Below are 72,089 nucleotides of genomic sequence, written 5' to 3'. Positions count from 1 at the left end.
AGCGCCGGAGCGCCCCCCGCCCGCGGAATGCCGCACCGCGCTGCCCTCCCCCCGCCGCCCCTTACCAGGTGCCGCCCCAAGCATGTGCTTGGGTGCCTGGTGCCTGGAGCCGGCCCTGACAACAAGCTCACTTAGACTGCAATTCAAAATAAGCAAATGATACCAGTGGGGGATTAACATTGTTCCAGTGATGTTCTTACTGTTTTTCACAGATCTGTGTCTGTAGATTCATTTCCCATTGCATCTGTGTAAGGACCTGATTGATAGCATATATCATTTGTGACAGTAAGAAAATATAGAGAGCTCATTCTTGTGTTCAATAAGTGCATCTATTGAGGCTCAGTTCTCAGGATACAATGTCGGATCCTGGGACTAAACTATATGGACCATGTACTTCAGTTGGAGTTGAGAGCTTTCCCCACATCATATTAGACACTCAGCACCTTGCCGGTCATATCCATAAGATGAAATTCACCAATGAGCAGAGGGCTGGCCCAAAGCTTCTGCATCACATAAGCCCTATTTTGAGGACTTAGATGAAACATAAGTGGTGCACTCTGTGTTGCCTCTCTGCATGGGGTTGAATTTTACATTTAATAATATAAAAACATTCAGGAATTCAGTTTGGCTTCCCATTCTTTCTTACATCAAATCACAATGGATAAGAAGAGCATCAAATATATTTATCCTGGATAACATTTAATTAGTTTGCAAAGATCAAGATAATACAGCAGTTACAAATTAACAGGAAGGAGAAATTCCAAAATGTCAAAAGAAACACAATTCCACAAAGAAACTACAAACACTTATTAGGGTTTTGGCCAGGTCCTATCCAGAAGTTAAAGGAAGCACATTGATTTACACCAGCGGAGGAGCTAAACTAATATTCTCATTGATTTCTGAATAGATTAAAACAAATGAAAAAATACCGTTATAATTCTCAGCTTCCAAAATATGAAGGATTAATAATATTTTTGGTTAGTTTTGAGTACTATGCAGGGCTAGGTCCTGCTTGCATTACTCATGAAATACATAGTGATTTCTATATCATCTATATATCTGTATCTGTATAAGGGATTTTTTAATGACAATAGTATACTCCCTCCCAAAATTTATTTATGTATATGTAAACTATATCTATATCTACATATCATGTATGTGTACGTACAGTGGTCATCATTAAATTGTTGACATTTACCATGTGAAAGTAATTGGCCTTCACAGGTACAATTTAGCATCAGAAATACCACTAATGCCAGAGTAATGCTAATTATCTTCAATCAGTAAATGTTAGTATTTTAACGGCTAGCATTGTACTTCATCAAAGGGTCTTTTAAACATAGATTGTTCCTAAATGTCTAATCTGAAATTCAAAGGGAAGTAAAAATAAAATTTAAAAAGTGCCTACCTAGACTATGTATCCAGCACAGCAGCAGCTACCCCATCACTTAAATTGTTGAAAAACAGTGGATCCTCTCCTTAAACAAGGGTATTCTGATCTTTATCAGGTTACTCATTAACTTTCTAGCATGGTCATTTTACTAGGCAAATAGAAACTACAGTTTAGGAACATTGCTTTAATCCTCTGTCTAACCAGTTCCATCTTCTTTTCCCAGTCCCAAAATACATGCATACTACAAAATTTAAATAACATAGGTAGAACGTGCTTAGAATGGAATTCTGCATTTGTAAACTGTTTTGTGAAGCTCCCATTTTCCTGAGACAGAAGAGTACACCTCTTGCCTTTACCTAGTGGATGATCCAATCTTAATATAGTTGTCAACTAAAAAAAAGGGGGCAGGGGGAAGGAACGAAAGAAAAAGTTTGAATTTCTTTTCAAAGACTAGGATTCTAAATGTTACTTCTGCCCTGAGGCAGTCTGATAGCATACAGTGTTGGTTCTGTCTATTGTATTTAACTGCTTTCTGTAGTTTTCTAGCTCCGATAAAATATATTTTGCTGACTCTTGCTGATATCAAGTCTTTTGGGTCCTATTAGCTCCAGTCAAGGAATATAAGACAGTAAAATGGATGTCGCTAGGTGCAGGGACAAGAAAACAAGGAACTGTCATGCTGAGGAGAATGTTTAGGTTTGTGTTTCAGTGCTGTTAACAGTGCTGGCAAACCCAGAAAGGTGGTATATTTAGGTTATCTTAAGTGTGTGTATAGTCTCTTTGGAGCAGATCTTCACCAGCTTACCCCTTCCAATAATCTGGTCCATTTCAAGGATATGAAGAACAGCATTGCATTTGATTTGACAGGTGCTCCTGTAGTAGATCAGGCCTGCTTGCCAGAAAGAATTTTAGCCAACATAGAGGAGAGTTTGGTGGTTTTCATGCATGCAGTTTGTATCTACATCTAATCTCCACCTATTCATGACACCCAAATGAGATCCCACACACTACAGATTATGTAGACCTTAATAAAGTTCGCATGGTTCTTCTTTTACCTGCTGACATCATTAACTACATTGACATTTAGATTATTATAGATAGGCTTTGCCTTTAACATCCCTTTGAGGTGGCAGTTCGCACCTCTTGTTTCAGGCTCTCAAAGTGACTGACTGCACCAGTTTACATACACTTCTCATTTATCTTGTTATCTTCCCAACCAGACTTACAGGCATTGCTTTTAAATACAACTTTAGTGCCTGCAGTGCAAGATATACAATCCAGAAAAAGGGGGAGAGAGGCTTGTAGAGGAGCTGCACAGCAGGTCAATTCTAAAGCATTAATGAAAGGAGAACAGTGAAGCTTGGAAGGTTTTGTTTAATATATTTAGAAGCCCACTGAAGGTGGTAAATTAAGGAGCAGGACAACTTCATGAGTGGTACTCTCAGAAACTCAACCTCAGCTACTTTCCTCCATCGCAGAACTCTTTACTGATTCCCATTGCTGTCCCAGAGAAAGATTCTGACTCTGCTCCATATTTTAGTCTATTTTTATATCTTTAGCTTTCTGTGCAGAACCACAGGTAGCTAAGTCAGAATTAAGTAATCAATATCTCCACATCAGCCATTAGTTCAGGGGAGCTCTCATTATAGTGACAGAGAAGAGATGTGATAGTGTGTTACCATTTCATCCCTGAGGTAAGTTTCATGTTATCTCCATGCAGCTTAGGCACTGATTTAGATAAGCACCTAAGCATGTCCATTGAAATCAATGGATTTAAGCATGGGCTCACGATTTAGTCAAATGGGCCCTAAACACATGCAAAAGGTCTTGATTCATGGGTCTGGCGGAGATATGGTTTCTTCCTCTCTTCCAAGGGGTGGTCCTTCTTCATGTGTTGATGCTGGTGTTCACACCTGGGCATGAGGGGTTAACCTTCCAGCTTCTGCATGTTTCCCTTAAAGCAGTTGGCCTGCTCCAACAGTCTAGAAGATTTGATACCTCATTATTTATTGCAGGCTGGGGGAGTTTCTGCTGGGGTGAACAAAAAGGCACTAGGGCTACATAATACAAACTCCTCACAGCGCATCCACAGGACTCCAGTGCTTTTCCTAAAGGCCCTGTGACATATTCACAGCTCTTTTCCACAAGAAGGTGGTGTCTTCCACCTGCAGGTCTCTAATGTCAATCTTTTACCATTGGACTTGGTCTCCCACTTCATTATCAAGAACCAGTGATTTTTTTCTTTAAACTCCACACGATGTAGGAAGCACAATGCTTATGAAGCTATGGACAGAGTGTAATACATTCTCTAGATGGGAAATTATTGAGCCTTTAGGGGAAACAAATTCATTTTTTTTTCTGTTTGTGGTGGATTTTTGTTTGTTTGTTTTTTGAGGGGAGAAAGAGTATTTCCTTGGTTGCCTCATATTAATAAATGCTTCCAAAGCAATTGGTCTCAAAAAATGTGCCTGGTCCTCTGTACATTAAAAATCTACCATTTGTTCTGAAATGAAAGGGCAAACAATGAACCCCCTTTCTCCTATTTTATACATGGCTAGGGGAAATCTCATGAAGTTTCTTAATGTAAAACTAAGTTACTTATATTTTATTCTGTTATCTAGGTCCAAAACATCTGTCCAAGCATCCATGCTCTGAGACACCTACCTGAGCCAGACGTTTTGAGGATGATCCATTATTAATAAAATGGAGAAATGGAAAGCACTATGGTATAACCAAATATTATATGATTCTCATCCTTGACAAAAAATATGTCTCAGCCTTTCCCCTCACCCCAAGCCTCCTACAAAAATCACAGTTTACATATGTTAAGGGAAATAATTGGCATGTGACAACAAAATCACCATAATTTTAAAACTGAGATGTTAGCAACATCTGATTATACCTGCAGCATGAGCACACTAGAAAAAACACACTAGCAGTCACCTTTATAGCGGTAGCTGTTTGCAGAATCCTCCAACCAGAAGGCGGCGACAGATTCCTGCCAGTGGAAGTAGCTACCAATAGCTGTTGGGTAGCGTAGCAATAGCCGTCAGTAGTCAGGCAACAAGAGAGCACTGAACTAAGCAGCTCTGTTTTGAAGCCATTTTTATTCGCAGACCACTAATCCTTAAACAAAGGATCCATTGAGCCCTAAAACTTAACTCATGCAGGGAAGTCAAATCTTCTCCATCTGTACTGACTGGTTGATGCTCTTAAAGCTAGAAACTGGCTGTCAGAAACAAACTCAGAAAATGGATAAAGTAGAAGTAAGAAAATGTTAAACAATTAAGAGACTTCTCAGAAAGCTTCACAATATGATTATATTCATTTCAGAAACATTTTGGTGTTGCTGTTATTTTGGTGCATTTCCCACACACATTATTCCAGTGACTGCCTTGTTAGACAGTCAGCAGAGTGATACGAGGGACAAATTTAGCTCATTGATTTTTATCATGTATCTGTATGGGGAGGAGGAGAGTGGGGCATCAAGACATTTTTCTTAATAAAATAGATATCTCCAGCCTCCTATTTAAAATACAGTGAGTTGCCAGTAATGAGAGCTACTTCCCACCTAAATAGCAACACAGAGCCAGATTCTCATTCTTTGTACCCAATATCTCTCAGCTCCTCAGTATAGAGAAATTATATATATATATAGTTCATAGATTCATAGACTCTAGGACTGGAAGGGACCTCGAGAGGTCATTGAGTCCAGTCCCCTGCCCTCATGGCAGGACCAAATACTGTCTAGACCATCCCTGATAGACATTTATCTAACCTACTCTTAAATATCTCCAGAGATGGAGATTCCACAACCTCCCTAGGCAGTTTATTCCACTGTTTAACCACCCTGCCAGGAACTTTTTCCTAATGTCCAACCTAAACCTCCCTTGCTGCAGTTTAAGCCCATTGCTTCTTGTTCTATCCTTAGAGGCTAAGGTGAGCAAGTGTTCTCCCTCCTCCTTATGACACCCTTTTAGATACCTGAAAACTGCTATCATGTCCCCTCTCAGTCTTCTCTTTTCCAAACTGAACAAACCCAGTTCTTTCAGCCTTCCTTCATAGGTCATGTTCTCTAGACCTTTAATCATTCTTGTTGCTCTTCTCTGGACCCTCTCCAATTTCTCCACATCTTTCTTGAAATGCGGTGCCCAGAACTGGACACAATACTCCAGCTGAGGTCTAACCAGCACAGAGTAGAGCGGAAGAATGACTTCTCATGTCTTGTTCACAACACACCTGTTAATGCATCCCAGAATCACGTTTGCTTTTTTTGCAACAGCATCACACTGTTGACTCATATTTAGCTTGTGTTCCACTATAACCTCTAGATCCCTTTCTGCCATACTCCTTCCTAGATAGTCTCTTCCCATTCTGTATGTGTGAAACTGATTGTTTCTTCCTAAGTGGAGCACTTTACATTTGTCTTTATTAAACTTCATCCTGTTTACCTCAAACCATTTCTCCAATTTGTCCAGATCATTTTGAATTTTGACCCTATCCTCCAAAGCAGTTGCAATCCCTCCCAGTTTGGTATCATCTGCAAACTTAATAAGCATACTTTCTATGCCAATATCTAAGTCGTTGATGAAGATATTGAACAGAGCCGGTCCCAAAACAGACCCCTGTGGAACCCCTCTAATTATACCTTTCCAGCAGGATTGGGAACTATTAATAACTACTCTCTGAGTACGGTTATCCAGCCAGTTATGCACCCACCTTATCGTAGCCCCATCTAAGCTGTATTTGCCTAGTTTATCTATAAGAATATCATGCGAGACCATATCAAATGCCTTACTAAAGTCTAGGTATACCACATCCACCGCTTCTCCCTTATCCACAAGGCTCGTTATCCTATCAAAGAAAGCTATTAGATTAGTTTGACATGATTTGTTCTTTACAAATCCATGCTGGCTATTCCCTATCACCTTACCACCTTCCAAGTGTTTGTAGACGATTTCCTTAATTACTTGCTCCATTATCTTCCCTGGCACGGAAGTTAAACTAACTGGTCTGTAGTTTCCTGGGTTGTTTTTATTTCCCTTTTTATAGATGGGCACTATATTTGCCCTTTACCAGTCTTCTGGAATCTCTCCCGTTTCCCATGATTTTCCAAAGATAATAGCTAGAGGCTCAGATACCTCCTCTATTAGCTCCTTGAGTATTCTAGGATGCATTTCATCAGGCCCTGGTGACTTGCAGGCATCTAACTTTTCTAACTTGCTCTTTTTTTATTTTCTTTTCTAAACCTACCCCCTTCCCATTAGCATTCACTATGTTAGGCATTCCTTCAGACTTTTCAGTGAAGACCGAAACAAAGAAGTCATTAAGCATCTCTGCCATTTCCAAGTTTCCTGTTACTGTTTTCCCTCCTCACTGAGCAGTAGGCCTACCCTGTCTTTGGTCTTCCTCTTGCTTCTAATGTATTGATAAAAAGTCTTCTTGTTTCCCTTTATTCCAGTAGCTAGTTTGTGATCATTTTGTGCCTTTGCCTTTCTAATCTTGCCCCTGCATTCCTGTGCTGTTTGCCTATATTCATCCTCTGTAATTTGTCCTAGTTTCCATTATTTATATGACTCCTTTTTATTTTTTAGATCATGCAAGATCTCGTGGTTAAGCCAAGGTGGTCTTTTGCCACATTTTCTATCTTTCCTACCCAGCGGAATAGCTTGCTTTTGGGCCCTTAATAGTGTCCCTTTGAAAAACTGCCAACTCTCCTCAGTCGTTTTTGGCTGCATTGTAGTAATGATTGAGACACGTCTTGTGTCTGCAGCAGTTTGTAGACTCCTTGGGAATCCTTCAGGATGAAACTCGCTGTATAAAGTGTAGACTGTAGTATTTTCATTTTAAAGTTAAAGCCAATTTACAAAAGAAAGCATACTCTAAAAGGAGACCTGCAAAGGATTTTCTTTTTAAAATTGTGCCGATATTCTTCTTTCTGCTTCTTTATGGTTTATAAAGAAGGGTAAAGTTTTTTTGAGAGGAGTGATGGGTAGAGGGGGGGTTACACTTCTTCTGAAATTTTTTGTACATTTGAATCCTCTGACATTTCAAATGTGATCTTCCCTGGTTTCCCGGGAGGCCATTCTGGGTTTTAGTCCTAGCTGTACCAGTGCTGCAAGTGGAATCCATTTCTTACTGTTACGGGGTGGAGAGTTGGGGGACTGGTGGGGCAAGTGACCTCGTCATGTGACCCTCCACGTGACTCCTCCCTGCTCTGCCCCCATCCCAGGGCCCCCACACTCTCCCTGTCCCCTCCCCAATCCACCCCCCTTACCTGAGGGGGGGAGCTCTGTCCCCTCCTGCTGCGCTGGCGAAAGGAGCAGAATGTGGGGCTGTTAGGCGACCCCACGCAGCTCCTCCAGTGCAGCTCCACCGCCCCAGCCGTTCCACGCAGGGTCTCCTCCATCTGTCAGTGTACCGCAGGTATTAATTGTGCTGTATCAACTTTTCCATGATTTTGCCTGGGGCATCAACATCAAAATCACTGGCCTATAGTTACCCAGATCATAACATTTACCCTTTTTAAAATATAAACACAACATAAGCTCTCTCTCCTCTCTCACTCAAGTCCTTCAGAATTCCAAGATTTGTTAAATATCAACATCAATGGCTCAGAGAGCTACCCAGCTAATGCTTTTAAAATTCTTGGGTGCAAGTTAGGTAGTCATGCCCATCTGAAAATATTTAGCTTCAGCAGTTGCTGTTTAACAGCCTTTAAATAGAACAAGGGTGAGCAAACTTTTTGGCCCGAGGGCCACATCTGGGTATGGAAATTGTATGGTGGGCCATGAATGCTCAAGAAATTGGGGGTTGGCATGTGGGAGGGGGTGAAGGCTCTGGGGTGGAGCCAGAAATGAGGAGTTCAAGGTGCGGGATGGGGCTCCGGGCTGGGGCAGAGGGTTGGGGTGCAGAGGATGGTGTGGCTCTGGCTGGGGATGTGAACACTGGGGTGGGGCTAGAGATGAGGGGTTGGGGGTGCAGGAGGGTACTCTGGCCTGGGACCAAGGTGTTCGGAGGGCAGGAGGGGGATCAGGGCTGGGGGTTGGAGCACGGGAGGGGGTCAGGCTCTGGTTGGTGGTTACCTCAAGCAGCTCCTGGAAGCAGTGGCATGCCCCCCTCCGGCTCTTATGTGGAGGCGCGGCCAATGGGAGTTGTGGAGGCAGTGCTTTGGGCGGGGGCAGTGTGTGGAGCCCTCTGGATGTCCCTATGTGTAGGAGCCGGATGGGGGACATGCTGCTGCTTCCAGGAGCCGTGTGGAGCCACAGCACACGCAGAGCGGGGCAAGCCCCTGACCCCGCTCCCCAGCAGGAGCTCAAGGGCCGGATTACAATGTCTGAAGGGCCGTAGTTTGCCCACCCTGGAATAGAAAGTATTTCATTACCATAGTAAGCCTGGAGTATGTGATCCAGCTTCTTCCCAAATACAAAATGGACATATTTATTGAATACTTTTGCCTTTTCTGCATCAATAGTGGCAATTTCCCCATCCCTATCTGGTAACGGATTGATACAATTTCTAGGATTTCTTTTGTTTCCCAAAATCATACCTGTGGAAACCTGGATCATGATTGTTGTGGCTGTCCTCCGGCAGCCAAGGTTGAGTGTTAGCTTTAACATGGCCTCTACAAACTAGCTAATTTTACATAAAACCATGCCCAGGCCCTCTTTTATTTCTGAGTTACAGAACTCAATCATAAATTATCCCCTCATGAATATACTGTAACCCTGACATATGGATAAAAAACATCTATTAAGAGAGCACAGTTCAAAAGGCATGTGTGAGAAATATGTATGGCTCACATTGATACTTACATGGTGCTAGTGGTGCAGAGATTAAACCACTAGGAAATCTGTATTTCTAATTTATTTTTCTAAATTGGGGTAATCTTTGCGATAAATTGTCATCTGTAGATTTATTTTAGGCAATGGCATTCTGTTAAGAAAGCTTCAGAACTCTTTCTTTTAAAAAGACTTATTGAGGCAGAATTCCTGATTATCATTTGGTCTTTTGGTACAACCCACAGAGATCGCATCTCTCAAGTCATCCTTATCTATCTACCTAAGTAGATGACCTCTGATAGTAGGAATCTGCTATACCATGTGATACTTCACAATAGTTTCTCCAATGGAAACAATCATATCTACTTGGTAACTGAAAATATTCTTCTGCCATCACTGAAGGGTGTGATTTTTTTTAACCTTACTGAAAATAAGTGTTGTCACAAACAAACCAAAAGTCCTCTTATAGCACCCCGCATTTCAAATTTCAGGTGAACAGGGTACAAGTCACATAGAAAACCATCCACACACTATGGGCATTGGTATAGATGGTTTGACTTTCTCTTTTGTCTTTCGGAATCAGAAGGATATGATGCGCTTTATTTTTCTTGAAAATTCTTGTCTTGTCCAGTTCCATCTACCACAGAAGTTCAAGACTGTGTCAATGTATTTGAATTATCCTTAAATTTCTGGCCTAAATCTGGGAATGTGTGTACAGATATTTGGCCTGAAGATAGCAATATGTCAATGCCTGACATTTCTGAGTCTGGGAATGAGTCAAGCCCTGACCTGCATTCAACTGGCAATGAGCCAAGCTTAAACTTGCATGAGGTTGGGACCCACAAAGTCCAAGGATCTTAAGCTACAAAAGCACAGGAGTTTGCAAGATTTGGCCTGGTTCATGTTTTGATTTCATCCCTTTCCCTCAACCTTTGTGTGTCACACGGCTTCTTAGATGTTTTGTGGCAGAACTGTGTTTTCATATGTTTGTACAGCACTTAGCACAATGAGACCCTCTTCCTTACTGAGGCCTGGGTAATACAAATATTAAATTATAATAAATAATAGAAGGCTGCACAGGTCTTTGATAACTAGAGTGGACTAGATAACTTCAAACTGTAAATCTTACTCTTGGGGGAAATCTGCTCCACTGCATGTGCGCAGAATTCATGTCCCCCACAGATTTCTTTGCTTCTCCACTGAAAAATGACTGACAGGTAAGCAAAGGGAATCTGCAAAAGCAATCATGCACCAGTCCCTAGCTGTTCAGGTTCATTGTTTCAGGCACCCAGAGCAGCCGGCAGAGAGGTAAATCACCGCAGGGCTGGAGACACCCCAGCCAGTGGCTCCTACCCTGAGCCGGCATCAGCTGCTAATCCCAGCTGGGCTGGAAACAGGAGAGGATGGGACTTCCTCTTCCTCTGCAAAGAATGGCTGGGGCTGTGTCAGACCCACCTCCAGATACCTTCCCCAGCTGCAGGAATCTCAGCATCCTCCCCTGCGTCCTGCCCCCATTGCTCCTCAGCTGCGGGGGGGAAAGGGGGTCACTGTACAGGGAGACGCTCCCCCAGCCACCCAACACCCGTGCATCTGGACCTCCTATACCCAGACACACCAAGCCTCACTCTGTGCACCCAGACCCCCCCTTCAGACCCAAATCCCACCCAACTTAAACCCCTGCATCTGGAGCCTCCCTGCACCCAGACCACCTCCCACTGAGCTCCCTGCATTCAAAGCCCCATCCTGATGAGCCCCAGCCCCTGCACCTCCCTGAGCCCCCACATCCAGATCCCCATGCCACTGACCTCCAACTAGCTGCACCCAGATCCCCACTCCCCCAGCACCCAGACACCCCCACTGAGAGCCCCATACCCAGACCCCTCTGCTGAGCCCCAACAACCTTCACCTGAAAGCCCCCGTGCAGAGTTCCATTGCCCCCACACCTGGAACCCCCCCAATGAGCCTCTGTGCATCCAGATCCCCCCACACCTAGATCCCCCACTGAGCTGCCTGCACCCAGATTGTCCCACACAAAATCCTCTCACCCCCCACCTGACTCCCTCCGCACTGAGCTCCACACTTGGATCCTGCCTGGTTGAGCCTGCCTGACCCACACCTGGAGCAGGGAAGCAGGGCTCCAGGGTGTTTCTGGAGCAGGCCCAGGCCTTGGGCTAGGTCAGGGTCATGTACAGCCTCACCACTGAGTCCATGTCCCGGGGGTGAGGAGGCTGCAGGGTGATCCCCACCTTCATACAGCCAGTGGCCTGTGCTCCCCACTGCCATGCTGGAGCCTCTGCATTTATTTATTGACAAATAAAACTTGCAGAATTTTAAAATATTGTGCCCAGAATTTTATTTTTTTTGGCGCAGAATGCCCTCAGGAGTAAAATCTGACCAGCTAGGGTACCACTCTAATGTAACAGATTCACCCTTGAGACTCAGTTCCCATGTGATTTACAGTCATGTGATGGGATCTTACGTTGCAAATAATATGACCCAGAGGTAAAGAATATCTGTCACTTGGCACTTTAAAGGCATTTATTCCTTTGAAGGATATTGGCTGGAGTGGTATTTTCAGTAAACTCTTCAGTGTACCTTGTTCCATGGTTAACACAGATATTAACATTCATCCAGTTCTCCTTATTCACAAACATAGCAAAGAACAAATATAACCAAAACCAAGAAAAAAAAATCAATCTAGATGCTTTGACACATTTCTGCCCTGATGAATTAAATAAATTAAAACACATAAATAAAAGGAAATAAACAAAGACTGCTGCTCTTAGGATTTATTTTATTATTCCCAAAGGGTCTTGTCATTGTTTTTTAAACAGGTATATGTTATATCATCTTGCTTATTACATTGTATAAAAAAGGTATGGAATTATACAGTCATTGAGTGTTAGCAAACAGTAAGAAACCATTTAAAACATAGAATAGATGTATCTTTAATCCAAATTTCCTTTGGCAGATTAGTGGTTTTACTAGTGACAACTTTTTTGTTATTGATGCCATGATTTAACAGAGGTTGTGTGAGTAAATTTGAGAAGCAATTCCTAACCACAACACTGAACGGTCAAAACATCATAGATGGAATTTACCTCATGTAGAGAGCCTCACAGAAAGCCCAAGATGCCACTTAACTGTTTCAATTGGGTTGGTTGTATGGGGCATTTATGGGCAAGCATCCGTGGAAGGGGGTCTCTATGTCCCTTGTGTACCATGAATGGTATTTCTAGGCCCATTCCTTATAGGTCAATGTGGAAGAGATCACTAAAATTGGGCCATAGGTTCCAGGCCACCCCTTACCCCTCACACTGAAAACTAGAAGAGTTGCTGAGGAGGAACTCTGCGGCAGCCATACTGCCTGCCTTCAGGTTAAGAAGTGAATGGCACCTCCAGAACGCCCACTTAATTCCCTGCAAAGAGTCTGTTACCTGGGTTTTGTGTGTAGAAGAGTGAATTTCACCCCATATTTTTAAGACAAATGTTGAACTGTATTTTCAGACCTATACACATTCTAAGAAGATTTTTGGTATTTACAGTCAAACTTGCATAAAGGGGAACATTTTCAAAATGGATGCTCAAGTACATCCACCCACTAAAACATGTTCACTTATGACGGATTTCTGTATGGAACTCCCCCTGCTGGTCAAAATCCCCCTGAAAAAATCCATTTTCCTAAAGTCGAGTTTCCTTTTCTGGCCAGTAGGTTGTCTGAATTAAATAGTCGCTATTGACAAAATTATCTTTTCTGTTTTGTACCGAGACCATTCCTCTCCCTCCATTGGCTGCGATGTTTTCGTCTTGTGGAACATACCTTTTCTTTAAGACGAAAAGGACTGCAATACTCAAGAAAACGGACATGGTGCCCAAGACCACGGTTAATCCCAAATATATGTATCTATAAAAGAAGAATCTCAATCAGTCTTCCATAAAGGTAATACACAATTAATGCCTCAGTTACATCTGAAAGAACTCTGCAGAAGGAAGTCATTTATAATTCCGATAAAATTGGTAAAACTGAATGAATATGGTGTTAATGCAAGGTGTTTGTTTAACACCCGGAGTTTTAGCCATATATCAGGTACAGCATAGGCAGTGGCAGTATGAGCTTCTCACACACTGAACCTACCAATGTCCTTCAGTGGGAGAGGAATGTTTATATCTCTTCAACAGTCAATTCAAATCTTGGCAGTTTCATCAGAGATACCAACAAGACTGGCATTTCTGTGATGCAGGCATTTATTATTAATAATTATGAACTATTATAATTATTTGTTACTGTGTTACAGAAACACCTGGAGTCCCCAAATGAAAATGGAGTCCTGCCAGGTTCCTAATCTTTCTATTTCTTTCCATAGGACTATTCAAAACAGGACTTACTCCTTACCTAACTTCTTGTCTCCTCAGCGGTGAGATCTACCAGCAGCCCTGCTTCCTCCAAGTCTCTTTTTTACCAGAAAAGAGGAGACTATTATATGCCAACCCCATTTCCCAGCATGTCTTGCTGTTCTAGTCTCTAGATGTTGTTCCATAGAACATCTCTGAGAATGTCTCTGTCCTGGGAAGAAATCAGTAACTATACTGAACCTAGGCTGGTTCTTAAAGAGCTAGCACACCTTGTTACAGGCTTTTGTGGCTCCCTGACCATAATGCCTTGTTGTGATCCAGCTCTGTATTGTCCCAATGTGCAGCAGCAATTAGCTACCACAGTCTGGTCTGCACTAGAGCTAGTAGGGAAAAAAAAACTGGGGGTGGGGGAGAGAGATGTTTCTGCAGAAAATTTAAACTTTCTATAAAAAGGAGGGGGAACTGAATAAATATCAGTCACAAAGTGCCCCAAACTGAAGAGTTTCAGCCCCAGATAGACCCAAACCAAAATATTTTTGGTTTTCCATCATTTCCCCACCCCCCATTTTTCTGGTTTTGGGGTTTTGCTTTCAAGAAAAGCAGATACCTTCCATGATAATTTTTGTTTAATTAAAAACCCAACTGTCCATCCAAAAAAGTTTTGACCGATAATTTTCTACCAGCTCTAGACCTCAATGTGTAAACATAGTTAAAATATGTGAGCTGAAAGAATTAATTCACCAAATTTCTTACCTAAATGCATTAGAATCATATAGTCTACACGCTCCTCTTCCCCCACACCTTTTGCTTCCCCATTTCAAGCATGTGGTGTCTATTGACACTCCAAAATACACAGGGGCTGGGACTCCTGCTGTAAGTATTAAACAAAGAGCATTAATGTGATTTTTACATTTAAGATATTATTAATTTTATATATTTATTAACAATATGATACACAATAATAAGAACATAAGAATGGCCACACTGGGTCATACCAAAGGTCCATCTCACCCAGTATCCTGTCTCCAACAGTGGCCAATGCCAGGAGCTTCAGAGGGAATGAACAGAGCAGATAATCATCAAGAGATCCACGTCATGTCTGTCGCCCATTCCCAGCTTCTGGCAAACACAGGCTAGAAACACCATCCCCGCCCATCCTGGCTAATAGCCATTGATGGACTATCCTCCATGAACTTATCTAATTCTTTTCTGAACCCTGTTATAGTCTTGGCCTTCACAACATCCTCTGGCAAAGAGTTCCGCAGGTTGACTGTGTGTTTTGTGAAGAAATACTTCCTTTTGTTTGTTTTAAACCTGCTGCCTATTAATTTCATTTGGTGACCCCCCAGTTCTTGAGTTATGAGAAGGAATAAACAACACTTTCCATATCCATCATGATTTTATAGACCTCTAGCATATCCCCCCCTTAATCGTCTCTTTTCCAAGCTGAAAAGTTCCAGTCTTATTAATCTCTCCACATATTAACACTTGATTATATATATTAGGCTGATGTGAGCCAGTCATATCAGTTGCTTAAATAAGGAGTCAGATCCTGCATTCCTTGCACACTTAACTCTCCCATTGACGTTAGTGGGTGTTTAATGTGAGCAAAGGATATATGATCAAGCCCTAATGCCCATTGAAGCCAGTAGAAAGACTTTAAATCTGCCCTTGACATCAGTGGCCTGTATTTAGGCAAATTCTCACTGAATTCAATGAAAATATGTCTGAGTAAAGACTGAGCAGAAACAGAGGCCCTATTCTATTCTGTTCTGTTCTAGTCATTATACTATGACAATCGCCATAGTGTCTCTGAATAACTAGGCTAGGGAGAGGAAACTCAAATATGGTTTAATGTTGTATGAAAAACAACAGCTCTAGAAATAATACTGCTGTTTCCTTGTTGTCTTTGCATATTCTTTCAGTACTTGTTAACATTTTGATAATAAATGGAATTTTTTTTACAGGTTTCACAAAACACAAATTCTCTCACAGTTCTCCTATTCCTAATATTTGTCATATTTTTACCATTTGATATGCATATGGAAGCTAAAGTTAATTCTAGACAACATTCTAGGTCACTGCTGCCATAAGCAATTAATAAGAACAGTACTACAATGTATCCAAATAAGATGAAGTGTAGAACCAAACTTACCAAGAACTCTTATTGCCAAGGTATAAATACCAAGCGCAAAAGATTTTAGTTGTGGTTTAATGCACCTAAAAAAAAGAGAAATGATTGTTAAAGTGAAATAAAACATTAATTACAAATGGAGGGCCTTGATTTTCCACTCTATTATGCTAGTTTTACTTTGAGGTAATGCCATTGATTACAGTGGCACTACAACAGGCATGAATTTAATGTGCTGGCGTGAAAATCAGGCCTAGGAATTCATAACATCTAAATTCAATATGAAATTTTAAGATGACAGCAATGCAGCTTCAAACTGGAACAACTTTTAGGAGTTACTCACACAATCTGTGGAAAATTAGTTCTGCAAACACACAGCCAAGCATTTCAAAAGCCTTCTGACTCAATGTAGTGATGGCTAGTAATATGAACATAGCTCTGATGTAAGTAAATGAGTTTTGCAGTCACAAGGACTGCAGGGCCATGCCCTTACATACATAGCAAACAAATAAACATTCTGACCCTGGCCAGCAAAGACCTTAAGCACAGGCTTAACTTTAAGCATATGAATAGTCCTGCTGAAATCTATAGGACTATTGATGTGCTTAAAATTAGACATGTGTCAAAGTGCTTTGCTCTACCTGATACATGCATTTCCTTGTGTTAACGGTACTTAATAATACAATTTATTAATATCTTGGCCATCCTGTTAAGCATATGTAAGTAGCTGAATAAGAAGGCTGAAGTTAAATCTGTACTGTGAATAAATATAATGTTTTGGAGTTTAAGCCTACAAGGTACTGAGTGCCTCCTGAGCTAAGGAGAACACACAAATTTCACTGAAATCAAGGGTTGTGGAATCAAGGGGTTCCCCACACCTATGGGGAAAGTCACCTATGAAGACACATTATTTTCCACATTATATTTCCAGAATATTATCTAAGGATGGCAGCAATGACATACTGCAAGAAACAGTAATTTAGTGTCTTGAAAAGACATTCCAGGAAGTCGTCCCTTCAAAGGGTATTTTAAAAGAATTTTAAAGCCTCTTCAGAAGATTCTCATTTATACTACAGCCCCTCATTGACACGGCTCTGACTGACCACTTTCAGGGCCCCGTACACAGCCACAACAGTGTCAAGAAGCCTTAGTGTCAATGATAATCAGGACCTCCATCTATTTAACTAACACTCAAAAGTACACAAAAGGCCTGCATCAAAAACATAACTAAGTATCCAGAGTCAAAAGAACTTCTTAGCAAGCGCATTTATAGGCCTGATTCTCTAATGCCTTGCCCTTGTGCAGTCATTTATACCAATACAAAAGTAGGTGTAACATGTTAATAGAGCAGAATAACCTCATATTTTTACACTCACTTTGTACTAGTATAAATGATGACACAAAGGTTCAAAGAAATTAGTGAATCAAGCCCCATCTACAAATAAATTTAATACATTCAGATGCTGGAAACCAAGAAAGAGAGAGTTAGTATCTGAAATCTGCTTCTTTAGATTTAAATTTCTCCTTTATTTAAATTATTCCTTATATTAAGGAGTTGCTCCAATTTGACTGAAAATTTCATCAGAACATTTGTTTAACTAGTACAGGGGCAGGCAACCTATGGCACACGTGCCAAAGGCGGCACACAAGCTGATTTTCAGTGGCACTCACACTGCCCGGGTCCTGGCCACCGGTCCGGGGGGGCTCTGCATTTTAATTTAATTTTAAATGAAGCTTCTTAAACATTTTAAAAACCTTATTTACTTTACATACAACAATAGGTTAGTTATATATTATAGACTTATAGAAAGAGTCCTTCTAAAAACGTTAAAATGTATTACTGACATGCAAAACTTTAAATTAGAGTGAATAAATGAAGACTCGGCACATCACTTCTGAAAGGTTGCCGACCCCTGAACTAGTATATCAGCTCCTCAATAGAAGCTATATTTCCCCATACACTGAAAGCCAGTCCATTCAGAGACAACTTAGGTGACCCTTCTTCACTTTATAGCTCTCTATTAATAGCATGCCTTTACTTAAATTACTCCCGTCTGCATTTCATTAATGTCACATAACTTCAATAGTTTCTAAAGTCCTTTGGCAATCCTAATTAGCCTAATACCTTTAAAGGAACACTACAATAAATGAATCAGTCACTGGGCATAAGCACATTTCACTGATTTTAATCCTGTAAACCCTTGAAGCAAATGTCACTAAATCTTAAAGTCTTGTAGAGATTTAGCTTCTGCATTCATATGCCACATTTGGATCTCAGGTTTCATATTTTTGCCAGTTTGCACCAAGTACCAGAACCAACTTTTAATGTTAGAGTTGGCTGAAAATGAGGACATCGTTATATCGGGGTAGAGGTGTATATCTGCGATTATGCTAGACTCACACTTGTAATTATGTTACTTCAGTATCTCATGGTGGCATTTTTGCATAAAGCCCGATATTCAGAGTATTTCCAGCTTTAGCATTGTCTGTCCAGGATGATACTTAAACTCTTGCAGTGAGAAAGGGTATATGTCAAATGAGTTCTTTCAAAAGTTGGGACAATTTGAAATACAATCTCCACACTCTCAGTTACCTAGATGTTATTTTTTTGCATTTTGGAAGCTAGGCAAGGGAAGCTGAAGGGAGTCTGGCCAAAGAAACTGAGGAGGAAAGCTTTTCAAGAGGCAGTGAGGCTGATGCCTAAAACGTAGGTTCTTGGAAGTCAGAGAGCGCAGACTGAAGATGAACAAATCAAGATTATACACAGATCATATTATATCCCCTATATATTTTCTGAAAATTAGCTTGCAAGCCTCTATTCAGTACTGGATAAGTCATGGTGCCACTGGTCCACTATTACATGTGACTGTCTCTGTGAAAGGCAGTTATTGATACAATAGAAAAAAAAATCCCAGATAAATTTTACTTTTGTTATGTTGCATACAAGATTTTTAACTGATAATATGGAATTACTAATTTGTCATGAATCCTAAGGGGAGGATCAGAGTGAATTTTCAGCTTCTGGTTTGGTTTTAGTCTGTCTCTAGGTTCTTTTGTAATTATTTAATATACACACACACACACACACACACACACACACACACTTAAATCAATGGCATTTTTGGGTACTCAATACCTATGAAAATTTGACTGACTATGCGTACACACAAGGCTTGATTCTCTGATACTCTAAGATCATTTGCCACCATTCTTGCAGTTTAAAGGGCATTTAAAGTTATGTAAGTTTCCACTATCAGAGCTATAAGAAGTGGCCTTAATGAGAATGAGAATCAGGTGTAAATGAGAATCAGGCCCAGAGTATTATTTTTTATAACAAAGTGAGCATATGTACGCTGATGATAAACCTAGATATGAAGCTATTTGTATCATCTAATCAGAAGCACAATGTAGCTTATCTGGTAGCATTTATATTGCTATACATAATTTCGTCAGGAAGCTTTTTAATGGTTAAAAAACCTTCTGAAATCCTCTTTCCGCTGCCTTTAAGACTAGTCGAAAAGGACACCCAGTATTATGAATGAAGACAGAAAATGGATTTTAATATCAAATCACCTTGAAAACATTTGCCAATAAAAGGAATTATCTCTATTTACCTCAGAAGTAATATGTATCCAGGTGTACCACCTATTGACAAAGTATATGAAGTGATGACTGATATTACCAGAAAATACAGAAACATTTTTGGACATTCATTTCCTTTTTGACATGCTCCCATCACCGCTGAGGAGCTTCTTGATAGAGACGCTGTAATTCCCACACAGCTGCAATTATAAAACACCTGGAATATAGCAGGTAAAAGTGTATGTTTATTGAGATATGCTATGTATAGCAGAGGAGTAAGGGGAAAATGACCACCTAAAATGTTACAATATTGTTTACTGTATTTTTCCAGACCCTTGGAAAATCTGCGGTTGAAAAGTTATGTTTTTTGTTTTAAAAAAGTAAATTTCCAAACAAACGTCCAATTATTGACAAAATATTTCAGGTTTTTGTTTAAAACCCCCAAACTAATGATGGTTTTGACAACTAAAAAACAATTTTTTCCCAAATACAATTACATTTGCAATGTTCATGTTTTCATTTTATGAAAAGCAGAACATTTTCCATGAAAACAAAAAAGCGCACCCTAGAAAGTTCTTATCTTCTGTAGCACATTGCCGAAAACCAAGGAACTTAAGGAAAGTCATAGATCCCTACTTTAAAAAGAATTGCAATTCATTTGCCATAACAGAGCTAGCTAGGCTAAGACAGACCAAAGCATCATAAATGATGATAGAAAAGTTTCTTACAGAGGTTTTTCCACTTCCATTGGATGTTTTGCAACCAGCAAGACACGCCGACACGTAGGTGATTCCATTTTCCCCACATATAGGATCCCATTCATTTTTTGAACATATGCATCCTGAATTGCACTCAGAAAAGAGGGTTTCTTCATAGCTAGAGACCTGTTTTGTTCTGACAAAAACCAAAACAAACCTCAGAAACAAAATGAAATGCAGTTTCTCAGCAGCTTTAAGTAGAAATGTCTTCAAACCATGGGCCATATTTTCAGCAAGATGCACCTGAGTGTAGCCTTAAATCTTCAGTATACTGAAATATTTTATTTCCACTTCCCTTCCCAAATGTTTCCTCTCTGCAATCAAACAGTATTCTACAATATGACACGCCTATTAAAATACAGCATATGTTTTATTAAAGGGGCATTGTTAACTAGCGTTTTAACAATGTGTATCTACTGATATATTGTTTTTATTTTCTAATATATTCATCTGAAACATCTGGGGCACAATTCAATTAAACAAAATTGGACCCAAATGCTCAGAACATTGGTCACTCTGATGGCAAAGGGGAAAAAATCATCCCTACCGAAAAGCTATTGAAAAAGAGGTGGGAAAGTGATCACAGATGGATTGATCTAAGTTGAGGACCTGACCCTGCAGCCACTCGATCTACAGATCTTCCTTTGACCTCAATGGGAGCATCACTCATGGAGTGGCTGCAGAAGCAAGCACAGAAAGCCCATCCAGAAAGTCCCTGGGGTCACCTCTGCTGCCGCAAGCCTAAGGAAGCTTGTGCCTGCAGATCTCAGCTGCAATAGTGTGAAAAGTGGGAATGCAACCACTTCCACGTACTGTGCTGACCCTTTCCATCTTTGTCCCAGGAGGGGGCTCTCGGAGGTGGGGAATCAATAGAGTTTCATGGGAGTGACAACTAGTCAAGTTCAATTGGATTCATCTATCAACATCTGTTGGGGAAACTGGTATAGATTACTGCAGAGTATGAGATCTTGGCCCCACTGAAGTCAATGGCAAAACTTCCATTGACTTCAGTGGGGTCAGGATTTCACTCAGAGTGTCAAGTAACCTGCACTATTTCACCCTCTGCAGTTTAATTCTCCACCTTGAAGGGTTTTCTACAGTGGTCCTGCTACGGGGAGCCCTACAGCAGGCATGTCCAAGGGCGTTAGAGAGTCCAGGGGTATTCAGCAGCACACAGAGGCAAGGAACACCAATACGGATGCCTCTTGGCTTGTTGAGCTCTTCAGCTCTCCAGGGATCTGTGGATTAAAAGGGCTTTTTGTGAGGAGCAGCACAGCTCCACTTCCCAGTCAGAGAACTCACAGGAAATGCCATGAATTTCGATTCATCTACACAGGAATAACCTGCATAGAGAAGAATAAAGGCTTGGGAGCTAAAAACAATTACAGAGGGATTCTGAGCTTTGCTCCAAATCCCGCTGAAGTCAATGGGAAGACTTTGGATTCTTTGGATTAGATCCCTGTTGAGTATATTCACGGAATATGTGGAATACTTTGAGGAAGCAGGTTGCTTTAAAATGGAACTCTGCACTCAACGTTGCACTTTCCAGCATACCCTTCATAAGACACAGTCAGTCCTGCCACGTCCGAGTTCTCACAGCCCATTGCAAATAATGAAAGTAGCAAGAGGTAACCAAAGAAGGATGATCCCAAGGATAGCTTTGCAGCCCCCAAAACATTAATCTGGAATTTTTTCATGATCAGCCCTCCTGAGAATATCCCAAAGGCCACAGCAGGAATGTTGATAAGACCTACAAACACATGAGAAAAATTAGTTTACACATAAGCTTGAACTAGGAGGACTGCTATGCCCAGCCATATTTGCTAAGGGAGCCCACAAAATGAACATTTGGCAACTGTCTGAATGACAACCTCCCCATCTACATCTGCAACTTTAACATTAAAATTGTACGGCATCAGCTAGTCACTGCTGATCATTTTCTTGCAAAGTGATTCATTTATGGTGCAAAATCATCATGCCAAATGGACTGCAATACAGACTGTTAAATCAGTGTTTCAGTAGGCTTTTACATTCCATTTGATGTAAAGTGCTAGATGGCTACTAGTTATTATTATTATATTTCCGTTTCTGTAATGGGCCTCAGTCCATGCTAAACTTTGTATAATGTAAAACAGGATAAATTGTAAAATTCATAACAGGATGTTATAAGACACTTAACAGATACTCTCACCCGTGAGTAACTAAATATACTATAGAAACATTTCACTGTGATGACCATGCTTATTTTGGACTGCCTAACTTATAAGCAAAATATCCAGTATCTTATTCTGTATGGCAGATCAGAGATTTCTGTAATAGGAACCCAACAGTGTGACAAAAGAAGGTGTGGTTCAATGGATACTCTAGATTCATAGAGTCTAAGGCCAGAAGGGACCATTATGATAATTGGCACTGACCTCTGGTATGACCCAGGCCATAGAACTGCCCCAAAGTAATTCCAATCTTAATTCAAAAATTGTATGTAATGGAGAATCCACCATGAATTTTTCTAAACTGTTCCCATGGTTAATTACTCTCATTGTTAAAAATTATACCTTATTTCCAGTCTGACTTTGTCTAGCTTCAACCTCCAGCCATTGGCTCATGTTATACCTGCCTCTGCTGGATTGAAGAGCTCATCATTAAATATTTGTTCCCCACGTAGGTATTTATAGATTGTAATCAAGGCACTCCTTATACTTCTCTTTGTTAAACTAAATAGATTGAGTCTACCACTATAAGGCGTGTTTTCTAATCCTTAATCAGTCTCCTGTATTTTCTCTGAACCCTCTCCAATTTGTCAACATCCTTCTTGAATTGTGGGCAGAACCAGAACTACTATTCTAGCAGTAGTTGCACCAGTGCCAAATACAGAGGTAAAATAAAATATTCCTACTCAAGAATCCTGTGTTTATGCATCCCAAGATGGCATGAGCTCTTTTGGCCACATTGTTACACTGTTCAGCTCATGTTCAGCTGATTATCCACTACAACCCCCAAATCTCTTCAGAGTCTCTGCTTCCAAGGATAGAGTCTCACATCCTGAAAGTATGGTCTACATTCTTTGTTCCAACATTTACATTTAGCTGTATTAAAACACACACTGTTTGCTTGTACCCGATTTATCAAGCGATCCAGATTGCTCTGTATTAGTGACCTGTCCACTTCATTATTTACCACTTCCCCCCCGCCCCCCGAGTTTTTGTGTCATCTGCAAATTTCATCAGCGATGATTTTATGTTTTCTTCCTGGTCACTGATAAAAATGTTAAATAGCATAGGGCCAAAAAACGATCTCTTCAGGACCCCCACCGGAAACAGCCACACTCAATGATGGTTCCCCGTTTAAAGTTTTATTTTGACCCATCAGTTAACTAGCTTTTAATCCATTTAATGTGTGCCATGTTAATTTTAGTTTTTTAATCAAATTGTTATATGATACCAAGTCAAATGCCTTACAGAAGTCTAAGTATATTACGTTAACACTATTACTTTTATCAATCAAACTTGTAATCTCATCAAAAAAAGTTATCAAGTTAGTGTGCCAGGATCTATTTTCCATAAACACATGTTTATTTGCAGTAATTATATTACCCTCCTTTAGTTCTAGTTAGTAACTGAATCCCATATCAGCTAGCTCATTATCTTGCCCAGGATCAATGTCTGACTGACAGACCCATAATTACCTGGGTCATCCCATTTACCCTTTTTAAAAACTGGCACAACATTAGCTTTCTTCCAATTTTCTGGAACTTCTCCAGTGCTCCAAGACTTAAGCCTGGTCTACACCATGAGTTTAGGTCGAATTTAGCAGCGTTAAATCAAATTAAGCCTGGACATGTCCAAATGACGAAGCCCTTTTTTTCGACTTAAAGGGCCCTTTAAACCGGTTTCTTTACTCCACCTCCGACGAGGGGATTAGCGCTAAAATCGGCCTTTGCAGGTTGGATTTGGGGTAGTGTGGACGGAATTCTACGTTATTGGCCTCCGGGAGCTATCCCACAGTGCTTCATTGTGACCACTCTGGACAGCACTCTCAACTCAGATGCACTGACCAGGTAGACAGGTAAAGGCCCGCGAACTTTTGAATTTCATTTCCTGTTTGCCCAGCGTGGAGGGCACAGGTGACCACACAGAGCTCATCAGCACAGGTAAGCATGATGGAGTCCCAGGATCACAAAAGAGCTCCAGCATGGACAGAACGTGAGGTACGGGATCTGCTCGCCATATGGGGAGATGAATCAGAGCTAGCTGAAATCCGTAGCAGTAAACAAAATGGCAAAATATTAGAAAAAGTCTCAAAGGCCATGAAGGACAGAGGCCATAACAGGGACGCACAGCAGTGCCGCGTGAAAATTAAGGAGCTAAGGCAAGCCTACCACAAAGCCAGAGAGGCAAACGGAAGGTCCGGGGCAGAGCCGCAAACATGCCGCTTTCTACGCGGAGCTGCATGCCATGCTAGGGGGTGCAGCCACCACTACCCCAACCGTGTGCTTTGACTCCATCAATGGAGAATCACGCAACAGGGAAGCGGGTTCGGGGTACAAGGAAGATGATGATGAAGACAATGAAGATAGTTCACAGCAAGGAAGCGGAGAAACCGGTTTTCCCAAAAGCCAGGATATGTTTATCACCCTGGACCTGGAACCAGTAACCCCCGAACTCACCGAAGGCGTGCTCCCAGGCCCTGAGAGCACACAAGGGACCTCTGGTGAGTGTACCTTTGTAAATATTACACATGGTAAAAGCAAGTGTGTTTAATGATTAATGATTAATTTGCCCTGGCAATCGCGGTCAGTACAGCTACTGGAAAAGTCTGTTATGTGTATGGGGATGGAGCGGAAATCCTCCAGGGACATCTCCAGAAAGCTCTCCTTCATGTACTCCCAAAGCCTTTGCAAAAGGTTTCTGGGGAGGGCTGCCTTATCCCGTCCGCCATGGTAGGACACTTTACCACGCCAGGCCAGTAGCACGTAGTCTGGAATCATTGCATAACAAAGCATGGCAGCATATGGTCCCGGTGTTTGCTGGCATGCAGACAACATCCATTCCTTATCTCCCTTTGTTATCCTAAGGAGAGTGATATCATTCACGGTCACCTGGTTGAAATGGGGTGATTTTATTAAGGGGACATTCAGAGGTGCCCGTTCCCGCTCGGCTGAACAGAAATGTTCCCCGCTGTTAGCCACGCGGTGGGGGGAGGGGTGAAGTGATCATCTCAGAGAATTGGGTGTGTGTGGGGGGGTAGTTGGGTTTGTGCTGCATGTTAACCCGGAAACCTGCAGCCCCTCCTTTTACATTGCAAACCCATTTTAAATGGCCAATCCAATGGGTGCTTGGTATGGGAAATGAGGGTGCTACTGTTTGAAACCATTCCCACATGTTAAGAAGGTTAAAAAAGCCAAAAGACTGTGGCTTACCATGGCTGCCTGCAAGCCGAAATCTGTTGCCTGGCACTGCATGAGTGATCTCTCACACCAAACCGGCAGGCCCTCAATATAAGAGGAAAAATGCGACCTTGTAACGAAAGCACATGTGCTGTGTAATGTGAACAGCAAAATTTAACGTGAAAGAGTTTACACATTGTTCTCTAAAATGTGTCTTTTTAAACCACTTCTCTCTTCTCCTCCACCAGCTGCAAATGTTTCTCCTTCACAGAGGCTAGTGAAGATTAGAAGGAGAAAACGGCGGATTCCAGATGATATGCTCTCAGAGCTCCAGATGTCCTCCCACGCTGACAGAGCACAGCAGAATGCATGGAGGCATTCAATGTCAGAGTGCAAAAAAGCACAATATGAACACGAGGAGAGCTGGCGGGCTGAATCACGGGCTGAAGAGAGCAAGTGGCGGACTGAAGAGGATAGGTGGTGTCAGCTTGCTGACAGAAGGCAAGAGTCGATGCTTCAGCTGCTGGAGCATCAAACTGATATGCTCCAGCATATGGTTGAGCTGCAGGAAAGGCAGCAGGAGCAGAGACCACCGCTACAGCCCCTGTGTAACCAACAGCCCTCCTCCCCAAGTTCCATAGCCTCCTCACCCAGACGCCCAAGAACGCGGTGTGGGGGCCTCCGGCCACCCAGTCACTCCACCCTGATGATTGCCCGAGCATCAGAAGGCTGGCCTTCAATAAGTGTTAAAGTTTTAAAGATTTAAACTGTAGTGTGTCCTTTTTCCTTCCCTCCTCCTCCACCCCTCCGGGGCCACCTTGGCAGTTATCCCCCTAGTTGTGTGATGAATTAATAAAGAATGCATTAATGTGAAGTAACAATGACTTTATTGCCTCTGCAAGCGGTGCTCGAAGGGCAGAGGGGAGGGTGGTTAGTTTACAGGGAAGTAGAGTGAATGGGGAGGGAGGGCGGGCGGAGGGTTCATCAAGGAGAAACAAATAGAAGTTTCACACCATAGCCTGGCCAGTCACAAAACTGGTTTTCAAAGCTTCTCTGATGCGCACCGCGCCCTGCTGTACTCTTCTAACCGCCCTGGTGTCTGGCTGCGCGTAATCAGCAGCCAGGCGATTTGCCTCAATCTCCCACCCCGCCATAAATGTCTCCCCCTTACTCTCACAGATATTGTGGAGCGCACAGCAAGCAGCAATAACAATTGGAATATTGGCTTCGCTGAGGTCTATCCGAGTCAGTAAACTGTGCCAGCGCACTTTTAAACGTCCAAAGGCACATTCCACCAGCCTATAGTTGAACAGGTCCTGACTACTGTCCAGGCTGCCTGTGTATGGCTTCATGAGCCATGGCATTAAGGGGTAGGCTGGGTCCCCAAGAATAACGATAGGCATTTCAACATCCCCAACGGTTATTTTCTGGTCCGGGAAGAAAGTCCCTTCCTCCAGCTTTTGAAACAGACCAGAGTTCCTGAAGACACGAGCATCATGTACCTTTCCTGGCCATCCCACGTTGATGTTAGTGAAACGTCCCTTGTGATCCACCAGGGCTTGCAGCAGCATTGAAAAGTACCCCTTGCGGTTTATGTACTCGGAGGCTTGATGCTCCGGTGACAAGATAGGGATATGGGTTCCGTCTATCGCCCCACCACAGTTTGGGAACCCATTGCAGCAAAGCCATCCACTATGACCTGCACATTTCCCAGCGTCACTACCCTTGATATCAGCAGGTCTTTGATTGTGCTGGCTACTTGGATCACAGCAGCCCTCACAGTAGATTTGCCCACTCCAAATTGATTCCCAACTGACTGGTAGCTGTCCGGCGTTGCAAGCTTCCACAGGGCTATCGCCACTCGCTTCTCAACTGTGAGGGCTGCTCTCATCCTGGTATTCTGGCGCTTCAGTGCAGGGGAAAGCAAGTCACAAAGTTCCATGAAAGTGCCCTTACGCATGCGAAAGTTTTGCAGCCACTGGGAATCGTCCCACACCTGCAACACGATGCGGTCCCACCAGTCTGTGCTTGTTTCCTGGGCCCAGAATTGGCATTCCACGGCATGAACCTGCCCCAGTAACACCATGATTTGCACATTGCTGGGGCCTGTACTTTGTGAGAGGTCTATGTCCATGTCAATTTCCTCATCACTCTCGTCGCCACGCTGCAATCACCTCCTCGCCTGGTTTTGCTTTGGCATGTTCTGGCTCTGCATATACTCCAAGACAATGCGCGTGGTGTTCATAATGCTCATAATTACTGCGGTGATCTGAGCAGGCTCCATGATCCCAGTGCTATGGCGTCTGGGCTGAAAAAAGGCGTGAAACTATTGTCTGACGGAGGGAGGGAGGGAGGGGCGAGTGATGACATTGCTTACAGGGAATTAAAATCCACAAAGATGGCTGTGCATCAGGGAGAAACACAAACAACTGTCACACAGAATGGCCCCCCTAAAGATTGAACTCAAAACCCTGGGTTTAGCAGGCCGTTGAGTTCACGGAGGGAGCAGGAAGCAAATGAATACAGAACAAATCTGGTCCATCTATTTTTTACATCTTAAGCTGGCAGCAGACGGTGCAGCATGACTGATAGCCATTGGCATCTTCTGAGTGCTTGGCAGAAAATGCTGTATTACGACTGCTAGCCATCATCGTCAAGACGGTTCAATAGGACTGCTGACAGGACTGAGTCTCCAGGAGACAAAACATGTCTGCCCAGGTACCTCTGATTGAACTCACTGAGGAATATGACGATGACGGATACCAGTCGTAATACACCATCTACTACCAAAAGGCAAGGAGCTGCTGCTGTGTAGCAATGCAGCCCCACGTCTGCCAGCACCCAGATAGCCGATGACGGCTACCAGTCATACTGCACCGTCTACTGCCAAAAGGCAATTAGCTGCTGCTGTGTAGCAATGCAGTACCACGTCTGCCGGCACCCAGATGACATATGGTGATGGTGAGCTGAGCTGAGCTGAGCGGGCTCCATGCTTGCCGTGGTATGTTGTCTGCACAGGTAACCCAGGTAAAAAGGCATGAATCGATTGTCTGCCGTTGCTCTGATGGAGGGGGAGGGGCCTTACAACATGTACCCAGAACCCCCCGTGACACTGTTTTTGCATCATCAGGCATTGGGATCTCAACCCAGAATTCCAATGGGCAGCAGAGACTGCGGGAACTGTGGGATAGCTACCCGCAGTGCAATGCTCCGGAAGTCGACGCTAGCCTCAGTACTGTGGACGCGGTCCACCGACTTAATGCACTTAGAGCATTTTATGTGGGGACACACACAATCAACTGTATAAAACCGATTTCTATAAAACCAGCTTCTATAAATTCGACCTAATTTCGTTGTGTAGACGTACCCTTATTGAAAATCAACATTAATACTCCAGTGAGCTCCTCAGCTAGCTCTTTTAAAACTATGGCAGGTACCAAGTTATTTTATTTGTATCATTTCATTTTCCCATCTTTCTTCTCTATGAAAACATATTATTGTCAGACAAAATAGTTAACACCAACAAAAAATAATTACTTTAAATAAAAAGTCTTTTTCTGGTACAACAGAGATCTTCCTGACACTATAATGCACAGCAGCTAGAGTACAAAATAGCAGCACATTAATTGAGATAGGTTTTTAAGTCCATTAATTTTCTAATTTTTTAAATGAAGAATTATTTAAGTAATTTTTTTAAGTACATGGAGTATCTTCATTTTTTGGAAGTTTCTTTAATCTTCTCCAATTTCTGAACCTATCTCTGACAATGCTGCAACAATATTTAATATTTTGTATTTATTTAAACATTACATGGTACATTTTTGGCAGATTAGCAGTAGCAATATTAAGGACATCTAAGGCTTGGCCTAGGTCAGGGGTTTTCAAACTGGGGGTCGGGAGTCCTCAGGGAGTCGCGAGGTTATTACATGGGCGGGTCGCAAGCTGTCGGCCTCCACCCCAAACCCCCTTTGCCTCCAGCATTTATAATGGTTTTAAATGTATTTAAAAGTGTTTTTAATTTATAAGGGAGGGTCACACTCAGAGACTTGCTATGTGAAAGAGGTCACCAGTAAAAAAGTTTGTGAGCCACTTTCCTAGGTAATGATCTATCAAATTCTTAAGACCTTCATGTTTGCCTCAATGTCAATTTGTTTGTGGTAGATTTATCACAGCATTAACTCAAATTCTAGAAAAAAAAAATTATCCTGTAAAACAGTCCTGCAGGGTGATGACCACTCCTGTGAGACTTAAGTGCCCTCCGCTTGACTGATTTCAATGAGATGAGGGTGACTGGCATCTTGGAGGTTTGCCTCCTCATTGTTTAATTATTAGCATTAATTTCTAAAGCCTAAGATTTCTATTTTAGGTAAAATTATGTCCTGAGGTACTCATTAATAATAGTCCCTTGAAAAAAAATGTGATCACCGGCTTTGAATGAAATATTATCTTGCTATTCAAATATTTTTTAGTTTAAGGTATTAATTATTATTGAGAATTCACCAATCCCCTCTTAGACAATGGCCTACAATCGTCACATGGATATTAATCCTAAGTGGTTTCCCATTCATTGTTCCTGGAATGGAAACATACCATTCAAACCTGTCTGTTCAACTGAACCTAACCAACACAATTCGAATTTCTAATACTCACAATAAACGGATTGCACACAATCAACAGACAAAGGGTCAGATCTTCCCGCTTTTCTGCTATAACTCAACAGTGGATCTGGTTTATTGGGAAATCCCCAGGTGGAATGGGGCCAGCCCTAAGTCATGCTCTCATGGTTCCTAGTATAGATGGTATGTTAGAGCATAGCTGGTGTACCTCTGAACTTGACTACAGTCTCAGCTGCCAGAACAGCCCTTTAGGGGGCTTGTTGCAACAAGGTGAAAGTAAGAAGAGCTCTGAGGTCGCTCTAATTTATATCAGGCGCCAGATAGGCAGCCTCAAGAATAGGGGAATGTAAAGGTGGCACAGGGCCATCTTTGACGCTCCCCTACTTGGGTCCTGCGTCAAGCAGAGCTCAGACAAAATGGAAGATCAAGACCAAAGAGCTATTCAATACTTTCAAAAACATTCAAGAAAACTATAAAGACAACATCATAAGAGATCACTGATAAATAAACAAAGGTGAAATCCACTGGCTAAATTTTCCACTGCAAATTATTTCTCAGTTCTAATCTAAGTTACCATATATCAAGTCTTTTTTCCTTTTAAAGAGTTGTGTATTTTACAGCCATTACATAACACTGACATCTAGTGATACTGACCTGAAACTGTTTTTACAGACAGAAGCAAATTTTTTAAAAAATATTCATACAGTAGTTCAAGTTTGGGATTATTAGGGGTTTTTAAAAAACTATTTCAAATTATTTATTTAATAAAAATGGTTCACAACTTTTAAACCCAATGTATCTGCTTTTACGTACATCAGAATCCTATTTATTTGGTTTCTTTCAGAATCCTATTCTTTCAGTTTGGTTTGATTTGTACAAAATAGGCTTAGTGGCTGAGCTTTGTGACAACCATTTCAGATTTGGGGACAACTTATATCTTCAAGTCAGCGATACTGCTATGGGTACCCACATGGCCCCATAGTATGCCAACATTTTTATGAACAACACTTCCTCAGCTCTCGTCCCCTAGCGCCCCTCCTCTGCTTCTGCTACATTGATGACATCTTCATCATATGGACCCACGGGAAGGAGGCCCTTGAAGAATTCCACCTTGATTTCAACAATTTCCACCCCGCCATCAAACTCAGCCTGGACCAGTCCATGCAAGAGATCCACTTCCTGGACACTACAGTGCAAATAAGTGACGGTCACATAAACACCACTCTATACCAGAAACCTACTGACTGCTATACGTACCTACATGCCTCCAGCTTCCATCCAGGACACATCGCACGATTCATTGTCTACAGCCAAGCCCTAAGATACAACTTGATTTGCTCCAACCCCTCAGACAGAGACAAACACCTACAAGATCTTTATCAAGCATTCTTAAAACTACAATACCCACCTGGGGAAGTGAGGAAACAGATTAACAGAGAGAGACAGGTATCCAGAAGTCACCTACTACAGGACAGGCCCAACAAGGAAAATAACAGAACACCACAGGCCATCATATACAGCCCCCAGCTAAAACCTCTCCAGCACATCATCAGCGATCTACAACCTATCCTGGAAAATGACCCATCACTGTCTCAGGCCTTGGGAGGCAGGCCAGTCCTCACTTACAGACAACCCCCCAACCTGAAGCAGATACTCACCAGCAACTACACACCACACCACAGAAACACTAACCCAGGAACCAGTCCCTGTAGCAAACCTCGTTGCCTACTCTGTCCCCATATCTACTCTAGTGACACTATCAGAGGACCCAACCACATCAGCCAGACCATCAGGGGTTCATTCACCTGCACATCTACTAATGTGATTTATGCCATCATGTGCCAGCAATGCCCCTCTGCCATGTACATTGGCCAAACCAGAAAGTCTCTACGTAAAAGAATAAATGGACACAAATAGGACATCGGGGCTAGTAACATACAAAAGCCAGTAGGAGAACACTTCAATCTCCCTGGACATACTATAACAGATTTAAAAGTACCCATACTTGAAGAAAAAAACTTTAAAAACAGACTTCAAAGAGAAACTGCAGAACTAAAATTCATTTGCAAATTTAACACCATTAATTTGGGGTTGAATAGGGACTGGGAGTGGCTAGATCATGACAGAAGCAACTTTCCCTCTCCTGGCATTGACACCTCCGCATCAATTATTGGGAGTAGACTACATCCACCCTGATTGAATTGGCCTTGTCCACACTGGTTCTCCACTTGTTAGGTAACTCCCTTCTCTGCATGTGTCAGTATAATAATGCCTACATCTGTAATTTTCACTCCCTGGATCTGAAGAAGTGGGATTTTTACCCACGAAAGCTTATGCTCAAATACATCTGTTAGTCTTTAAGGTGCCACCGGACTCTTCGTTGTTTTTGTTAAAGTAGGCTTAGAAGACAGCCACTAGATGGCCTATTAATTATTAGAATAGATCTTATTCAATCCAATAGAAAACAGTGATATATATATTATATGCAAGTCAATATTTTCCATAGATATATATTGCTCAGAGGTTTACTGCATACATACCAGTAACACTTTCACTGGATAGCTTGTACAAATGATATGTTTACCACTGAATGAGGAAGCATTGTGATATATATTTTAATTGCATGTTTCTTTAAACGTTCATCTTTATAGGAAACTGTATGAATTCACCGATTTGAAAATGAACATAGTGGAGGTAAACATGCCTATCAATATTTTGTAATAAACTAAGAATAAAACAAGATAAAGCTAATTTTCTCCACAAAGCCTATAGGAAGACAACTAATGAAGGGTGGGATTTTCAAAAGTGTTTGGTGTGGGGCTAATTCTGCTCCCACTGAAGTCCAAGATAAAACTCCTATTGGCATCTATTGCAATAGAAATTTGACAACTCAGTGCTTCTAAAAATCCCACCTTACGATTTTTAGAAAGCAGTGCTTACAATGCCGTATGCATGAGCTAAGCGAGTCACTCCGGGATCTTATTTATATATATGTCATCCCAATACTCTCAACTTGTTAGTTCTACAGTACTGGCTCTCACTGTGGTGCCAGCTCTAAAGCCTAGCTGGTAAACGCATTAGAGCAGGGACCATGTCCAGTTCTGTTGTGTTTGAGCCTCATCTTTGAGAGTGGTACAAACAATACTTTAAAAAGTAGCAAAAGTTTGCCTAAAGAATGCATCAGGCCCCTTTGGCTCTTCTGAATATTCTTTGGTGTAAGAATCCTGTAGTGCACCTTTTGTACTGTAACTATTTAACGCCACCAACTGTTTTGTAGTTGCTATGCTTCAGACCTCTTACAGCCTTTGCTAATCCTGATATTTATCACAGGAATTCAGGCAGAGATCCTCAGGAAGGACATTGTTGGCTGCCCGAACCATGCTTTGTGTCAGGGAGGAATTCAGTGATCTGCCTTCTAGTGATGGCAATACAGCTAGAACTCTTTCAAACACAGCAGAGTCACATAGCCTTTGCCAAGCACGGTTCCAGAGCTTTGTGAAATTAGATGGGTATTAATCCTAAATCATTTCACACATAGTTAGCACTAGGAAAATCTTTATATACAATGCAAACTACTGTATTGCCTATATGAATTGTTTTGAATGCTTTTCTGGCCATCACTTTTACTTGTCTACATTTCTATGGGTCTCATGCCAGGAAATTCCAACTTCTATCTTCAAGGAATTAACATAACACAATGGATCAATGTGGCTTTTTCTGCATATGTATACCTCTGTTGCTGTGCTGTGTCTTGAGATCCATGAAATGAAGACAGTCTTTTCTGTATTAGATGCAAACCTCCTTATTGTCTAATATGGTTGAGACACTGAAACTCAGTAATTTAATTCAAACCCCAGGCTTCCCCAAATGGCCAGGCTGAGATTCACCATCCTAAAGATGTTGCCAAGAAATGAGAGCCTTTGTTTTACACAGCTTTACATTCCTTCATTGAGCTGATGCATTCTGATGCATACTTAAGACCAGGGATAGGCAACCTATGGCACGCATGCCAAAGGTGGCACGCGAGATGATTTTCAGTGGCACTCACACTGCCTGGGTCCTGGCCACCGGTCCGGGGGGCTCTGCATTTTAATTTAATTTTAAATGAAGCTTCTTAAACATTTTGAAACCTTATTTACTTTACATACAACAATAGTTTAGTTATATATTATAGACTTATAGAAAGAGATCTTCTAAAAATGTTAAAATGTATGACTGGCACGCGAAACCATAAATTAGAGTGAATAAGTGAAGACTCAGCTCACCACTTCTGAAAGGTTGCTGACCCCTCCTTAAGACAAACACATGATTGAATATAAAGCAATCCGCAATTATGGGGGGCATGACCTTTGCTATTATTTGTAAGATATCTAGTTCAAACGGAGGGAAAAAAAAGCCCATGTTAACTTCCAGACTCTCTATTAAGAGAAATCACATAGCAGCAGATGCGTTAATGTAGATTTTGACATAAGCAATATTAGGTGGATACAATCTTATCGACATCATGCTAGAAGTGGATCTTGAGCAGGAATTTGAATGGTAATGGCTTTACAGAGAATATCACAGAGGGCATCCCAGCTGCAGCCAAATTTAACCATGACTCAGTATGATTAATGGCATACTTTGATATTATACCGGATTACACTCCTAGTCCAACCAAATGTTACACACAATTATGAACTTTAGAAAGTGCATGGAGAAGTGCCTCCAAGGACAAGGACAGCACTGAATATCTAGGCCACTGCAACTGGGGTACTCTTTTCATGACAGGCTCACTGTAACAAGTGAAATATAATTAAATAACCAGGGATTGTCTCCACTCCATCTATGTATGAAAGGTACCTTGTCTGGTGGATCTACCCCTTTCTGAATGAACAGGGACAGCACTGCCTCAGCCCCAGTAAGGACTCTCTGCAGGGCAAGGTGATAGTTTATGGGTGAGAACATGTTATATCTCCCTTAAGTCTCATGGAGAATGCACTATAACATTGGTACAGCCTGGAAATGGGGGAAGGATGAAGTCAGCAGTAGGAAGGTGTGATCTGGAACTGGGGAACAAGCAGCATAGCACAGACCAACAGGAAGGCAGCAGGAAGAGGTGTCTTACAGTAAGAGCAAAGTAGGACAATTGAGAGACCTGCTCAGTCATGTCACTGTGGCTCACTTCAGCATCACCTATTCTTTTCTTTTGAACATTCTCACATGCAAATAACTCAAAATTGTAAGCATTTTATAGGAGGTAAATATGAAGCCCAGCGGGTTTTCTTTACCTCCGTCTGTTAATTGAGAATAACATTATTTAACTAATTTCTTAATAAAGTCTAGAGATGCTACAGCTACACCATAATTGGGTCCTGTGATGGGGCACTTGCCCCACACTGGCCTTGAGAGGGTTAAAACCAGCCTAGGGAGGCTGAGCAGCAGGCAGCCAAAGGACTGGCGGCAGGGGAAACAGCCCATTAGGGTGGCAGCTGCAGACAATTAGGATGGTGGCTGGACCAGCCTATCAGAGCCCAGCCGGCTCATATAAAAGGAAGATGCAGACCAGAGTGGGTTAGTCTGCTGCAAGGAGCCCTAAGGAGAAGACAGGCTTCCTAGAGGGCTCCTGGCAGGCTGCCAGGACTTACATGCTTGAGGCCCTGGGGAAGAGGGCAAAGGAGCTGGAGCCAGAGACAGGAGAAGAAGGAACAGAGGCTGTGGGGAAGTGGCTCAGGGAATAGAGACAGTGACCTGGAAGGAAGAGGCAGCAGGAAGCTGCTGTTGGCAGGGTCCCTCAGCCAGGACCTGGAGTAGTGGGCGGGCCTGGGTCCCCCTCACTGAAGGAGCGGCCAAGCTGCTACGAGGAGTGGCTGGACTCTTGCTGGAGGAGTACCCCAGAAGAGGGGGAAATTGGATGGTGACATGGCGGGAGGGCTGTGCCACAAAGCAGACGCTGAGAGGAAGGAGCCGTAAGGGGTCTTCAAATGGAGGTGAGGACAGTAGAGCCACCATCACACAAGGGTGCATCCACTGGGGCTGAGCTAATTCCCGAAACACTCAGCAGGAGGCGCCAGTGTGGTGAGTGACCCCGTGACAGGTCCCTACCCCTCTTTCTGAACTGATGCTCAGTTTGTTGGAATGGGAAGTCAGGAAGTGAGCAATACTTATAAATATATATTTACAGAAATTATTTTAAAATTAATTCCTGATTTAAGTTATTTTCTTGTGATTGCCTGATATTTTTCTTTTATATTTTCTGGAAGAAGGGTAAGTAAACCAGCAATCTCAACAATCCCTTGCAGCAGCTCTTGCATACACTTAAACTCAGAGTTAATTAAATGCTAAACCCAATGATAAAACTGATTCATGTTCAGCATCTGATATTTAAAAATATTACAAGGGGAGCAGAAAGTAGTCTTCCGAAGCATTTTTTGCCCATTTCTGTCTACCAATCGGCAATCCTAAAGGTTTCCATTTTTAAGGTACCAAGAAGTTGACTTAACATACCTATAACAAAATTCGTTTTTGAAGATGATTGCCCATATTGTTGCTCAATATATTTTGGTTTATATGTTACCATGCCAATTAAAGAATTGAACTGAATGATGCTTGCACACAAATATAGAAAGTAAACTGGATTTCCGAAGAGGTTCTTCACTGATGGCAGGAAATCTGCAAACCAAAATGCTCTGTTAGTGAAAAGCAAACTGGAAAAACAATAATTAATATGAATAGTATTTTGTAATTCAATAGCACCTTCCCATCAAGGACCATACAATGCTTAATAAAAATTAATGAAGTCAGTTCCACAGCGTTGCTGGGAGGTGGGTATGATCCCTATTTTACATATTGAGGGAGGGCGGGGGGGAGGGAGGAACAAACTAGTTAAGTTTCAAACTTTCAAAAATGGTATTTTGTTTTGAGTGCCTCACTTTTTTTGGTATTCAACTTTAAACAACTAAGAACCTGATTTTCAGGTGCACTGAGCACTCACACTTCCCACTGGCTTCAACTGGCTTGACCCTATATGAGTCAAATTGTCTTACTCAACTGCTGAGGCACCCAAAACTAGAGACCCTTTTGGAAATCTAAGGCCAACAAAAAACTAGTCTGTGGAATATCTGGGACTAGAATCCAGATCTTGTGATTCCCCACTCAGTGCTTTAACTAGACTGTGCCCCATCACTACTTTGATCAGCTTTGGTATATATTTTAGAGCTGGATGAACTTTAAAGGGCAGAGAGGGTTGGATAAGTTTCAATTTGCTGTCTGTGGAAACTGCTTCAACAGTCACTCTTTGACTCACACACATGCAAGAGAAGGGATCTGTGAAGGCAATATTTTCAGATGACTTTATAATACCTTGATTTCCTGTTCTCACTGATAAATCTAACTGTTAATTTGAACAGCAATAAGTCACCAGGACCTGATGGTATTCACCCAAAAGTTCTGAAGGAACTCAAATATGAAATTGCAGAACTACTAAGTGTGGTAAGTAATCTATTATTTAAATCCGCTTCTGTACCCAATGACTGGACGATAGGTAATATGACACCATTTTTTATAAAAGGCTCCAGAGGTGATCTCAGCAATTACAGGCCAGTGAGCCTAACTTCAGTACCAGGCAAATTGGTTGAAACTATAGTAAAGAACAGAATTATCAGACACATAGATGAACATGATTTGTTGGGGAAGGGTCAACTTGGCTTTTGTAAAGGGAAATCATGCCTCACCAATCTATTAGAATTCGTTGAGGGGGTCAACAAGCATGAGAATAATGGTGATCCAGTGGATGTAGTGTACTTAGACTTTCAGAAAGCCTTTGACAAGATTCCTCACCAAAGGCTCTTAAGCTAAGTAAGCAGTCATGAGATAAGAAAGAAGGTTCCCTCATGGATCAGTAACCGTTTAAAAGGCAGGAAACAATGGGTAGGAATAAATGGTCATTTTTCAGCATGGAGAGAGGTAAATAGTGGTTTCCCCCAGAGGTCTGTACTAGAACCAGTGCTGTTCAACATAGTCATAAATGATCTGGAAAAAAAGGAATTCAAAGAGCGAAGTGGCAAAATTTGCACACAATACAAAATTACTCAAGCCAGTTAAGTCCAAAGCAGACTGCAAAGAATTAAAAAGGGATCTCACAAAACTGTGTGACTGGGCAACAAAATGGTAGAGGAAATTCAATCTTGATAAATGCAAAGTAATGCACATTGGAAAATATAATCCCAACTATACATACAAGATGATGGATTCTAAATTAGCTGTTACCAGTAAAGAAAGATCTTGGAGTCATTGTGGATAGTTCACTGAAAAGATCTGTTCAATATGCAGCAGCAGTCACAAAAGCTAACAGAGTGTTAGGAACCATTAGGAAAAGAATAGATAGTAAGACAGAAAATATCATAATGCCTCTATATAAATCCATGGTATGTCCACACCTTGAATACCACATGAAGTTCTGGTCACCCCATCTCAAAAAAGATACATTAGAATTGAAAAAAGCACAGAGAAGGGCTATGATGGGTCTATAAAATAATGACTGGTGTGGAGAAAGTAAATAAGGAAGTGTTATTTACTCTTTCACATAACACAAGAGCTAGGAGTTGCCCAATTAAATTAATAGGCAGCAGATTTAAAACACACAAATGGAAGTACTTCTTCAAATAACGCACAGTCAACCTGTGGAACTCATTACCAGAGGCCTAAACCATAACAGGGTTCAAAAAAGAACTAGATATTCTCATAGAAGATAGGTCCTTTAATGGCTATTAGCCAAGATGGTCAGGGATGCTGTGTGTGTCCCTTGCCTTTATTTGCTAGAAGCTGGGAATGGGTGACAGGGGATGGATCACTTGATGATTGCTTGTTCTGTTCATTCCCTCTGAAGCATCTGGCATTGGCCACTGACAGAAGACAGGATACTGGGCTAGATGAACAATTGATCTGACCCAGTATGGCCGTTCTTCTGTTCTCTTTTGAGGCACGTTGGAAATACAACACACAAAGCCTTTTTTTGTGATATTTTTATATTTCCAGCAAAAGGTAGGCATAGCAATTAATAAAAGAAAAAATATTTACTTTCAGGCCCTCATTAAATTTCTCTCTCTCTCCTTTTTCTCCTCCCTGTCATAAAGAGAGGGATTTAATTCAGGCTTTAGCCAAAGTTGATTATATCCTTGGCTTGTTCATGACCTCAATGTAAATGAGTGGAATATAAGCCATGAGGCATATAACCATTATATATATATCATTATAGCGCATAAATGTTGCATGCATCCACTAAATAAAGAACCACCATCATTTTTCTATCATTAGGTAGCCAAAATGCTGTAACATCCCCAGGTTTATTTCACTTTGATTCAAAATCCCAGGTGTTGCTAGTGAATAACTGGGAATTCTCTTGCCAACTTGCTGACGTAAAATTCCCAGAAATTAGAGGGAAGGGCATTAGTTAAACTGAAATAGTGTGGCTTGGTCTTATAAATAAAATATTTTTTTGTCCTGCTTCCATACAAGCAGATGCCATAACTTTGCCTTTTCCTGCATTTTGTTCATGTGAATAGAAGCCAATTATTTTCCCATTTGTTTTTCTGAACATGGTGCTTGCAATCAACCTCAAGATTTTACAGTAGGGGGTTATAAACTTTCTGTAATTTTAGCTATTTTTTTGAGGGGGGGGTTATAGGTCCCCTTTGTATTGGGTTTGTTTAAACATACATCTTTTACAGGGAAAGATCTAGCCTTTTTGCAAATTGTTCCCCAACAGCCTCATGGATCACTTCAGGGTCAAAAACCCAGCTGGAGAAACTGTGCCATAGGAGATGAGGGGCAAGGAAGCAATTAGAGGGCCCCTTTTGTTCATATTGCTAATCCTAATGTGCCACTAAGCCAATATCAACTCTGAGGCCTTTAAACAGAGGTAAGGTAAGGCCTGAAAGGTAAGGTGTAAAACTAAACAGTTATAAAACAAAATGTGTTTACTTGCCTTTCGCCATTTCAAGTATCTTTACTTGCTGTTCATAAGATCTGTGATGCTCGCTGTTATCTTCAATAATGAACTTTGACTGCTCAGAGGAGGTACTGGAATCCTTTCTGCTTTCTGGTCTTGGCAGGTGCTTTGGTAAGAACCAGAATGGGATGGCAGCCAGAACACTTAACACACCTGCTATTAAATAACCAAGCCACCAAGCTCCTACCCATCGGGCATCATTGTGAGTTATTGTTATACTGTCTGTGGTACAGGGGGGGAAAGAGGGACATATTTGCATATTTAGTGAAAGTTTGTTAAGAGCAAAGCAAACTTTGCAGGTACCTCTCCCAGTAGAGATTCTTATTTCTTCAACAGAGCCCCAGATCTCTTTTTCCATAGTCACCATCCCCACCCACATCCAATACTTTTCTGACAGTTATGGAATACACACCCCTTTAGAAACTAGCTACACTGTTTCCAGAGGTGAAAGTAAGCCGGTCCAGTCCAGCGTACCAGCAAGAGCCAGTACACCGTGCTGGACTAGACTGGCTTCCGTGGTGGTGACTTAAAGGGCTCAGGGCTCCAGCTGCTGCGGGGAGTCCCGGGCCCTTTAAATCACTGCCGGAGCTCTGGCAGCCGGGCTCCCGTGGTGATTTAAAGGGCCCAGAGCTCCGCGGTGGCCAGACCCCCGAGCCTATTAATTCACCCCTGAGCACCCAGCTGCCTCTGCCGCTGGTAGCTCCAGGGTGATTTAAAGGCCCTGGGGCTCCCAGCCACAGCCAGAGCCCCAGGGCCTTTAAATCTTGAAAGGCCACGCCCCCTCCGGTTGAGGCCACGCCCCCTCCGGTTGAGGCCACGCCCCCACTCAGGACTCCAGCATACCGGTAACCTTTAAGTTACTTTCACCCCTGACTGTTCCTTAAGTGGTCGGAAAGGTTGCTATTGAAGCATATAACCATGATGCTGCCACATCTCCCATGCAGACTGGGAGTTTTTCTTTTGAGTTCTCATATTTCTGTATAACTTGTGATTTGGGTTCAATGTAATCAGCATTTATATCACATCAAAATCCCGATTGTATTTTCTCCAGCACTGACACAAACAAAATCTATCTACCTGTAGGGTTTAAAAATAAATAATTGTGCCACGTGTTTCGATCAATGTTTCATATTCAAACTCTGATCTTGTTCATGACATGTGCTAAGCAACTTCCTATTAAGTCAATAAGAGTGGAAGGGGCAAGTGTTCGGCAGTTCACAAGATCAGTCCCACTGATAGAGCATCATCTTATCAGTAGAACGGATTTCAAAAATACAGCAACAACAAAGAGTTATTTATGCATTGCTGTTTACCCCGTCCCAGTACAGTCAGGACAAGGAATTCAAAACATTCACTAAAAGAGTCTATTTAAGGATGGTTAAACAATTTCCATCCAAACTTTTTTTGGATGAAAACTGGGGGGAGGTTGACCAAACAAAAAAATTCAGCTTACCTTTAATAAAAAAAGTTTTGAATTCCTTAAAAAAAAGTCAGAAAACCAAAAATCGGAACCATTGTCCAAAAAAGAAAAAAAAATAAACCAGTTTTTCTGGTGCGGGGGGGGGGGGGGGGGGGGGGTGGGGTTTTTTTTGCTGAAAAGTCAAAAATTATCTTTGGGGAGGGGGGAATAAACAACATTTTCCAACCAGCTCTAATTATATGACCTATTTTTGGATCAGATTCTGCCATCCTTATTCATGTTGAGAAGTACCTTACACCTCATTCAGTCCCTTTCTTATACTCTAGGCATTCAGTCTCTACAAAAAAATCCAAAATCCCATTATTTTAGAAAACATGCATGCAGAATATATCACTTTTTTTTACTGACGGGTTTTGCTGAATTCAAGGGATTGTATTTTAATGTCTTATTTAATTTAAGCAGTATTATGATTGGGGGGGGGAGAAAAGAGAATTCTTCTTATGCTGGAAATAATTTTTCAGTTTAAAAACTTCCAAAGCCAACTACCCTCAAGCCTTTAATTTAACCTGCCTTTTTATATCCCCCATATCATTTACTTTGAAGGGTTTGGAACTTTTCAATGCGACACATAGAGTAAACAATTTTTAAAAATGATTTTTCTGACTTACCCAAGTCTACAAAGCCAATGTCAACATATAGTTTGGCACAGAGGGATCCTAAAAGAAAACCAAATATTGGGCCGATAATTGCAACTGTCTGTACACACCCTGCAAAAAAACCACAAGGAAACTGTCATTTTTCTGCCTTACATGACTCTGTTTTCATACATTGTCATGCTCTGTTCTTGTGTACAGTATCAGTGAAAAGTGATCTGCATCTTAACATGCAGGACCAAATTCTGCCTTCACACACATTGGTGCAAATCCAAAATAATCTCATTCTTATTCCCAGATAATGGAATTGTTCCAGACTAGCACCATTGTATCAAAAAGCAAAAATTGGCTCATTGCATCAAAATTTCACTTTTGTTTTTTTGCTGTCACCCAATTAACAGACCAAATTCAGCATGGAATAAGTGATTTCATGGAAATATGTGTTCCAAATTCAGAAGTGCCACCAACAGGGTTGCAAATTATGTATAAGGTGCTCAGAAAACGTGTGTACATTAACCAACATATTTTATCAGTGATGGACAAACCTCAAAAAGGTTCAGCACGTCACATTGGATTAAGTTCAGATGTTTTTTATTTGGCTCTTATCCAACCCACACACATCTTTTGAGTTTTCAAAATTGATCTGGAAATCTTGCAAGAACAAATTTTTGCATAAAATTTCTGGTAACCAGACTAGAAATACTTCAAAAAAAAAAAAAAACCTTCCAGATAGTATTTCATCTTAATATACAGGTATGGTCACACATGAAACACAATAGGGAAAAAGTTCTTTTAAGTATTTCGACCCTCAACATATGACTGGTTCTGATTCAGTTTGGAGGGAAGATTCCAAGTTTTGATTCTGTTCATCATAGTTTGTCTGTCCATAATTTAAATTCCATGCTACAAATAAATCTATGCTATATACATTTCTATTCCCCTCCAGAGAATTGAGTGTGTAATCCACTAATCCACATGCAGAAGATTTAATAAGATTAAGGTGGCAGCAGGAATCCAAGGCCAAATTATTTTCTCAATGAAGATAATGGGATTGCACTGGTGTAATCAAGAGTGGAATTTGGCCCCTAAAATGCACACAACTTTTAAATAAAACCTTGAAAATTTTAAACCATGCAAGCAAAATAATCAGGACAAGTTAATTTAATGTCACTCATTCTGCTACTGAAAACAACTCAATTTACTTCTTGCAAAAAATAAGACATTAGGATCAAGTAATTTGAATTATTATATTACCAATGTAGAAAGCAGCACTTTCTTCGCTGGCATAATCGTCAATATACGTAATTCCCAAAGGCTGGATAGGAGTCTCCCCTATCCCACGCAAAAGATTCCCCAGCAAAACATAGATCCACATGGACGATCCAACTTCTTTTTCACATCCTGGATTCAGAAAGAGAGTAAAACAAGACATGGTTTGTGACATTTTGACATTGAACACACAGGACTCAGCTCTGTCCTCAGATGTACACGTACATTTCCTGTTGGCACCTGTGTAACTGGAAGGAAGAACTGAGCCCACAGATTTATTGCAAAGCTAAAACAACACTCCCAAGGCCAGTCGGCAGAATGGAATTTTAAACCACTTCTATGCTGTTTTATGCACCAGATTCAGTGCCTGTGCTGTACCACACACTTCATGCATTTCATCCAAACAGCTAACATTCTGTAGCATTGTGAGCAGAGATAAAAGGGACTCTAATGGTTCTCTTTAAGTCATACAGGCAAATATCAGTAGAGCCCCTATTGGCTATGGAATCTATATTTTCCTCAGTGCCACACAGGTAATAGGTTATTTCAATTCCTGGATGGTGCCAATGCAATGACAAAGACCAGGCTTTATTTTATCTTTTGGACCAATAAATGTTGAATGTTGACATATTTGAGTTTATTGAGATTCCCGCAGAACCTGCACACACGGCTTTATGGCAGTCATCCCACCTAGCAAGGCACCTGTGAAACTGATGCAGCACCAAGCAGCTGTAAAACCAGCAGATTTATCCCACTGAGAATTCACAATTATGGGGGAATGCTCAGATGGCGTATAGCACTTCCATCCCTGCAATCCTTACCATTCTCCTATATGAAGGTATCTCAGGGTGTTCTTAAGATCTAGCTATCCCTACCCACAGGCAGCTGGAAATAAGCATTTTTCAGGCTGCTTCAATTTATGCCAGGGATCTTACTAGCCTCTGGCTGGCCCCAGGATTGGGGGAATTAAAAGATGGCATTAAAGCAGGCTCAGCTATGTTTCTAGTGCAAAAAGTAGCACAGATATGAAACAAAGATAATTGCCTTTACATGGTTGCTTGGGATATATCTTGTGTATATGTAACACACACACAAACTATGTTAAAAGAGCATTATTAAGGTCACAAAGTCAGCGCTCAAAAGTTAAGAAATGCCAGAATTAAGGTTGCTTATGCAACCTTAATTTGGCCCCTTAGAGCATGTTGTATTATGATACAGTCTTTAATTACATGATCACATACTATTTATTTTTTTACATAGGGCCTCTGCCTCATTGAGTGCACAGGACGGACGGTGCTCACTTAAGGAGCAGCTATTTAATATTGTTTTCTTCCTGTTGTTCAATGTGTGGCAACATGGAGCTATTCTGGGGATGAATCAGGATTGTGCAGTGAAAGAGGCTGTTGTCTGTGGGACCTCCTGCTTCACTTGTTGCAGAAGCAGAAAAGTACATAGTGAATGAGGCAGGGGATACACAGTGAGAGAAGAGAAGAGGTCCTATTGTTACAGCAGTTGAATGCTGCCCTGGGGAACTGGATTCTATCCCTGCCTCTGCCACAGAATTCGCAATGTATATGTGATGCTGGACAAGTCACTTAAACCAGAATTTTCACATGTAGTCACAAATTGTGCGTTCCTTGTTTTCTGGGTGCCTGATCTGAGATCCTGGGGATAGATCTGCAGTAGTACTGAGCGCTCACAGCTCCAGCTAAAGTCAATGGGAGTTGTGCTGTGCTTGTTCTTGGAACTGGCGGAACCCATTTGGCCAAAATTTCCACAGAAACTTTCAGCCAGAGGCAGACACAGCATGGAAAATTTCACCCCAAATAGTTAAAGTATGGCAACTGAAAACTGGGTCTTATAATGTGACATATTGTGCAATCTTCATAATAGCCAGTGCTACCAGACCCACCTACAACATACACAATACATTTTTTTTTAAATGGAATATTCTTACCTGCATTTATTTTGGCTTGAGACCTTTCTAAGACTGAGAGTGGTATTTGGCTTTTATCCTGTAGACATGGGGAGATGCTGACAGTAGAATTGGTGGAGGAAGAAAATATCTCATACCTATAGCTGTGTAAAAATCAACATCTTTACTCTTCTCCCCGTTACGATATATTACAACAGAAAATTTCATTGCATCCTCATTGAAGATACACATGTACCAAAGCACTTAAATGAAGTCTCAGGTGCATCTGATTAAGGTGATCCCAACAAGCTGCATGGATTACAGGTTATATGTATACATGTTGAGAGGGGTTACATAAGTAAATGTATTTTGTAAGAATATTGTACTGTATGAAGTGTGCATGGGGCCACATCCCAGAAGATCACCTGGTATTCTGAGTTCCAAATCTGGTCTAGTGTAGAATACAAAATAGTGGGATTGTCCTCTGGGTCCTACATAGTTCTTTCCTACTCACTATTTTCTGTTTTTATTCGTCACTTTATCATAGACGGCTCCAACGGGCTTTAGATCATGCCCAGAAAGGGCTTACAAATGTCAACTAAACAGAAATGAATTTCAAATTTGCATGGATATTGATGGAATATTTTTTCTATTATTTGCTCAACTATAGTAATAAATAATCTATTTGTAATAAACAATTAATAATAGTAACCATATTACTCTCTGTTCCCATCAGCACTTCCACAATCAGTGTCTATGTGGTTTGAATTGGTGCATACAGTGTCTATGTAGTTTAAATAGGTTCATGGGCAAAAGGTAAGTTCTGTGCTAGTGCATTTCTTTCTGAACAGAAAGAACAGATTGCTTTGCACTTACCGTCCCATAAAGAATTGGGGCATCGCAATTAGAAAGGTTCCAGCTGACATTATTAGGCAACCAGCTCCAATTATCTTTGGCCTATGAAGTTTCGCTCCAAAGTAGCTTACAAGAATTATGATTAGGAGATTCCCTTTGAAAAATACAAAAAGGTAACTTGGATTTACAACACACTCATAAGTGAACTACACGCTAAACCAGTCATTCCCAAATCCTGGCCTATATAACAGTTGTTGGGGTCCACAGAAAGATGGCTGTTCACATGGTGGTGGGTCTCCTCCTTGTTTCCAAATAGTTGTGCAAGTGTCCAGGATCATTTAGGAAGAACATGGGCACCTGTAGAAGCAGCTGGAAACGAGGACCTAGCCAGATGCCAGTCACTGGAAAGAGAGGTGGAATGTCAAGCAGGGTGGGGGGAAGTGGGAAGGGAATGAGGCAGCCAAGTAATAGGACTTTGGGTACCTTAGCCAATAATATATTCCCAGGAGTGCTAAAATGCCACAAAACACTAAACTGAAGAAATTTTGACATAAGTCCAAAGGTTTGATGGTAACTTTACATAATGTCATGTTGGAGATCTCAGTGCAGGAGTACCCTTGATCCATTGACCAATGGAGGCAATATAGGATTTGACCTTTGTATTCTCACCATTTACCAAGTCACAGAGCTATCCTGCCTGGATCACACAGGAGGGGATCTCACAGTGACAACGCCAGGGGAGAGAGGGCTGAACAGTGCACAAGAAAATTATTGTCTTTTGTCTACTGCTAACACCAGTGCCAAACCCTTTTAACACTGCTTCAAGGTAACCAATAACCTCCATGGTACATGTCTCTGGTTGGGCTTTCCTAAGGAAAGAATAATACGTGGTCTGATGTATGCAGCTCCCTTACCACAGCACTTAATTACAGAGGTGCCCCCCTGGAATTTTCCCCCATGGTACACCCCATCAGTCCCTGTGGAGCCAACCCCACTGTAGCTGTTGGTCCCAGCTTTCCACGCTCCAAGTCTTTGCTAGGCTCAGCCCCTGCCTCTCAGCCTGGCTTGTCCAGGTGCAGCATCACACCCCGATCCCTGAGAGGGGGACAGGATGAGGCTGGGCAGGCTCCCTTGTGGGAAGCCCTGAAGTAGGACCTGCCTCACCATGCAGCAGCCGCAAGGTGGAGCAGCACTGGCCTCCCCCTGCCCAATGTGCTCACTCTGGTTTGGCCCCGCAGCCCCTCCGTCATGACAGAGGGAGTGCAGGACCAAAGCTGAATTGGCAGTGGGGCAGCTGCTAGCGCTGCCACTCCTCACCACTGCCAATAGTACACTCTGTGTCAGGCCACACTATGGGTGAATCAGGCTCCGCCACAACCCTGCACTGTGCTATCTAGGGGAGTAGTCTATACCCTGGCTATCATATTTCTCACAATAAAATCCCTGTCCATGCTGGTTCAGAAAAACAGTGCTAACAAGAACCATCTCTAAAGCAGCAGTCACCACCCCAGTTTCAACCATTACATGGTCAGGGCCACGTTAAGCGCAGTCTCATCACTGTCACACCAAATGTAAACACATATTAAAGGCCACATTTGCTCTTGCCAGATGGATCTCATTTAACCTCAATAGGCCTATGAGATTTGTACGATCATTTGCCACAATGACAGGTGGCATTAGTTTTGTCTGAAAATGAAAGCACCACATACCAATTTCAAAGCTGCCGTCAATAACACCAACCAAAGAAGAAGGGATATCGAATCTTCTTTCTATTTGGGTGATGGTACTTTTTAGATAACTTCCTGACAATGCTTTAGCGAAGTAAACAAAGGATAATGCGCCAAGAAATATCTGTGAGAGAAGTCGATGGTAATTAAGATCATACTATAACAAATATTTTGTTGTATTAATTGAATTAAACATTTTTTTAAAATATACTTTTATTATTAATTATTATTATGAGTGATTTTTCTTCGTGTTTGTGAAAGGTGCTGGATTGACAATCTTCTGTTTATCCACAGCTCATGGACAGCAGCAGTTCAAATTTCCTTCACTGTCAGACAACACCGCTATTATCTCTAGCAGGAGACAACAAAATGACAAAGCAAACCCTGTCTCTAGGGCTAGGGGGATAATTCAGCCTCCTGTAGAAGCAATTACTGTCAATTTGAATAGGTTTTTTTTCATATGAACACTTATTCATTAGGGAATAGACTGACAGTAGCAACCCATTTCACATAGGGGACCAGCCATCCAATGGTAATAACTTTAAAACCCTTATCCTGAAAGTTGTTCTTACTGAAGTCACTGGGACCCAGGACAGGAGAATCTGCTACTATGGAGCAACTTGCAGAATAGGGGCTTTAAACAACCCCAATCTGGACTGGATGTTAACCAATGAGCATGAGACAAAAGGTGCTGCATCCCTTTATCAATCCCAGGAGCCATCCTCAAACCTTCATTTTAAAATTCTTCATATGAAAAATGTCCTTTGTAGAACGATCTTTCCCCCATCAAACATCCTGTCATATAGTAACTTCAGGTATATATGTTTTTTTCTTATGTCTGTGTGATGGGGTATATAAACCCCACACAGGGATAGAAGAGGGTTAAGGAGCAGTTCTAGGCCCAAGTGGTCCCATCCCACTGCACCTGCAGAGCCTGCTCCAGCAGGAGGTGGAGTTTAAAAGCAAGCCAGACAGCTCAGAAAGGGGGACAGGGATAGCAAGTGGTGAAAGATCTATCTGAGAGTGCCCAAGTAAGGGTACAGTAGGAGCTGTTGCTGCAGAGAAGGGGGGCCTGCAAGCAACAGGTACCCAAGGCCGCAGAAGAGGACCAGATTAAAGATCCTTAAGGATTAAAGAACCCCGCACTCTAGCTTTTCTCGGATTGTTTGTGAGAATATGACCATGCACTGAGCTGAGAAAGTAAATGGTAGGAAGTGGTCGAGGGAGGTAACCTCAGAGCATGCCTGGGTGCTTGATATTACCGCCTCTCACAGAGCCCTGGGTTAGAGCCCTGCAGAGAGGGCGGGCCTGGGCTCCCCTACCAACCAGCAACAAGGATGACATAACCTGAGGTAAGAGAGATAAAGACATTGTAAGCCCTGAAGTAAGGTTGTGAAGTCTTCAGGGGCCCGGAGCTGAGCCAAGCCAGAAACTCTTTCTGGGGGGATTTTGGACTTCTACACTTTGTTAGACGAAAGGGGTGGACTTCAGTAGTGACCTGGGTGGAGGGACAAGTTACTATCTGCCAGAAGAGAGACCACCACTGTGCTGGAGTGACAACCGGGCTGAGGACACTAGAGATGGGGGAGATTTATGATCTAGGGACCTAGCCATTACGTGCTACCATGAGTAAGGCCAGCCCTAACACAGACTAGATTTCTGTGTACTGTATCTGTTAAATGGAGACTCCCCACATCTCTTTTTGCACAGCTAGTTATTTTCAGTCAGATGCAACCAGCTCCAGAATAGAGTCAAACACTGTATGCTTTCTAATGGAGGCCACACGTCGTTTTTTCACTATCAAACAAAGGCTGTGCTGACTGCACGTATATGGCTTTTCTTTGTGTAGGAAAAAAACCATAGCAATGATGCACGTCACAATGTATAACACACACCAAGGGCCACACTCTCCCCCATGCTATGCATTTATGACTATCCCAAGTACAATTACACAAAACGGGGTAAATCAAGAGCTCCATAGGAACACTTCCCTCCTAGTACATAATTTGGTCTATTGATTGTAGAATTGGTATTGAAGTTTAATGCAAACTTTCGCATTGCGCTTTCTAATTTCCCAGTGTCCCACTTGCATTGCTTCCCAGCACGGGCTGCTACCGCGGAAATCTCCTAAGTGCCTGCTATAATTTAAATAAAACTTTCCCCACTTTGTATAGTATGAACAGTATTTCCCACCAGGAGGGCTTTCAGAAAGCTTTCCAAGGAAAATAAGCATAACTGTCATTTTCCTTTGTGTGCGCGTTAATGACTTTGGATTTTATATGGTCATGTAAAAACATGAATATGATTTTCAGGGGTAGATGATGTAATGAAAACAGGACTTCAAACCTCTTCGTTTTCAGACATATTTTGATGTCAGTTTTCTTAAATGTCTTGGAACTACCTAAGAGGGAACCTGACATCAGGAGGTAGCAAAAATGCTTCTGAATTAAACTGGCAATGTAGAAATGCCCAGGATGTTCCATCCTTCTCCAGCTCACTTCCAAACATAGATAAAGTTGGGTGTTGACCTCACCATAAATCAGCTGGTGCTTTTTTTGGTAAGTAAACCTAAGTGCAAAGTTTGTGAAAGGCTGTCCGTTTACAAAACCAATTTGCCGAAACTCCTCATTATTCACATTTTCTAGAGGTTAACTGATCCAGCTTTCCAGGCCCGGAAGCGTGATAGCAGCAAAATTTCCAAACTGGACTAATTGTTTGAGCTATAATATTAGTGTATTTTGGAGGCAATAAGCTGATTCCTGAGTGGCTGAACTGTGACTGAAGGTTTATTCAATGAGGGAATCAGATTATTGTTGAGCAAACAGAGGGGCAATGATTTTATTGCAATTATAATGTAGGTTTAATTAATACCACTTGTTTTTAATTTCTCAGCAACAGTGGCCCAGTTTTCAGCCATCAGTGGATATCTGTGTGGTGGTAGATAAGACCAATGGAAATATTCAGGAGTTTATGTTGTCAGAGTTGTCATTTTATTCTGTACAAAATTACCAGAATCATTGTATCACAGAGCAGATTATCTGGTATGGGCTGTAATTTACAGGCTCCAATCTCATTGAAACCAATGGGATGCTTTCTATGAATATGGACTCTTTCTATGGCTCAGATTGTAACTGGAAACAATGGTCTGTAACAATGGAAAACCAGAAGGAATAAAGAATGTGAAGGGGAGCAAGAATTAGGCAAAGCCAAAGATGTTCTGATTCAGATTGTGACCACATATACCACAGTGAACTCAACTCACACCACGGCAGAAGCCGATCCCTGGAGTGCAGATTGCAAGAAAAGACCAGTTGCATGAAAAAGTAACTGATCTTCTACCGCCCGCTTGTGCAGGGCTGATTTCCAGAGGGAGTGCTCTTCCAGGATGGTATTGTAATGTGAATGTGTTGTGACATTATCACATTGCAATGCTACATCACAAGTCTGAGGCTGCTGAAGTTGAACTCACAAGAGAGTGCTCTCATTCAAGCACAGCAATTTTGGGTGGGCTCAGAGTTTGATGAGAACCAAAAAAACCCAACACATTACTGTTGGTTTTCAGGATCTCTCATTCATAGTACCACAAATCAAAATTCATGTTTGTTCCATCGGTGAAGTGTTCAAGATGTATGTAAAGTAGTAGGAATCATTTTTCAAATTCCAGACACCTATGTTACCAGGACTGCCAATTAAAAAAAAAAAAAAAAGACATTTACTGACCCCACACACTGGTACTACAAACATTTACTATTCCAGAGGTTCTCAAACCAGGATCTGCTCTAGGCACCAGCAAACCAAGCATGTGCTTGGGGCGGCACATTTTTTTTTTTTGCTTGGAGCGGCAAAAAACCTAAAGCCGGCCCTGTCTCAAGCTGTGGGTCCATGGACCACCAGTGATCCGTGAGCTCCATTCAAGTGGTCCGCAGACAGTTCCCTCTAAGGTGCACACCTGGGTAGGCGAGCGAGAGAATGAAGGGCCACCCACCTAATTAGTGGAGCTGCACAGGCGTGGCTCCACTAATTAGGTGCCTGGACCCTGGAGAAGATGCACATGTAAGGTGAGGTGGTGGCCTTGGGGGGAATTGGGGGTAGGTGGGAGGGGGCAGTGGGGTGAGAAGAGCGGGTGGGGGGAATTTGGGACATGCAGGGCTGTGGCGGCCAGAGAAAGGAGGTGACTTTTCCCAGCTCCAGGGCTGCGGCTGCCGGGGAGAGACAGCCCTCCTTCCCAGCCCCAGCTCTGGGGCTGCTGTGGCGTGGGAGAGACCCCCCCTCCTTCCCAGCCCCAACTCGGAGGCTGCTGCAGTGTGGGAGAGAGGGAGAGACCCCCCTCCTTCCCAGCCAGAGCTCAGGGGCTGCCATGGCGGGGGAGAGAAGGCACATCCATCTGCTTAGAAAGGCAAGACTACTGATATTAAAATATGAGTTGTGCGCTTTTATTTGTAGAACAAAAAAACATTCATTATTATTAAGGGTTTTTTTATATAGCGCTTTTATCCAAAGCACTTTACAATAGTTAGTTAATGGTACAAATGACATTAGGAAAGCTCATTAAGTGGTCCGCCAAGACCCTCAGAGATTTTCAAGTGTTCGGCGAAAAAAGAAGTTTGAGAACCAGTGTACTATTCTATTGTTAACTCAGGGAAATACCATGGGCTGGTAACTGTGGGTAAATATTAGTTGTTAATAGTGGCTACTGAACACACATTACACGTGAGCCTGAACCATGGCCCCAGAGCTGAACATCCCCAAAAGTTAGGGAAATTTGAATCAGCATCAGAACTTCATAAATTAGATCCATCTATATCACTTTTACACTGAATGGAAAAAGGGTAACGTTCCAGTGAGAAATATACTGGGGGGGAAACGCATCCAGCAACAAAACTTCAGCCATTCAATGGTCTGTGCTGTAAAATTCAGAGCTCTTCCTTACCTTTATACCTCCACAGCACGTTTGTTTCTCCTTGGAAGCAGAAGATTCAGATTTAGATGAAGACCTGTCAATTGGCAGGATTATGGTTTTTGAGAACAATTGAGCGTTTTCTTTTGCTGAATTCTCCATGATAATATCGTTGGTCTCTAATCTAGAAGACACCAAGAACATTTTAAAAGGGTAAAGTAGGGGCTCCGCACTGAAAGCTTATGTCACATAACATTAAAACCTGCCAAACTGCTTCTTGTGCAGACAGCAATTACCAGTTTATAATCAAAATAGACATGGGGAGTTAGAAGTTTACTTATGGAAATGTGCAATCAGATTACCTAGACAAGATAGATAAAATTACTATCATACACAATAAACCAACTGTGTTTTCATTCCCCCTCAGTGCTGCATAGATTTGATTTTGCTAGGCATTTGATCAAGCATTGCTAGTAAATATTACTCTTTAACTTCACATAGAGATCATTAGGTTTATAGATAAGCTAATTGTTTTAAGTGCCATCAAATTTTCTCTACCTCCTTGAGATCAGTCAACGAGCAACATGAAAAATAATGTGGCTTTAATTCGCTATGATAACTTGCCAGTTCAGATGGGACCATAAGTCTCAATGATCTTGTCAACGATTACAGGAAAAAAGCCTGAACTTGTGTCTTGGCAGGTAAATAGAAGGAGGTAGATTAAAAACCAAATATTTTGTTTCCAAATATTAATATCTCCACGATTCTTAAAACCATGCCTACATACCACTGTGCCTTGTTAATCATTTCAGTCCCTAAATTGGTTTAGGAAATATTTTTAATCTCTTGTGTTGACCTTTAAGCAACCCTAGGTCTCACAGAACAGAAAAGGTCGGCCAAAAATAGGGAAACGTTAAAACTGCCATTCTTTTATAGAATCATAGTAATGTAGGGCTGGAAGGGATCTTGAGAAGTCATTGAGTCCAGCCCACAGAGCTATGGCTGGATCAAGTACACCTAGACCATCCTTGACATGTGTTTGTCTAACCTGTTCTTAAACCTTCAATGATGGGGATTTCACAACCTGCCTTGGAAGCCTATTCTGGTGCTTAACTATCCTTATAGTTAGAAGTTTTTTCTTTATATCTAACCTACATCTGCCTTACTGCAGATTAAGCCCAGTCCTACCTTCAGGGGACACGGAGAACAATTGATCACAATCTCATTTATAACAGCCCTTAACATATTTGAAGACTATTCTGAGGTGCCCCCTCAGTCTTCTTTTCTCAAGACTAAACAAGCCCAATTTTTTTAACCTTTCATTATAGGCCAGGTTTTCAAAACCTTCTCTTTTTTGTTGCTCTCCTCTGTCCACACCTTTCCTAAAGTGTAGGGCTTAGAATTGGACACAGTACACCAGCTGAGGCCTCACCTATGCCTAGTTGTGCAGGACAATTACCTCCCATGTCTTAAATATGATGCTTCTGTTGTAAGTACCCCCAGAATATTAGCCTTTTTCACAGCTGCATCATATTTTTGACTCATATTCAATTTGTGATCCACTATAATCCCTATACCTTTTCAGCAGTATTACCACCAAGCCAGTTATTCCCCATTTTGTAGTTGTGCATTTGATTTTTCCTTGTTAAATGAAGTTCTTTGCACTTGTCTATATTGAATTACATCTTGTTGAATTCAGACCAATTCTCCAATTTGTCAAGGTCATTTCATGCTCATCCTGTCTGCCAAAGTGCTTGCAACCCCCAGCTTCGTGTCATCTGCAAATTTTATAAGCATGCTCTGCACTCCATTATCCAAGTTGTTAATGAAAATATTGAATAGTATTGGATCCAGAACTGACTCCACTAGCTATACCTTTCCAGTTTGACAGTGAACCATCGATAACTACTCTGAGTACAGTCTTTCAACCAGCTGTTCATTCACTTTATAGTAATTTCATCTGGCCCACATTTCCCTAGTTTGCTTATGAAAATTTCATGTGGGACTGTGTCAAAATCTTTACCAAAATCAAGATATATTAACTGCTCCCCCCATCCACTAGGCTAGTAACCCTGTCAAAAGAAGGAAATTTGGTTGGTTTAGCATGATTTATTCTTGTCAAGTCCATGCTGGCTATTCCTTATAACCCTATTATCTTCTAGGTGCTTATGAATTGATTGATTAATAATATGTTCCGTATGTAGATATAGAGACGTAGATCTAAGATATAGATCGTCACAACTTTCCAGGGCATCTGCGGACTAAGTGGTTGTCTCTCTGGAAACTTAGGTGCCAATCGGATGTAGTGTTAGGCTTAACCATATTTAACTAGATGTACAAATTTATGCAAATATTTGCCGAATGAATGGATGGAGCCCTTCGCTGTACCTGGAGTCTCAACCAGGTAGAAGGAGGCCATAAATGAGAAGTAGTATACTTCCATTGAGAGCATTGCATCATGCCAGTGGAAATAACAACTGATGACCTGTGTTCACGTGACAGGGTATTGAACTTTGTCACCCCGACCAAAGCCTGAGTAGGGCTTGGAAAAGAAGTTTATTTTCTTGCCAGCACTCCTGTGTATCAGGCAGGAAAGCTGGTTCTGTGATTAGGGCACTAGCCAGAGACTCTGGAAACTTGGGTTCAATTCCTGCTTTGCCACAAACTTACTTTGTGACTTTGGGCAAGTCAGTCCATGTCTACACATGGGCACTGTAGCTATGCCAACATAACTCCGTAGCATCGACACAGCCTACAGTAATCGAATGGGTTTCCTGTTACGGTAGGAAATCCACCTTCCCCGTCAATGGAGGCATTCTTCCATCAACCGACTTGCATCTACACCAGGGGTTAGTTCGCCATATCTGCGGCGCTCATGGGGTGTGGATTTTTCATACCCCTGAGCACAATAGCTATGTCAGGTTAAGTGTGGACTTAAACCTCTCTGTGTAATAGGAATAATAGCACATCCCTAGCTCACATGGTGTTGTGAGGAGAAACATTATACAGTGTGAGGTGCTCAAAATCTATGGTGATGGGGGCCATATAAGCACACGTGATACATAGTACACCAGGGGTGGGCAAACTATGGCCCAGGGGCTGCATCCAGAACTCCCGCATGGCTCCTGGAAGCAGCAGCATGTCCCCCATCCGGCTCCTACAAATAGGGGCAGACAGGGGTCTCCACACACTGCCCCTGCCCCAAGCACTGCCTCCACAGCTCCCATTGGCTGGGAACTACGGCCAATGGGAGCTGCCTGGCCGCGCCTCTGCATAGGAGCTGGAGGGGGGACATGCCGCTGCTTCCAGGAGCTGCTTGAGGTAAGCACCAACCAGAGCTTGACCCCCTCCCATGCTCCAACCCCCTGCCCCAGCCCTGATCGCCCTTCTGCCCTCCAAACCCCTTGGACCCAGCCCGGAGCACCCTCCTACACCCCCAACCCCTCATCCCTAGCCCTACCCAGAGTCCACACCCCAACCCTCTGCCCCAGCCTGAAGCCCCCTCCCGCACCCTGAACTCCTCATTTCTGGCTCCACCCCAGAACCTGCAGCCCCAGCTGCAGCACTACCACGTTCTCCTGGAAGCAAGAGGTAATGTACAGAAATAAAAGAGGGGGAAGTCCTCCACACTGCTACCAGAGGCACAGAAGATCTACAACCTATATTCCAGAGGGACCGCGAAGTGGACTGCATTCTGATAGACACAATAACTGAGAAATTTCAATAATACTCTGATCTCTTGGGATAGGCACATTTTCTAAGAACCTGTTCCCAGATGAGACGACTGAGCGTTATCCTCTGACCATGGGTATTAAAGATAAGTCATGTTCATTTTAAGAGTTAAGATATGGACTAATTAAAGACTAAATTATCGGTGGAATAACTGAATATCACTGGCAGCAGTGAAAATGTTACAGGGCACCTATTGTACAGGAGTGAATGTATGGACGAGAGCCCAAATACTAAGCTAACGGGTGCTTTAGCAATGTGTGTAACAATAAAGTAATAATAAGACACCAAATGCATTTTGCTTGTGAATTATCAAAAAAGGCATCAAACCATTAGGCCTTAATTTCAGTCTCTGGTAAGGAAAGGTCAAGTCTGGAATAGCAGTGTAGGCCCATTAACTATATCACCTGGAGAAGCTTTCACAACACCTTCCCATGCTGTGTTTCACTCCAGCCAGTGCTATCCATGCCTCACTTTACGAGTATCATAATAATCCCACATTAAAAATAAAAGATAACACTAGTGACACAAATTACTACCAGGAAGATGTTTATGTTGTCTTTTTCATTACTGTATAGTCCCAAACACTTGAATAACAACCTCTGACAGAGGCCCGATTACATGACTGTTTCGGATTACTATGACTCAGAACTTGGCGCTCAGCAGTCTAGACCTGCAAAACTACACCAAATTCTATTTTGTTGTACATTTCATTCCTGGTATTTTTATGTTTAAAAGTACAAAGCAAGGGAAGTTAAGCATTATACTGAATAACTCCTTCCCCTATAAATATATTGGGCCCTGATGTAACATTGAATTCAAGCCCTGTGTATTTTATATGGATATATATTTTGCAGGATATCTTCTGTCCATCTGAGGGCAACATCCTGAACATCTTTCTCAGTTTTCCTCAGTACTTATTCCGGGAAAATTTCCAGTCAGTGGAAGCTTGACTGAGTAAGGAATGAGGGGAAAATGGAGATGCATGTGTGTGCATATATACACACCCCTTGGTACAAAGATTTTTTTAAAAATAGGCTATAAGGCAAGATCAACCCCTCATATCTTCATGCTACAAAAACATAACACTTTCCACTCTATAGCAGTAACAATTATTTGTGGTACAAATATTAAAATAATTTTTTTTCAAAGCAAAAAGACTATCTAAACCTTGAAATTAGGGCACTATGCAATCTGAAATATTAAGTCTTCAAAACAAATCACAAAACATTGTATGGGTGGGTTATTGAGCCATAAACTGATTTGAGATGATCTGATACAACACAGTTCTTTAATGGTAACTGGCAGTTGCTTAGACTTCTAGCAGAAGACAAAAACAACAAGTTTCAACTGTAGAATCATTAAAACTACACTACAGTATAACATAAAAACAGAGATAAACAGGTACACACACAATTTTATAAATAGTCATAGCTTTGTACAACCATATACTTGTAGAATGTTACTATTCTTTACCACAGAAAATAATCTAATATGTAAAATATAATCTCCTGACATTAAGACACGCATTAAAATGGGTGAAATTACATTCTAACCTGCTCATTGATATTTCTTAAATAAACATAGAATGCATGCATTAATTATCTCTGTATGGAACTTTCATTTTTTCAAGTGGATCTCTTATCTGGAACAATAGAATATAATCCTACTTAGTCTTACCTAGTTTATGCTACCCCCACAATCTTCCAAAATACTGTTTGTATATTTTGTGACAGTTATGGTATTTGGTCCCTGAGATATAGGCAGTAGATAGTGTTGTGCAAATATACACCAAGTAAGCATGACTAGTAAAAGTGCTTCTGATGGCAGCCAGGTAGTGTTGATTTATCTTTCTCTGAGGCTGAATCATGTTTCATAATCATAATTACTAATAACAGTGCCACTTGGAATTTATATAGCACTTTAACATCTTTCAAATGGCATATAGACATTAACTATTAATCACTGCCATTTCCTTGAATTTGGTTTCTATTTAGCAGTTCTGAGTCATTTTGGGGCCATTTATGAGGGACTGAAAAAGAGTAGGAAATAGAAATCAACTAGCTATTGAAGTGGGCACCAAAAACTATATAGTGTTCTATTGTTTTCTGTTTTACCAAATTTCTTCTAAAAAACCTTCAGACTAATTCTTCTCTTATGTATAGCTGATCAACCCAATAGCTTCAAGGAACGGGTATGGGCATAAGTGAAAGCAGGGGCTGGTTCTGATGGTGTAAAAATGACAATTTTTAACTATCCCCACAATGGAAGAGCCTCTCTCAAGGAAGACTCTAGGAATAATATAGAATACACCAAACTAAGACCTTTTAGGTTCTACTGAGATAGATGGTGGGGTTTTTTTGTTTTGTTTTTGTTGTTGTTCTTTCATATCTTTTACCACAGTTATGGCAAATCAGGAACAGCACAGACCAAGGGCATTTTGCCTTAAAATTGCCGTCAGTGGGACAGTTTACATAAATAAAGCAGATGGAATGTGGCCCTCTCTGATGTTCAAAGGAAAACAAAAGACTTTAGATGAATAGATTGAAGTGAAAAAAACTCTTGCACTTTTAATTAATCATTTTGTGGTTGAAACAGCCTGCTGAGCTTGGCTGAGCAGTGGGGCAGCTGTGTATTAGACATACATAAATGACTGATATTCTGTTTAATGGATTTACTGGCCATGGTATCTAGCAATCTTGCTTCCTTCCCCCTGAGGGAAAAGGTTAAAGCACTCACCCTCCTATTTTCACATGTCTCCCTCCAGCTGTCCAGGGTGCTGGAACCCTTTTTATAAAGTCCTTTTTCCTGAAGAGCAGAGAAATAGCACCCCTGCTAACCAATTTATGACACTCTGCTCCCTCACCCTCCCAGCTGGTGGGGATATAGTGCTGCACCCTGCTGTATGATCTGAAAAAGTGCGTGTGTGTATGTGTGGAGAGGGCTGAGCAGACCAGACAATTCCCCAACTCCCCCTGAAGAGATACTTATTTCACACTTCCAACCCCAGTCCTTGAGAAACCCTTTCTCTCCCACTGGATCCCTGAAGGTGCATCTAATTTGGCAATCAACTCCCTCTCATATTTATTACCATCCAACACAGAAGGGCATTAACTGGACTGGGGGTGGGGGAGAAGGGGGAGGGACTGTGCACTTAACAAAATGAGCCCACCAGCCTGTGCAAAATGGATCTCAAGAAAGAGGAGAATTAAAACCATATCTTACCTGGCAGTAGCAATTCCAAAGGATGGTGTCTACTAATCTACAGTAGGTATTTGTACACAGAGAGAGAGAGAGAGAGAGAGCGCGCCCAGCCTGGAAGTGGCAAAAGTTTGAAGGAAAACCTCCTCTTACAAGCTACTCAGCCTAGAGAAGGTAGATCTTACACTGGAGGTAGAGAGAGAGTGAGAAACATAGGGGGTGGGTGAACTGCTGTCTTTTGTTCTGCTTGAGGGATCTGTGTGTTTGTCTCCCCCGCCCCATCCCCCACCTTGTCATTTTTTCCCTTTCTTCCCTCCTATAGATTGCACTAATCACACTGCCAAAGCAAAGACCATGGGTGCTGTGATCTCAAATCCTGGAAGAGCAGTTAACTTCCTCCGTCCCTTTGGGATATTTTTCTTTGCAACTTGCTGCAAGTTTGACATAAGCACGTGATAATGCTTTTTATAAAAATAGTCCTGAGCTTCTTAATTGCCTGTTCCCAAGAAATAAAAGACTTCAGGGTGGGGGTGGGGTGGGGCGGGACTTGACAAAAGAGGAGAGAGTGGGGGCTGTAGGGAAGAAAGGGTACTCACAAAGCTTTCTCTTCCTACCCAGAGATTCTTTTACGTCAGCAGTTCTTGGTGGTGGTGATTTGCATCTGAACCTTTGAGACCATAGTATTTTAAAATATGCCCTGCTTCCCCAAAAGCCCCTGAAGCAGAACCCCCTCATACATTAAAGTGACAGAAACCAATTTCACACGAGCTCCCCCTTTTCTTAAAATTTTGAGAACTGGCAGTGGCCTTTGCCAAAGGTAAGGAAACTCGTTCAACATGGGAGCTTCTGAAATCTTCCCCTCTGCTCCAGCCCTGTATTTTACTGATCTCTAGGTTTTGCATATTTAAATGGCTGCATGAATTCATACAAATATGTTATTTTAAAGAGGGTGATTAGTTTCAAGTGCAACCACTGGGATTGTGAGTGATTATAAATCCAGCATATTCCGCTAACTTGTGAGATTTAATTAGACGAACAGTTGAAGGTATTACTGTAAATTCTTCTTCCTTCCACTCTGCCCCAAAAGAGTATGTCGCTATGGTAGCTAAAACCTCAGTGATACCAGATTTGGTGCTGAGCCAAATACAGGGCCTTGGAGCAGATTTCTACTTTATTTGATTTAATACAAATACAAATTTGTATCCGCTCCTTAATTATATCTCCATTTTTGAGTCGTTAATATGGTTGGAGTTTTATTATGCCTGCGCACAAATCACATTTTGTACCAAGGCGTGCCTTATGCTCTGGTTTTGTGTTTTTTAAAAATTCAGAACTATCTCCTTTTCTGAGAGGTTTCAGGGTGCCTAAAAGTCCATCGGAATCAGTTATTATGAGAATTAGGATCGTTCAGAGAAAGGCCTACAATCTGTTTCCTCCTCCTATCTGGGGAAAGAGAGCCTCGCCCTGCCTATCCAACCTTTAACCTTATCACAAGGTCAACTCCCACCTTCACTCCAATGAGGCCAACCTCAGTCCCCTGAGTCTCCGCTTCTGGCACTCTCCCCTACGCTGCCCCATTGAGTGGATGAAGCTCCTATTCAAAATCCATTAAGCCACCACGTGATCCTCTGTCGAGTCACTCCTCCAAGCTCCCATAATGCAAACAGGAGACTGCAGCCTGGCAACAGCTAGACAGGGGCTAAGCTGTGATTTCTGATCCTCATTCCCTATGAATTGCCAACATTTTCTTTTTGTTACCCTGTCATCTCCACAACCCCCAACTCGACCCACTGGCTTGACTCAGCAACCGCTTACGTTGTGTCTTTTGTACTCTGAGCTCTTTGGGGCAGGCACCGACATTTGCTGTATGCTTGTTCAGAACCCAGAACAATAGTGCCCCAAACTGATGGGATCTGAAGCGCTAACACAATAGAAGTGTTAAATAATAACATCACCACCACCAAACAATTCCTGCACAACAAATCTATTGACTCACCATTCATAATGTATTCAGCACTTCTCAACACCTAAGGCTAGGCAGTTTTACCTCAATATGAATTTGACTTAAATACCACAGAAGAAATAAACTAAGCTGCTATACAAAAGTTCCCCACCTATTGTGTTTTGGATACTCAAACACAAGGTTCAGGACTTAATCCTGCAGCTCTTACTCATGGGATAAATGCAGGAACTTGCAGCAGATTTCTACATGACAAGATCTAGTACAAATTATTATCCATTGAGAACTGACCTCAAGAAGATTGAAATCATCAATGGTCACTGCCAGCTGGTCCTTTTTGCACAAAGTCTCTGCACATAGACCGCTGAAGATCAGACTTGAGGTCAGGACAGGAGACTACCCAGTCATGGACTTGCAGTAGCCATGCATTTACCTGCAATTAACCTGGCTACACCAGATCAGTAATAACCCTGTGGAATACATGGAATAAAACCACACAGTGTTGTTATGGGCACTCGGTGGTATAGATCTCTGCCATTATATGATTGTTGTTATCCATTCCTCAGTTACTTCTCCACTGTGTATTGATAATGCAGTTGGAGTATTACACTGTATGCAGGTCACATTTTGTACCTCAACATGCCTTATTTCCAAATTTCTAAATGCACAAAAACAAGTATTTATTTCCCTCTCTCCTCCCATATTCAATCAGGCATCAAATGTGCGGCTACTCATAAATTCAGAGTGCTAAACAATTATAACACAAAAGACGTGTCCTATGGGCCAAATCCTGCTTGTCTACGCTTGTGTATAAGGCAAGCAGATTTTGGCCCTGAACACACATAGGGTTCTCAACCTACTGTGACGAAAATCTATGTAGACTGGCCTTGTTCTCCACTGTTACATCATTGTAACTGCATTAAAATAGTCAGTGTTACATTAGCACAGAATGAGGTAACAGAGAATCAGGCCTTCTGTATTTAGTCCATATTTACCCTCTTTTCTTGGTTTTGGCTTTAGTAGTAATTCAGACAACAAATGTAAAACTCAGTCTTACATTTCTCCCTAAACTTGGCTTTCCCTAGAATTTCCTTGCCAAGACCCTAATTCTTTCTACCCAAAGAATCACTCCCATCTCCCTTTATATAGAGAGTTAAGGAATCAGTCAAAACCTCCCTATAGGGCTCCGATAGAAAAATCCTGCCACCCTATTACAGCCAATTGTAATGTTGGGGAGGGATAGCTCAGTGGTTTGAGCATTGGCCTGCTAAACCCAGGGTTGTGAGTTCAATCCTTGAGGGGGCCACTTGGGGATCTGGGGCAAAATCAGTACTTGGTCCTGCTAGTGAAGGCAGGGGGCTGGACTCGATGACCTTTCAGGGTCCGTTCTAGGAGATGGGATAGCTCCATTTATTTCTAATGTTATTTGAGAAATAGTTACATTATTGTCCACTTTAAGGCCCTTTTATACTGCAAGAGCCTAAGAGTAAACAAGACTCAGACTCTCACTATTATTCAATGGAAATCATTCTGCAGGAAATCTCTTGCAGGCAGAGGATACAGAATTTTGTATATCATGTAGTTTAGTCAGTCAGCCTCTCTGCTTCCTGTTTGCAGTGTTGATGTAGCCATACTGGCCCCAGGATATTAGAGAGTATCACAGCTAAACACAATGTGGAACAGGTTGTTTAGAATAAATAGTTAAAACGTATTTCAAGGGATCATTCAACGTGAAGTGGCCCAACACCTCCAGTCATGGGGAGGGGGTTAGTGGGTTATAGATTATTGTAATAAGCCATAAATCCAGTGTTTCTACTCTATTCAGTCCATGATTTTCAGTATCTAGCAGAGTTATGAATTTAAGCTCTTAGTCCAGGGGTAGGCAACCTTTCAGAAGTGGTGGGCCAAGTTCACTGTAATTTAAGGTTTTGCGTGCCAGTAATACATTTTAACGTTTTTAGAAGGTCTCTCTCTATAAATCTATAATATATAACTAAACTACTGTTGTATGTAAAGTAAATAAGGTTTCAAAATGTTTAAGAAGCTTCATTTAAAATTAAATTAAAATGCAGATCTTATCAGTTTAGTGTGATCCTTGCCCTTGCTTTTCCTTGCTGAGTTTTCCAATGTGGGCTACAGCAGGGGGTGACTGAAGAGGGGTTGGGGTGCGGGGGGATCAGGGCAGGGGGTGGGGATGTGGATGATGCAGGAGTCAGGGCTGGGAGCGTGGGGGGTGCAGGAGTCAGGGTTGGGTTGCATGAGGGGCTCAGGGCAGGGGGTTGGGGTGTGTGTGTATGGGGGAAGTTCTGGGGGGGACGGGGGCTTGGGGCTGGCCTGGGACAGTCCCGGTTGCAGCTGGGTTACCTGGATGTGGATGGGTCTCTCCTACACACTGTTCCTGTTCCTGCCAAGGGAGCTGTGGGCCAGCTGTATAAGGGCACTGCATCTGCGGGCAAATGGGGGGCAGTGGCAGAAGACCCCCTGACCTGTCGCTCCCTTCCCCTTCCCCCTGACGGGCTGCAGCTGTGCGCCGCAGGGATGGCACGTGCCTGTAGTGCCCTGGTATCCAGCCACAGTGGCGAGAGAGGGGCAGCAGGACAGGCTGGGATGCAGACACCTCCACCATGCCTCCCGCTGGCCCCTTTCACTTGCCTGACTGCCTGCTGCTTAGTCCGGTGCCCGGGGCCGCCAGCGCCAGCCTGTAGGAGAGTTCCAGCAGCCAGCAGGATCCCAGCTGGGAGCATGCCATGCACCGTGCCTCCACCCGCAGCGGAGCGCCCCAGCATCAGCCGGCTCTGAGCGTGCACGAGCCGCCTTACTTTCAACTTCTAGGTTCCGGCTGCCAGCCCCTTGCCAGCCGGGGTCCCGGCAGCCAGGGCCCCGGCTGGCAAGGGGCCAGCAGCTGGAACCCCCCAGAGCATCAGCAGGCTGAGCGGCTCAGCCCGCTGCCGGTCTGGAGTTCTGTCCATCCTGGCCAGCAGTGGGCTGAGCAGGACCGGTGGCCTGGACCCTGGGCTGGCAGCGGGCTGAGCAGGGCCAGTGTGGGATTCCGGCTGCCGGCTCCTGCCAGCTGGGGTCTCAGCCGCTGGCTCCGCTCAGCCCGCTACCAGCCTGGGGTTCCCTTCACCCAGGCCGGCAGCGGGCTGGGCGGGGCCGGTGGCCGGGACCTCAGCAGGCCATTAAAAATCAGCTCACATGCCACCTTTGGCATGCGTGCCGTAGGTTGCCGAACCCCTGTCCTAGGCTCATCTTTTGATGGTGTTGCGCAGGTTTCCTTTGAAGAAGAGGACTGAGGGGTCAGGTATAGAGTGATTGCATTGTGAAAAGGATTCACACACAGGTGACTGGTGGGTTTGTCTTTTCTCATTTTCTGGTGTGTTCATTCCAGAGCGTAGTTGTTATTGGGGCATTTAGTGCACTGGATGAGATGCACCATGTGTTGTGGTAGGCATGTGTAGGACCCATAGAACTTAGTATGGTAACACAGCACACCTTGCAACATGTGGAGACCTACAAGAATTCTTCCACTGACTCTGTCTAAAAGAATTATTTCACAATAATGACGACACCACCACAATTACCATGATCTCACAGCCAGTCATAAACATAAGAAAAAAGAATCATCTGACAGTTCACTCACAGCGGGTGAAACCACATTCTTGATCATTACGTTGATTGCTTCAGGAAAAAAAAATTGACTGTGAAATCCGTAACAAATGCCACATCCACCACAATCTCTACACCGCTAAAAGGACAGCTATACAGTCCCTGAACTTGAACCGACAAATAGTGAGCAAAGGAGCAGACAAAAGGGGCACCATCGTAGTCCTTAACTGTGATGACTACATTAACCAGACCAAATGACAACTCTCCAACATCATCTACTATAAAGAACAGAAAAAGAAGACACCACATCACAATTTACCCAGGTAAATAAGGATATCATTAAATCCTTCCCCAAACAACTCTAAGAGAAATTCTGTAACATCTTCCCTCCATAACCCTACCCCATGGAACTTGTATACCCTTTCCAAGATACACGAGCAAGGGAATCCAGGCAGACCCATCAGATCTGGCCACGGCACTCTTACAGAAGCAATATCAGGACTAACAGAAACCGTCCTCACAAAGAGCAGAGATTCCTTCAGGACACAACCGACTTGCTCCAGAAACTCTGCAACATTAACAACCTCCCTCAGAACCAGGGCTGGCTCCAAGATTTTTGCCGCCCCAAGCAAAAAAAATGTCCCACGCCCCCCCTCCGGCCCCGCCCCATTCCAACCCCTTCCCCAAATCCCTGGCCCTGCCTCCTCCCCTGGGCGCGCAGCATTTCCCCTCCTACCCCTCTCTTCTGTCCCAGGCAAGCCTGGATGGGAGGGAGGGGGAAGAAGCGGAGCGGCAGCAGCAGCGGCGCGCTCGGGGGAGCAGGCAACAGTGGAGCAGAGGTGAGCTGGGGGGGGGGAGCGGTTCCCCTACCACCCCCAGGGTTACTTCCTGCGGCCTTCTCCGCGCCCCCCACTGCCGCAGCTCACCTCCACTCTACCTGCTCCCCTGAGTGCGCCGCCACTGCTCCGCTTCTCCCCGCTCCCTCCCAGGCTTGCTGCAAAACAGCTGATTCACGCGGCAAGCCTGGAAGGGAGGGGGGAGAGGCAGCGGCGGTGCGCTTGGGGGAGCAGGCAGCAGTGGAGCGGAGGTGAGCTGCGGGGGGAGCGGGTCTTCTGCCCCCCCCAGAGTTACTTCCTGAGGCCCTCCCTGCGCACCCCACCACCGCAGCTCACCTCCACTCAGAGCCAGCACCTGGCTTTTTGCGCCCCAAGGAAAAAAAAAAAAAAAAAAAGGAGCCGGAGTGCCGCCCCTTGGAAAGTGCCGCCCCAAGCACATGCTTGGAGTGCTGGTGTCTAGAACCGGCCCTGCTCAGAACACCATCCTTGCCACCACTGATATCAACTCCATATACAGCAAAATCCCTCTCAACGACAGCATCACTGCCTGCCACAAATATTTACAAGATAATGAACGACTCTCAGATATCCACCCCAAACATATCCACAAACTTATCCATTTCATCCTTACCCCTCACATTTTCATATTCAACAAACACACACTTTGTCTAAACCATGGGAATAACCATGGATAGTAGGATGGCTCCCCAGTATACCAACTTCGTTATGGACCTCCTTGAAGAAGAATTTCTGGACAAATACACCACAAAACCAATGATAAACCAATGAGATACAAGCAATCATATTTTTGTCCTCTGGTGAGATGACCTAAACCCTATCCCTCATAGATTTCCACCACAATTTCAACCCCATCCAGTAAAGTCTCTATATAATACTTTCACACTATCATCAACATCTTAGACACAATGATCAGCTACAACAATGAAACCCTACAGACAACTATATACAAGAAACCCAAGGATCACTATACCTACCTTCACAGATCCAGTAGCTACCCCAAACACACCAAGAAATCTGTTATCTATGGCCAGGCACTCAGATACAATAGAATATGCTCTGAGGAGAAAGTCCAGGATATATACCTTACTACACTTAACAAAACCAATCCACCAGAAAAGTAGATCACACCCTGGAATGGAACACTCAAGTACCCTGAAAGAACCTGCTTCTATACAGAAATAAATCCCCTCTGATAGCACACCTGATACTGGAACCCATACAGGGTATCATCAAACAGTTACAACTCATACTTGATGGGGACCACATCCTGAAAAAAAAATCTGTCCTGAATCCTCTTTTGACCATCAGACAACCCTGCAACCTCTTCAACTTCATCATCAGAAGCAAGCTCCCCACTGACCAGGATACACCAATTCAAAGCAGCACCAGACTGTGCCAGAACAACAGATACAAAACCTGTAGCTATATATCCACTGCTACAATGCTCAACACTGCCCTTCACACATCTTTCAATATCCATGGGTCCTTCACATGCCTATCACAACATGTGGTGTACCTCATCCAGTGCTTAGTTATTTATTATTAACAAATACTTCAAAGGCGACAAATTCTGGCCCACCTCTGAGACATGCTACATTAATCATCTCCTTCAACAGAGGTGACATGGTGATGGTCTGCCCTGAGCTCCTCTCTTGAAGCTGGATCTCCCACATGACAGCACACAGCACTATCCGATAAGCCAACCCAAGTGAACTCATTTGGAAACTCACTAGACAATTAACTAAGAAAAGGTTTTGTGGTCCAACCATCCTAAAAGAAATGGCTTATTTATATATTTTCTGGCTATAATTGAAACAAAGCATTTATGACGGAAGCGGAACAAAGCATCTGGCTAAAGTCAGTTACCGGAGGTCTTCAGTTTCCATGTCTTTACATTCTTGCTTTGTATTAGCCACAGGAAATTAGAAGCCAGACCACCTCTGTTTCTAAAGCTAAGGGTTAAATTAATTACATTGACTAAAACTAATTTAGCCTCAGTGAATGACTTTTTTTTTGGTGATTTGACAGCCACAAGCATAATCTAGCTCTGAACAATTCTCAATGCTTTAATGGCAAAGCCTTTTTGTGGGTCAATCTCTAAAACCTCAAACAACAACAAGCCTCGGAGACAAAGCTCCAGTGAACTGGCTGCTCCCTTTTCCAGCCTATTGCATAAGTCCCAAGGGCTGAACATTTAAACATTGCTCCTCTTCTAAGATTTTGCAAAATAAATGCACCTTGGTCCGAGGCTGTTTGCTACATAAAAGGCATTTTGTTAAAACATATTGTGACAGAGTTACATAAAGCATAAGGGCTTTGCTTGCAAAGATTAACTTAACACTGTCAAATCTTACTAAAGATACCAAAAAAGTTGTAAGGGAAACTATTGTTGATTTTGTTCAATGGGGAAAAAAGAATGGGTATTTTTTAAAAATATAACTCTTAACAGGAGCATTGTTGACCTTTTTAGCCTCAAAATTTGACCACTTTAAAAATGCTATAATCTCGTGAAGAATGTGTTCCAGATTCTTATTACTACTTTGGAAAGAAAATCCACATGAAAAAAATCATTCTGTACAATGAAGACCTCAATGGCTTAGCCTTTAACACGTAGCTAAATAGGTTCCCCACCCCTTCATTTTATGCATTACACTAGTGCCTTAAATGCTTCACCCAGGGTCAGGGACCTATTGTGCTAGGCACCACATATGCATATAATAAAAGAGGGTCACTGCACTGAAGAGCTTGCGGTCCAAAGCCCTGAGCCTGCAGTGAGCTCCTGGACTTGCACAGAGCTCAGTACAAGAGTGATGCCTATGTATACAGAGGGTTGGAAAATAATAAGTATTAGCCCCATTTTAAGGATGGAGAACTAAGGCAAAGAGGTTTGCTGAAGGTCACACAGGAAGTCTGAGTCTCTGCTCTTTCCATGGATTTATTATTTTTAAATACCCATTATTCTTTTCTTTTTATTAAAATGCATTCTATTCTTAAAGAAGTAAATCCAACAATTTCCAAGAATTAAAACACAAACAAAGCCTGCTGCCTTTCGAGGGTGACATACCTTAAACAACATCCATGTGAACTCCCCACTGCTGCAGCAAAAAATAAGCTGCAGCAAATTTGCCTCTGTGGCTACAGACATAGCAGGATTCAGGGCCTGCTCTTGTGGTGTGCGTTTTACTCTTGAGAATGGTGTTTTTCCTGAGTAAGGATGTCAGGATCTAGTCCTTAGGAACAGCAGCTTTAATACCAGTGGATAAAGGTGACAAGAACATTCCAATTGTCTTGATGCCCCGAAGAGATGCTTGTTGGCCTGGTTTTCATTGAAATGTTCCCATCACTGTTAGCACCACATCAGACTGATTCCTGCTTTTCAGATTTTTAACAGCCTTCCAGGAGCACTGAGAACGAGTTCTAAAAACAAGGATCAGGACTCACTAAATATTAACTGCAGAACTGATCCACACCCTAGACACGTCACTGACTTTTTCATAAATTCCCCAAGCGATTTGAATGAATTATCTTGGAGGGCATTTGTGTGATAGTCGTAGGTTTATGAAACCACCAGTAGGGGGTGCTGTCTAGCACGGCTAAGAGAATTCTGGGCAGATAGTAGATAATGTTTTCACCCCTCAGCTCATAGACCATATTGGGTTGCTCTATTCCAGCGGTTCTCAAACTGAGGGTCGTGACCCCGTGTTAATGGGGTTGCCAGGGCTGGCTTAGACTTGCTGGGGCCTGGGGCTAAAGCCCGAGCACCACTGCCTGGGGGCCGATGCCTGAATGCTTTAGCCCTGGGCACTGGGACTCAGATTACAGATCCTTGCCTGGGACTCAATTATCAGAGGGGTAGCCGTGTTAGTCTGGATCTGTAAAAAGCAACAGAGAGTCCTGTGGCACCTTTAAGACTAACAGATGTATTGGAGCATAAGCATGCATGCATCTGACGAAGTGGGCATTCACCCACGAAAGCTTATGCTCCAATACATCTGTTAGTCTTAAAGGTGCCACAGGACTCTTTGTTGCTTTTTGCCTGGGACTGACGCCTTTGAGCTTCAGCTCTAGTGCCCAACCTGTGGCTTGGGCTGGCTCAGGCTTCTGTCTCTCCTCCTGGGGTGATGCAGTAATTTTTATTGTCGAAAGGGGGTTGCGATGCAATGAAGTTTGAGACCCCTGCTTTATTCAGCTTTCAGCATCATACGCCATCGAGGAATTAGATAAGGGATGCACAGGAGACAGCCAGAATGGTAAGTGGGCAAGGAGGTTTTCCTTGCAAAGAAAGGCTGGGGGGGGGGGAAGAAAACCACAGTTAAAGAGAGGGTTTGACTGAAATTGTCAAGATAAAGAAAGAGGCAAGTGGGAGCAATAGCTTATATTTATATACTACCCAATATTGCAAAGAAGCCCAGTGAACCCCTTAACCTATGATCAAAATGCAGCTGCTGCTGGGGTGGAATGCAACGTCTGTTTAAGTGCATACAGCAACGCAATACTACAACTGAGAGCAGGAAGGACTGTGTATCCATTGAAACTATGGGTAAAATGTTAATGTGTCAAAATATAAAAACGCAAATTAACACCCCAACTGAAAAAAAAATCCCATTGCAGTTTTTGTAATGCATATAAATATTTTGAACTAGCTTTAAACCCACGATGTTTGTCTAAAAATATAGAACGAAAATGGATAAAGAATTTAAAAGGAAATTGCATTATACTGACGGTGTTGAACTGTGGAATGCCAGGCTTATGGCAGCCACCATAACAAACAGCCAAGTGCAAAAGAGAACTCCAGGCGGTAGTATATTGTAATCAAGGTAGATAGATGAAGTCATGTGTATAAAACAAAGCCATGTGAGCCCAGCTTTGTAAAGATATTGAGGCATTGCTGCACTCAGCATTGCAACCCCTAACTGATTTTGGAGCCCAAGTCTCATTTTCCAAAGGCATTCAGGCTCTGAGTGCAGCAATGTCCAAATACGTTGGAAACGCTGGGGCCTTTCTGCCCAGCATTTCTTGACTCAAAATAAGCTGCTGATCAGCTAGACCGTTATCAACATCAAACGTCTGAGTTTTTACAAGCTTGCTTAACCTGGAACCACCATTAATTTAGGTTGGACATAATGGGTCCAATAGTTTAAATTTAAGGTGTGTATGGGGGGGGGGGGGGGGGGCACTAGTTCACTTAGCTGCTCATGTGCTCATTCATTAAGAGAACCTTCCAAAGTACCCTCATGTGGTTATTTGCCTGCTCAATAAAGTCCTGCGCTGACTGCCGCTTTGGTTCTCCCAAGTGCAATGTTCACATGTACAATATATGGTTTGGAACAACGGACTTTCTGTCTTCAGAGGCCTCCTTCATTTAGATGAGCTAGTCTGTTCAAGTAATGGCTGCGAGTGATGTAGAATTGGGATGATATTTTCCTCGGATTATTTTCTAAACGAAGAAGAAATCCCAGGCTCCTCAACAGCAGAATTAGCAGTCTTCAAAGTCACTTTTTGCACCATGACCATCTTGTTTCTGATGTCTGTTTTGTGCTGTCTTGATAAAATTATAGCCACAAACTAAAAGCTTTTTTTTTTTTTTAAAGCATCAGCTCGCTGGGTGTTCTTTTTTTAGTAAAAAAAAATTCTAAGTGGTTTCAGGCAAGTGGATTTGCCTGTGTAATTGAGCGTAATCTGAACACCCTGGAAATTGTTACATTTAATTGAGCTGGCGCTATCTGTGCGTCATGGCCTCATTTATGTTTTCCCAGGTTAGGAGAAGCAGCATGTTCATGTGTGGTCTCACTAACTGATTGGCTGCCTCTACTGTATATTTTATTGCTCATCTCTACTCGTGAGAACCTCTTGCTATGTGAAGAGATCTAGAGTGTTTTAATATCTCTAACAAGAAGTGCGCTTTTATTCTGATAGCATAATCCTTGTGATGAAGAGTTTTTAATTAAAAGGTTTTTTATGTCCTCATGTTGTATACTTTGCTTTGAGCACTGAGTGAATTGTGCAGTGGAA

General features: G+C 42.4%; 2 protein-coding genes across 2 annotated transcripts in view; both read right to left on the bottom strand.

Annotated features, from left to right (window-relative positions):
- Positions 1 to 1,512, bottom strand: part of LOC117883175 (solute carrier organic anion transporter family member 1B3-like) — a 43,402-nt gene extending 41,890 nt beyond the window's left edge. Inside the window, exon 1 of the mRNA XM_034782261.1 lies at positions 1,409 to 1,512. The gene's annotated coding sequence lies outside the window, so the exon portion shown is untranslated. The remainder of the gene's footprint in view (positions 1 to 1,408) is intronic.
- A 10,493-nt stretch (positions 1,513 to 12,005) lies between these two features.
- Positions 12,006 to 52,998, bottom strand: LOC117883170 (solute carrier organic anion transporter family member 1C1-like). The gene is made up of 14 exons (XM_034782245.1): positions 52,758 to 52,998; positions 47,810 to 47,951; positions 46,122 to 46,254; positions 45,288 to 45,409; positions 43,316 to 43,462; positions 42,077 to 42,175; positions 39,965 to 40,210; positions 36,487 to 36,651; positions 21,553 to 21,748; positions 19,969 to 20,134; positions 19,273 to 19,457; positions 15,683 to 15,747; positions 14,281 to 14,398; positions 12,006 to 13,078 (listed from the first exon to the last, which is right to left on the bottom strand). Exons 1-14 carry the CDS (start codon positions 52,926 to 52,928, stop codon positions 12,856 to 12,858), a joined length of 2,178 nt encoding a protein of 725 aa, XP_034638136.1. The 5' UTR covers positions 52,929 to 52,998; the 3' UTR covers positions 12,006 to 12,855.
- Between the last annotated feature and the right edge of the window lie 19,091 nt (positions 52,999 to 72,089).

The sequence above is a fragment of the Trachemys scripta genome, chromosome 1 (genome assembly GCF_013100865.1).
Source record: "Trachemys scripta elegans isolate TJP31775 chromosome 1, CAS_Tse_1.0, whole genome shotgun sequence".
Lineage (NCBI taxonomy): Eukaryota > Metazoa > Chordata > Testudines > Emydidae > Trachemys > Trachemys scripta.
Note: the sequence above shows the minus strand (reverse complement) of the source record. Positions and strands in the feature narration are given on the sequence as shown.

Bases quoted from the DNA above. Each gene is read 5' to 3' on its own strand.
- LOC117883170 (XM_034782245.1), bottom strand. From the start codon at position 52,928: ATGTTCTTGGTGTCTTCTAGATTAGAGACCAACGATATTATCATGGAG. The intron at 45,410-46,121 runs GTAAGTGCAAAG...ATTTTTACACAG, and splicing joins CCCCAATTCTTTATGGGACG to CTATAGGTATGAGATATTTT. The intron at 43,463-45,287 runs GTAAGAATATTC...TTCTGAATCCAG, and splicing joins TCAAGCCAAAATAAATGCAG to GATGTGAAAAAGAAGTTGGA.